Here is a 72,089-nt window from a genome sequence, read left to right on the forward strand (position 1 = left end):
CTAATTTTCTACAATCTAAAAATAAAATAATTATAACTGATCCATTAACTTATTTGAATATATCATAACAAATTCCTAATTTAATCTAGCTTATCTGAATAAACCCTAACAAATTACAAACATTACTCATCCAATAGGAACAAAAATAAGACGTATAACATTTAAGAGGCCCTCATTCTATCCTATCAAAAAAAAAAAAAAAAAATTAGCCCTCATTCTGTAATAAAAGAATTTCATTTCTTTTAATAAAAAATTACATTTGATTTGGACAATGAGCTGCATCAACCACATAAATAAGTTGCTTCTCTTAATAAAAGAAACTATTTGAAAGGCCATTTTTTTTTTTGGTTGGTGGCAGATATTCATTGAAGTGCGACAAACGTCACGTCGTCTGCCTAAAGATTGTCATATGCTTGCTGTCGTTCATGAATTAGAACGGTATGTCGTTGGCAGAATGGTTCAATAATAAACACGGGATTTTGCCATTGCATATTAAGGCTGTGCATGCAAAATCATGAACCACCTTACCCCATATCAAAATTCACCAATGAAGTTCTAATTTTTTTTTTTTAAAGTAATAGGAACAATCTGCTGTGCACGAGCACTGCTAAAATCAGTATGACTAGCCTGCTTGAGATTTTAATACCCCAAAATGCTTCAACTAGAACTATACATGATCCACGCTTACACTAAAAACTAATTGATATCTTGGTCTAATAATAAAGATCTATCATTATAAACGGATGTTGCAGGTTTTAAAAAAAAAAAAAAAATCTGTACATGATCCCCAGCCTATTTTTTGGCTGAGCAAGAAACAAAGGAGAGGATATACAAGATCCCCAGCTGTACGATAGTTTCTTGGTCTTCAACGTTATCAGTGCCCTACATATTAACATTTACAAAGGGTTCTTCTTGCATTCAACAAATTAACGGAGCATCTTTGTAGAAGAACAATTGGTTGTACAGTTCATCCAGCAAGACAACAATCCCTCGGAGCCAGAGCACCGATTGTCAGTTTCCCTTCTTTGTAAAACTCTTACAAACTCATTTGAGCTTAAATTCCCATCACGATTTGAGTCAAACACATGGAATATTATGTCAACCACATTATCTGTAATAGAGATGCCGCATACCTATCATGAATTGAATAACATCATTAGAATAAGAGACTATACTTGGGAAGCTACTAGTGAAAAAGGTAAGGATAGTTTTAGCTAAATGTACTTGGGATGCAGCTCTCTGGAAATCTTTTTTCGTCAACGAGCCATTTACTTTTCCATAACTGAAAATGGCCACAGAGAGGGGCTGCAACTCTTTACGCAGTTCTGCGAAAGCTTTAAATTCTTCAAATGTAATTCTAATGTCTCTAAGATGCAGCTCATTCTCCAATTCATCAACCCGATCAAGCATCTTGTTTATGTGGTTAATGTCAGCTGATGCAACTAAGGACAAGGCAAAATCTTTGGCTGATATGGTTCCTCGTGAACTATAGTCATAGTGGCAGAACTCCAACTGCAAGATCTGTAAAATTATAAATATACGTTTTTTAAATATCCACAAATCCCAAATGACAAATCAACATGAAGCAAGGAAATGACTGAATGAATTAGCAGGAATATGATATGGTAATAAAGTATAAGTTGGAAAGTTTGTGCCTTGGACTATATATCCTTAGTCACTTTAATTTAAGTTTTGAGTATTAAAAAAAAGATACCATCAATATGGTAGGCAATATTTTTTATAGGAAAAAGGCCTCCTAATGGCCACAAGAATTGTGTCTAACCTATTAGGAGATCATATGCTTCAAAGTATCATCTTCAGAGAATTCTTGCAACTACATACAAATAAAGTGCTAAATTACATAGGTAATGTCAACCAAAAAGAATGGATAACTTTTGATAAATATGCAAGTGTTTGCTTGATAAACGTATGATTTCAGTTCAAGATCATTGTCCAAGAGAATTTCACATTGCACAGAAACGTGACAATAGATTCAAGATAAGCTAGCTACTGCTGAACCCTTGGTGTGGTTTTGTAAGCCATTTTTTTAATCTCATATTTGGTATTAAACAAAATACAATGACTAACATTCCAAGATCATGTCCAATCAGATATCAAAACACAGACAGATGCAGCAGAATATGCCAAATCTCTAAATAGTATAAAACAATCAGAATATGAAAAAAGCTTAATTATTTGCCATTCACTGTGATACTATCTTTGGCAAAAAAGAAACCACAGTATGGAAATACCAGAACCATGTAAGAGAGAAGGGAAGAAGCTCTTACTTCATCATGTAAGTCCCTTAAGAATTGAACAAATCTGCCATGTTGTAAGCATGCTTTGCCATCTGTGCCAAAAAAGTACTCCAACAGCCCCCCATTTTCTACAGAAACTTTGAGACCAAGTCGCCAACTATCCCTGGACAGAGCTCCTTGTCTATTTTGAGATTGCAACATGGCCATCACTTTCTTGAATTCCTCCCTGTCAATTTCTCTGTTGATGGGCTTTTGTAAGTTGGTATTCAAAATTCAGTAAATAGAAAAATGTTAGCAGCACCTATTCATATAAATGCCAATGGAGGGGAAAACTATCTTGCAATAATTCAATACCACTTAGCATACCTAAAAGACTAGCCTCTGTTGACACCAAACTTAGGTCAAATATAACTCAACAATGCCAACACACATAGATGCTAACTATAAATCATGCATGATACCTGAATATTTCTTGTCTACTGTACTCAAGAATGGTGCAAAGTTCTATAATAGAATTAAGAAGGTCATAACAATCTATAAGTTAAATAGCAGAAGTAATGGTAGTTAGACAATATAAAAAACTATCTTCACAGTCGGATCATAATGTGTGGAGCAACTTTACAACCATCTTCCTTTGAAGTATGTTGTTAGACTAAATATCTGGAGACACTATTTATTATACCCTCTTCCCTGGTACAATCATCAGCAACACAGGCTTTTTCATCACAAAGGAGGTGATTCTTTTTATTATGTTGATTTTAAACAAATCCAATATGGCTATCGAAGTCACTCAAGAATGGAACAAGGTAAATTTCTTGCAGTTTTGGTAATTTGTTATCTTGATTGTAAAATTCAGACTTCATTCCCTTCTCTTTTTGTCAAATTCATCCGTAAAATTAGTTGGGAATAATTATCGGTGCATTAACTGTTATGTGCTATTTGATTGCGTAGAATACCACCATTCAAGTTTTAGAAAATTTATGAACATTATAAGGCAATAATTCAGTGTGTTATAAAATACCAAGCACTCAAGCACATCCCTATCTGATTGCAGCAAAATTAAGGATTTTGAGATCAAAAGACCCCTGCGAAAGAAAAGATAGGATAAGAATGGATGCATTCGTGAAAAAGTTATAGGTAGAACCAATACACCAATTGAAAAAGAAATATGGAATTTCATCATAGCTAGGTCGAATCGTGTGCAAGAACAAGGAAGAGACCAAAAGAAATGATTGAAACAGTGAGACTAGCCATATTGCTCTATAAACCAGTAGAGGAGATGGCTCTTCATAGAACTAAAAGGCAAAGTAGATCTTTCTAGCTGGCAACTGCTCAAATTCAAGATTCAAGAGTTTGTAGAGTTCAATTTATTTCTTTCCTTTGGCATATCATGGTTTTAATTATATCTAGAGTGCAATATGTGGTATCCCACACCAAAGATTTAGAATATGATTCACTAATGATTTGAAAATGTAAAGGCATGTACTGGTTCTTAGCTCCGCATTAGGCATATTATAGGTTGATCTGACTCATCTGAGTTATATAAGTGATTCTAGGGAGCTTTAATTGTGACTAATTCTTTTGGGATATCATGCAAATTTTGTAAGACCACTTCCAGGTTGCGATAAATGATGTCAAAGTCTCAAGGGAGGACAGCACAACGCAGGTCACCTGGCCTATCTTTGACCACTCTGCTAATATTAATGTTCAAGAGAAACTAAAAACAGTATAACAAATAAAGACAGCCTTCATTACTCCTAAGTCTCTATTATGCCACAAAAATGGAGAAGCTCCATCTTTTAGTACGTTTTTTAGATTATGATAGAGTGCTCGTAATTAAAGAACAATAAAGATCACATGGAAATGAGAAGTGAGATTAACATCTAAGAAGCTCGACTTACACGCTGCATGCACTCATAATTTCAGTGATGAAAAAAATAATAAATAGAGAAAACACATCGTAGGCACTAACGAAAAATTAGCCTCTTGACATGGTGTTTGATGGAAACACACGATACCTACCCGTTATTGTCAAGATCAAACATTTTAAATGCCACTGTAAAGCTGGACTCAGGGATGCTGAGTAGTGTAACAAAAAAAATGTACCTGGCATTAGGAATGAACAGAGTGATTTAGATCTCTCTTCAATTTTAAAGCTCAATATGCTGCATTTTGATTCAAATAAACAATGTTTGTTGATGCATATTTTGTTTAAGTTATTTTGGTTCATACACCTCCATTAATGGGGGAAAAAAACATTAATCACACACAACTTCAAAGCAAACTAACTATTAAAGAGAATTGACTCACTCTGCAAAAGAAATGAGTCCATCATTGTTTGTGTCAAAGAGCATAAAAAATTTTGAAGGTGCACAATGTAACTCTCCAGGAACCCGCTCCCCTCTCAAATATCCCTCCCTAACACGATTTGATTCAGATGGAGGAAAAACTGGAACAATGGCTCGCATCAAGTCAGCTGGTGTCATAAAAGTCTCTCCTGAAGGTGTTCTAACAGATGCAAAGTACTCAAAGACCTGGAAGGCAAACATGGTGCATGAGGCCATAAGTGAACATTTTGTGTAAACAAAAACATAATATGATTCACATCTACCATTCAAATCAAGTAGAAGCTACGATATTGCCTAGCAAAGAAGACAGAAGATTAACACATTTGTACAGTGAGTTAATCGTAACTGATATTCATAGGGATAAAACATAGGTACAATACTTTAGGTTTCCAATTAAATTTAAACACACAATTGCATTGAATTTTATTGTCCTTGGAAATAATAACTTATTTTTTTTGGGTGCTTTATTGATCAATGCAACCAGATTTTCTAATATAATTGGGGAATTTAATGTACTATACCTAAGTTATTGTACCCAAGTTTTATCTTATTCATACGTGGCACTTCCAACTTTCTGGTAGTTGTTCTTTCATTGGTAATGTGTGGATTGCCATGAATTGGATACTCACTGAAAACTTGGCATGCATCTCCTCAGAAATTATATTTAAATGTGTGGTAACTTCAATGACTTCACAATTTTGAAGAAGTTTGTGTTTTGTTGCTTCAACAATTTTAATGTAACCAGACGGAAGACATTAGAACCTTTAAATCTTTCCATATAGCCTGTGAAATAGCCACTGATTCTCCTCAGATGTGGTTCTTCCTTTCTAAGATTTACATCCTGGTTCAACCAGGCAACTTCATCAGTGTAAAAGTCCAAAACTTGGTTTCTATTCATTTCCTATATCAAAAAGTGTGACAGGAACTACCTCAATGGCAACCCTGTTACAGTCAGATGTACTCAAGATTTGGAGACCGCCTCCTGATATCCCATACCACAGATTCTCTTCTATCATACATTTATACTATAAGTAATTGATATATACATTACAACTAAAAGACTAGCATTTGTCATGCAACAATAACCTATATGTTATTGCAATCTAGTATAGAAGTCTTGCTTATAACTAAAAAATGATTGATTGTGACAAGCTACTTCAGTTAAACAAATAAAAGAAGTCAGTTTTAATTAAGTGTTGTTTCCGGTTAGATAACTAGTGACCATAACTTTCTCTGTGGGCTTGCAGGATGGAAATATGAATGCAGTGCACATAAGCACCGGGCCAACAATTGTAAAAACTTTCCTAAAGATGCCATACCTTTTCAGGAGGACTTCGCAACCTTATTCGTTTTTCATACTTAAAGAAAACTCTTCTCCTATACGCATCTGAAATAACAGACAAATCCAATAAGTATGGATAGCTTTCCTATTGTAAATAGATTTATCAAAAAGAGTACATTATTAACTTATAGTATATCTATTTACATGTGAAATTAGAGTATGTGTGGTATGGCCTAAAGAGTACATGTAAAATATAGCTTCATATGATAACACGCCTTACTCGTGAATATAAAAACTCCCAACACCATTAAATGAAAATTGTGTAAGATTATAATGAAAGAAAAGAATTTTTTTACTTTTTACAAACTGAGAAGATTAGTAAGGGAAACATGATTCATGAACAAATCAAAGTGCTGCATGCATTGCGAAATGACATGGCCATAAGACTACCCAGTGATTAAAATGCACTAATCCAATATAAATAAAATTGTGATCTAAAAATAAAAACTTTTTCTTAAAGCAAATGAATATCAACTAAGAGGTACCTCCAAAGAGATACTTGGATTTGTTTTCAGCCTTTGAATGTCGAAATGGGTCATCATGATTTGGTGCCCATGTCGTATCTTTAGGCCAATCGGAAAAAGATAGAAAGGAATTCGTATTCAAAGAAGGAGAAGAAAACCATTGGCAAAATCCTAAGCTGGAACCAACAATCACAAGCCCTGCAGAGACTGATCTCACAAACAAACTAAAACCCGACCCTCTACTCTTGCTGTCATCGTAGCCCGACCCACGAAACGAGCCCGGTGACGATGACAACGAAGACGGCGAGGATGATGATGAGGTGGAGGCTTGTGATTGGTTGAATAAATGTCGAGTATTGAAGCGGTGAAGTGCAACAACTTGGTAGATGGACGGCGAGGATTTTCTTAGAGATGCACAAGACAACATGGTATCGTTGAGAGTGTTTGTGGTGTGAGTAAGGTTGAGAAGAGGATATAATAAAGAGAGAAACATTCTAGTATTGGTACGGATTATGTGCCTAAGGTTTCGAGCGGGAAAAATTGAGAGGTTGTTAATGATCAGATTAGCTTGTTAACGGTTTTGTTTTTGTCTTTTTATTTTTTATTTTATTTTATTTTATTTTTTTAAGTTAATTAATTGTTATGGCCAATTAGTAAAAGGGAGAGGTTTGTATCCAGAAATCAATTCCACTTGACATGCTAGGATGCGGACACGTGTTCAAAACTAGACTCACGTCTGCATCTTAATGTATCCAGTGGAACTGACCACTAGACACAAGCCCAACCCTTAGCCAAATATTTATGTCACATGAGTCTTTGAAAGGGGTTTGGTTTGCCGGATTAACATCTGGTGCCCATGCAACACCAACACCACTTTTGATAGCCAAGATTAAAGGTTCAAAAACTTACTTTTAATATCAATCTTTTCTTTGGATCAAAAGTTTTAACGTTTTTTCCACCTTACCTTCTCAACACTTTTCTTTCATAATTACATGGTGTAATAGCCCTACCTATTGCACCTAATACGAATCCTGGTTTGCGCATAGTTCTCAGTACACTGTAACATGGACATGACGCATGTTCTAAAATGATTAGACATTGATTTGTATCCTGTTCTGTGCAATGAAGTATTGGACAGAAGGCTTAACATTCGTACACTAATTCTATTTGCAAGTTTGTTTCCAATTTTTTTTTTGGTGTTTCACTCTTTTTGGATAGTTATACATACAAAATTTTTTATTTTATATTTCAAAAGAGAGGCCAAATCTTAGCAGGATGGCAAGTATCTTATATTCAAAGCCCGTGTTGTGGGTTTAAGTTAGGAGTCAGCCTCTTAAGAAATAATTGCGGATAATGCTACTTACCAATAACATATTTCAAACTTGCCAATTATCTCTTAAACCCTATAAAAGAAGATGAAGTCTTTTAATTTATTTTTATTATGTGAGATAGAAACATATGTTACTCATTTTTCATAAACGCAATATTCTAAGAAGTTATAAAATTCATTGTAGAGAAAACATGGATGTAAGGTAGATGATTGAGTTGTATCACCTATATACCTTGAAGAAATTCAATTTGACCTTAACTTGACGCTGGTACCTTGTCCAAATTCAAGTTCAACTAACATGATTTGCAACAAAATTTGAAAGCCATGGTGGTAGTCCGACTATGCTTAAGTTGGAGGTCACAAACAATTCTTGCAAAATAGGTTGAACATATTATCGTAGATGGACATATTATTTGGCCATCTATTTACAAGACCAAAATCGGATGCCACTTTTCTTATTGAAATAGGTTTAACAGGCTCTCTGTCATGATAGCTAAATTCAGTGGTACAACAAGACCCATTTTTTAATGGGCAAAAATTTGATTGTTTTAATTTCTTCCAAAGTGGTGTTGTAATTCAAAAACTTGCTTTCACTGATTTGTGGCTAAAGGAGATAATGGATTACTGGGTTTCCACTATTCATTTTATACTCTCTGAAGTGAAGGTCAAATCTACCAATTAATTAAGCTAACTAATTGGTATTGGATTAATTAGTGGACCTTCCATAATTTTTGTTTGCTAGGTAAAAGGTTTTGATGGAATTCGGCCAAGACTAGATGGATCATGGATGTATCAGATGGCCTACAGGCCATATTGGCAATTTTTTTTTTTTTTGATACGAAAACCAGTATTTCATTAACCATTCAAGTCTGAATCAATTGATTTACATCTGAAGCAACTGCAGATTCTATAATGGTTGGAGTTTCCTCCATCCATGTTACATAGTCATCTACATATTGTGCGAGACCGTGAGCTGCCTTATGGCAATTGTTTTTAAATGTTATCTTCTAAAGTCAATCATATCTTGTTTCTTGAAATGCTAATTCTTTCGTGAGCTTTTTCAACGGTTTGAACTTTTTTGCAGTTCCTTTTTCATGTGCATGCATATTGAGAGGTTGCTTTCTTTTCCTCTGCTTTTTTTGTCAGATATCCTTTATTTTTGTGCCAACTTAAAATAAAGCCACCCAATATTTTTTCATACCGTACGTACCTAACTTACCACTTTTAAGGAAAATATTGACAGATGTTCTAATTACATTTATTAGTATATTATTTTATAAATTATTTTATGAGAAAAGAAAAAAAAAATTTTGATATATTTTTTTTCTCCCACTAAAGTAATGTAAAATTTTTTTCAGTAAGAATATCTATTAACAAAACCCTATTTCTAGATCACTATCAACAAATATAAACTAATTTTTTTTAAAAAAGAAAATATAATCCAATCTAAGCGCGAACTCAAACCAATATGGCATAGGATGCATATTGTCCTGCTACCTTCCCCCCCTAAATTTATTTTAGGATAAAAAAAAAGGACCTAGGAAATAAATGTAAGAGCAATGGTAGTTGAATAATTTTTCTTCTCTGTTATGAGATATTAGGTCAAGACCAACCAATGGGGCTAAGAGCAATAGCATGGGCTACTAATTTGCTAGTTGATTTTTTTTGCTCACTACTACTCGATCGGTTATTTAATTCAATAAGTCTTAACCACTCCCTTTATATTGGGCCCCTTAACTTTTAAGCCTTAGACTAAAGGATTTATTTCCTGCCCAGTGCCCACTCTCTCACTGTAAAGTTGATTTTGGATTTATTTTGTAGTACAGATTTGGGGCTACAATGCCACTTATAAAAGCATTAGGTTTGATACTATATCTTATTGATGGCGACATTTATATTTTCTTTACAAATGAATTTTATCATTTTATTTATTATTACTGATAGAGAGTATTAATTTATGTTTCTGTATTTATAAGGCTCTCCCAACCGACCTTAAATAGAATTTGAGCCCAGCCTGACTTTGCCTTGATATTTCAGTGGCGTGGGCCTGGTTAACATTCGGGTACGGCAACCAAGTCCACAGTGATTTTGGGAAGTAAAGTGCCTATCAGAGCAGGTACACCAACCACAATTATCGTAGAGGTAGCACCAATAGCAAGGTACAATCTTAACGGCATATTTGATGGAAAATTATTGTATAGTCTCGGACTATACTTCCTCTCTCTCTCGTAGAGGAGTGGGCCCCATGATGAGTGAAACTCACCCTTCTTTGAGAGAGAGAGAGAGAGAGAGAGCATGATCTAGACTATGCAATAACAGCCCTATTTGATGCCAATATGGCTTTTAGGCATCACTCTTTTTAGGCACTCTTTCTAGATTGATAGTCTTTTTCTTAGTGTAATTACCTTCACACTCCACCCACTGGGGCAGAAGGGAAGAGAAAATTTGCACCCAAAATTTTACAATCACTAAACTACAAGAATTTTGGAACATACTTTCATATATTACCAACCACCTTAAGTTGGCACACATCCACTGTTCAATTAACTTTTTGTTGAATTTTATGTGACAATTCTATCACTGGATTACCTTTTCCCCCTTCAATCATTCATGTTAGCATAGTTCAAGATAACGAAAGCTTCGAATGGTATAAGTTAAGGATTAATAAAAGCTCAATTATGAGTTGTAATGTACACAAAAAAAAATACACATATTAATGATTTATTTACTTACACATACAAAAATATATTATCAATGTATTTACTTTTATATATATATATATATATATACACGTGTATAGTTTGGCTTTATTTTTTGAAAAATGTATAAAAATATTATTTAATAAAACATTAAATCACTGTCGGGCATTCAGTTGCTTTTTCGGTTCTACGTTACACCAACTGTAATTTAATCCTGCATACCAATTTCATGGTTCTAAGCTTTTTAATTAATGTGTCCTGTTAAAGGGTTCCTAGGGAAGCTTCTTTACCGTTCATTTCCGGAAACGACATAAGTGACAGTAATTGTTAGGTAATAATAATACATTGCACCTATTTTATGGACTGTAAAGTCGGTAAGTTCTCGTGCTCTACTTCCACATTTTTGCTTGTCACTCTCTTGTTCAAACTACAATCCAAATTTAATAAAAGAGAGAGACGAAAAAAAAGTGCCCAAAACAAACAGAAACTTAACCACCACATTTACTTGTTGCTCTCTTCAACTCCTTATCTACTTCTATCACCACCTCACATGAGAGCAATTGAGGATCACATGGCAAAGCATTTAGCCATGGATTGGTTCTCTTGGCTATCCAAGAGTAGCCTTGAGCCCTCGCTCATATACGAGTATGGCCTTGCTTTTGCTCGCAATGAGCTCCAATATGAGGATATAAGCTACTTCAACCATGAGTTTCTTCAGAGCATGGGCATTTCTGTGGCTAAACACAGGCTAGAGATTCTCAAGCTTGCTAGGAAGGAAAACATTGGTGGCACAGGTACATTTTCTGGGCTCTTCTTGGCAATCAACAAGACCAAGAGGTGCTTGAACAAGTGCATTAACAAGTTGGTTTTTCGTGAGGATGTTGCTTTCAAAGCCACTCCTCATGAGCTGGTACATTATCCAGAGCAATATTGGAAAGGTGGATTCTTGAGGAGGCAAAAGAGTGAAGAGATCAAGGAAGAGAGGCCAGTGCTAAAAAAGAGGAGCATGACTCTATCAGGACCTCTGGATAGGGTGCAAGAGAGGATGATAACTAATACCAGAAGCTTGAAATTATCTGGGCCTCTTGATGGAAAGGTGCAAGAGAAATTGATGTACAATTCAAAGAGCCCAAGATTGTCTGGGCCTATGGATAGAAGGGTGCAAGAGAAAATGATGTTCACAGCTAGGAGCACAAAATTACCAGGACCCATTGATGGATGGGTGCCTGAGAGGTTGACAGTCACAACAACTAAGAACCCAAAGCTATCTGGGCCTTTGGATGGAAGAGTACAAGACAGGTATGTGGTCACAAGTAGGAGTCCAAAGTCATCACCATTGGATGGAAGAGTTGCAAGTCCAATGGCTAACATTCAATTTAACCAGGAAAAGTTGGATGTTGAGTATGATGATCATTCACTATGGGCTACAATGTTTCATGATATGAAACCCACTTGAGTTTTTGTGCTTTTTCTTGGGGTATGTTTCTGGCTACTTTCTCTTCTATTCTCTCTCCCCATTTCTTCCTCTTGAAATTGTGAGAGATGGTTCCTAATGGTTCTTCACCTTATGGACAAAATTTGTATGGCTTTTGAGGTTTGTTTACCCTTTATACTATATGTTCGGAGTGCACTAATATATATTGGCTTTTTTAGTATAGAAGAAGACAATTGGTTTGAGCATTGTTATTGGTTTATTCCATCTTGAATTTGTAGTTTGTAAATTGTATCATTACTCCAGATTGTTACTCTCATGCTTTGATAGAGAAAGAAAGCCCTGGTTATATTTGTTCCTTAAGTTTGACCCATGTGTTTGTGACTTTTTGGATAGTCATGTTACATTATTAAAGATATTTTATTTATTATTTTAAAACAGTGGTTATCACATGATTTGACAATGGGAAAATTTAGGAAGAGGTAGTCGATTGGTTTTGCATTACAAATAAGTTTGATGATATAACAAATTTCACATTTTTTTTCACAAATATTAAGATGACATGTTGTGATTGAAATATAATGAAAAAAAAAAATGTTAGTTGTGTTCTCATATAAAAGTGATGTTATAGTAATCACAATCTATCTAGTAAATCAACAAATTGTAAAAAAAACATATTGTGAAAAAAAAGGTTAAATTTATTATCTCTCTACCATTGTTGTTTTCATTACCATACCTTATTATAATGGTTCCATAAAGTCACGTTCATTTAATTCGAGTGGTACACTATAAACCCAATAGCTTTTTGTTTGGCCCATAAGCTAACTATAAAAATAAAAGAACATGTGGAGGGATTAACTTCACTTTATCTCATACTCGATCCAAGTCCAATAAAAGCTTTAATGGCCTTAATCCCAACTGCACGCTTTAGCATAAGCTATAAATATTTGGTTAAATCTCGGATTCGGTTCAAAATGCACTAACATAAGTGTGTGTTTAATATTGGCTTAAAAAGACAGTTTTTTTTACTATTTAGCTTATTTTTGCTATTATTTATAGGTCTTATTACATTTTTTGGTACTATTTATGAGCTCCACTGTATTATTTCAACTACCTTTTAGCTTTATCTACAGTACTTTTGGTAAAAAAATTTCAGTTTCAGTTAAATAAGCTATTCCCAAACAGACACTAAAGTGTGTTTTTGGCAAAAATTATTTTTGCTAACTTATTTTTGCTACTATTTATGGGTCTTAGGGTTCGTTTGGATACAGCTGAAAACTGAAACTGAAAACTGAAAAACACTGTAGCGAAATAATTTTTAAATGTGTGAATAGTATCGTGGGACCCATTTTTAATGAAAAAGTTGCTGAAAAGTGAAATTTGTGGGTCCGTAAACAGTACATGATGTGCTGTGATTGGTCAAAAAAATTTGAAAAGTCAAAGTTTGTGGCTACTGTTCATTGAACAGTGCATGAACAGTAGCCGCAACACCCAAAACGCTCCAAAACGCGTGAAAAAAAAAAAAAAAAAAAAAAAAAAAAAAAAAAAAGACAAAACGCAAACGCAGTTTTTTTCAGCCGAATCCAAACGCTCTCTTACTGTACTTTTTGATACTATTTATGGGTTATACTATACTATTTCAGCTAACTTTTACCTTTATCTACTGTACTTTCAGCAAAAAATTTTCAATTTCAACCTAATAAGTGCCAGAGGCATCAACACCTAATCTTATGCAATGATCAAGTCTGGCGGAAGAAATGGTGCCATGCCCTGGCTTTTAAAAATTTCTGTCCTCCCACTTATAATATTTATAATATATAATTTTTTTTGAGAAACAAATATATAATTTTTACTAATGACTCACTCGGAAGGAAAAAATTCTAGCTCTGTCGCCAATTATATCTAATCCTATTTGAAATGTCAACAAAGTAATTATGACATTATGTTTTAGAGTGCAAGCAAAGTGTTTGTTGACTAACGGTGCATTATTACTTGTGTGGTTTCCACTAATTCGTATTTCCAATAGTAAAATCCATGGTCCTATTCTCACCATCACTAGCACACACTCTATAGGGGTTCATCCTGATCTATTCACTATCATGGATAAATTTGATATTTATATAAATAAAATAAAATAAAAAAGACAATAACAAAGTTTAGCTACAAAAACTTGTTGTAGCATAAGGCTACAAATTGCTCTAATAAACTAACATGTGTGAAAAATGACATGTGCATTGCACATGAGTACTTAAGTAAACTTAACCCAATTAACCCTAGTTAACTACACCAACTATTAAAAAAATTACTAAAAAACTAAAACCCTTATACGTATTCTCTCTCTCTGATTTCACTGTAAACCCAGAAAGGCAGAAACCTAATCAGTCTTCTCTATAACCCATAAACCCAATCCCTCTCTAATAACTGAAAATAGATACATAAAACTACAGAAGACTAGACTCTAGTGCAAACTTATTTTCAAGAGCATCAACAAAACCATGGAAAGGGCTATTAAAGGTGCTGACTTGTTTACAAATGAGGGAAGAAAATGAAATCATATGGATAGAATATTACAATCAGGTGTAGAAGCCAAGAAATTCTCTCTCAGATTGGTTAACCTTTGGGCTCGAATTGATCTTTGATCCACATGTAAATTGGAACAAGAACATAATATGTTGATGCTATGACACCCAAAATGAAGTGCCAGAGGAACACAAATGGATTTATGGGCTTTCTTATGGAATTTTGTAGTCACCATTCTACAACTATTATTATCGAAGGAAGATTGTTTGTGTCAAGATTTCAGATCAGCCCTGAAATTAATTTGAATATCTAAATTAATTTTCTTTAGATATTTGTTTGTGTCGTGACTTCAGATCAACCCTGAAATTGTTTCAACATTAGTGCCTATGGTGGTGGAAATAGAAGAAAAGAGACAATGGCACTGAAACCCTAACAGTGAAGAATGCCTATGTAGTTTGTTTGTTAAATCCTCTCTCACACGTGGAATTGCTTTCAAGAATTCCAATAAAATTTCAAATCAGTTTTAAAATAATCGGATTCTATGGCATACTCGCTGTTGTGACCAAACTAATTCAATTACAAGCTTCAACCCATCAAATATAATCACCACCTTAAGAAAAGTGCAAAACCTACCACCAACCAATCAAAGATTCTGATGAGGTACAAACAACAGTTCATTTTAAAGGTATGGAAATCAGTGCTTTGGTTTAATAATTCTTACAAAAAATCCCTCTTCTCTGATGATTGCACAATAGTAAGTCTCTTCTATTTAAAATATATGGATTGGGGTGACCGGTGGTGGAGGGCAAAGAGGGATTGGGGTGACCTATGGTGAGAAGTTGAAAGAGAGAGGGATTGGGTTTCTGCCTTTTTGGGTTTACAGTGAAGTCAGAGAGAGAAAGAGATAGAGAGAGAATACGTACAAGGGTTTTAGTTTTTTAGTTTTTATTTTTAAATTTTTTAATAAGTGGTAGTTAAAGGGTTAGATGGGTTAAGTTTACTTAAGTAGACATGTGTAATGCACATGCCATTTTTTACACATGTCAGTTTATTAAGGCAGTTTGTAGCCTTAGGCTACAACTGGTTTTGTAGCTAAACTTTGTCCAAAAGACAATCTTGGTAATTTAACAACATTCAATGTGCATGTACATCTTTCTTTTGTAACGTATTAGTAGCTTATATGCCATGGGCGGGTTACAATTCTGAAGATGCGATACTCATTAGCGAACGTCTAGTATATGGAGACTTGATTTTCAACCATTCTTCTAATCAAGTGTCCTTGGCCATCTTGGGCAGGTATCATGGATCATGCTAATTGATAGCTCCCTTTATTGGTTTTCCTTGTGGTCATGCATCTCTTTCATTTTCAAACTGCGTTGTTGAACCACCCTTAGAGCACTTGCAGCAGTGGTGCTAAAAAGCTAAAAGCTATTTTTAGCACCACTAAAAAGCTATTTGGAGCTACAGTAGTGAAGCTATAGCCAAAAAATTTGGCTTCTCAACTACAGTGCACAGCTAAAAATAGTTGTGCACTGTAGCTCAAAAAAAAAAAAATTTGTGTTCACATTGTTGGTTTGATTATTTGTGGTGTTTTTTTTTTTTTTTTGGTAGTGAGATGTATTATTTTATTGTTATGTTTATATTATTTTATTGTGTTAAAAACTAAAATAAATTCGCTGTTGCAGCATGTGAGTAGGTAAAATAGATAAAGTAACTCTTTGTGGTGTCAAATAGCTAAAAATATAGCTCCACTGCTGTGAATGCTCTAACCTATATCACTTTCTTTCTAGGCATGCATCTTCAACCATCTTGGCCAAGTATAACATACCATAATGATTGATAACAGAACAAAGTTTCTCTTCAAATTAGTTTGGAGAGAAACCCTACAAATTCATCATATATATTTATATTGAGTGTGAATTTTGAAAATTTAACCGTTAGATTGCATGTTCTTATTACATCCTTAATGCTTACAAAATTTTAAGAAAATCAAAGATTAATTGCTATGTCATCGAATAAATGTTATAATTTCAAGTTTTTGTAATCTAAAGTTGTATATAAAAAATAAGTTAATTGATCAAATAGTAAATAATATCCGATTTGAACGAAATTTGATATGCATGTTAAAAACATAAGGAACATAAAATTCAACGGTTAGATTTTCAAAATTCACACCTAAAAGGGAAATATATAAGAAATTTAAAGATTTTCTTTCCAAACTAATTTGGAGAGAAACTTTGTTCTTGACAACAATAGTAGTTGGTGTGCACAAATATATCTCAGATACTTTTGTATACGCATTCTCATTATAATAAAAGGAAAAGACATGCGTGCACACACAAACATAATATATAAAATTTTAAAGAATTAATTAATTATTGTAGTCATACTATTGTATTTGTTTGGATACCACTTATTTTACTGAAAACTGAAAATACTGTAGCAAAATAATTTTTAAATATGTGAATAGTACCGTGGGATCTATTTTTAATGAAAGTTTTGTTGAAAAAAAAAAGGTTTGTGGGTCTTATGAATAGTACACAGGACCCACTAAAAAAGCTACCATAGCCACACATAAACGCGCTTTAAAAAAAAAAAAAAAAAACACCGACGCAAATGCTAAATAATCACTATCCAAACTGTCACTATATCTTGACCTAATTTTTTGAGAATTATCATTTCATTTTGTCTCGGCTTCCGTAGTCTATGCTTCTTAGGCATTTACACAAAAAACTGGAGCATGATTTAATTTCTTAGGTGGAGTACATAACTTCTTGTCTAGAAAATGGGATACGAAGCCAGTCTCTGAAATTGAATAGATAGTACTTATGTAAATAAACCGTTTTCAGTACTTGGCAATAAGGTGGTACAGGTCTAAAATACAAGCGCTCCATCTCCATGGACTTTTTCTGTTATGACTTATGAGCATAAATATTTTTGTATAGTGACAAGCTACGTAAATAAATGCGTAATAGATCCCACACCTACTCACCTAGTGAATGTGGGCCATGTGGCCCAATTTATTATTTATTTATAATGATACGGACAAATAGCACGCATAGCAAGTAGCAATTTGTCCATAACAGCATCTCCATCTGGTTGTCATATTTCATCTTATTTTACCATTTCAAAAAGTTATTTTATCAATTATACCATACCATTTTACAATACACCTTGCATCCCAAAATTCTATTTTTTTCCCAGTTTATTTAAATATTATTTTTTATTATTTTTTTACTATTTCTTTCTCTCTTTTCCTTTTCGTCTCTCTCCCTCAACCTTTAGCACAAGAATAGATAAGGAAAAAAAAAAAAAAAACAACAACCAACAAGGTCTTTCTGGGTCTAAAACATCACCACCACCGTAAAACCACTGTCACTCACATCCCAGCAAACCCACCACGCCACTAGCTAGCAACCACCATGCCACCGCCATGCCAACCACCAAAACCCATTAAAAAAAACCACCAAACCCACCACTAACAACAACCACTGCAAGAAACAGCCACCACAAAAACCACCAAGAGAAAAAAAAAAAACACAAAAAAACCGCCAAAAATCACAACCAACAACCACGAGAAACAGCCACTACAAGAACCACCAAAGAGGGGAAAAAAACACACACACACACACACACACAGAGTCAAACCTAGAAACCCACGGCAAAACCACCACATCAGAGATCTGCAAAACCCACAGCAAAACCATAACCCCCACGGCACCGGCGATCTGCACGGACTCAACGTGTAAGCTCCGATTTGGCTTGGTGATTCGAAGGGAAAAGTGGGCTTGGTGATTCGGTGAGAAAGAGAGAAGCTTGACAATGGCGAGAGAGAGAGAGGGGATGAGAAAGAGAGAAGGAAGAGAGAGAAAAGAAAGAGAAAAAATGAGAGAGGAGAGAGAAATTGTCGGGTTAAAACGGTTTGAGAGTATTAAAAAAATATTTTTCTATCCCATTTAGCTACAGTACCATCTTACATTTGAGATGGTACTGTAGCTATATGTCAAAAAAAATTTGGCATTTTCCCATTTCGCCTTCCCGTTGCTGGGATTTTTTGGGCCTGTATGCCAAATGTATCTTACATTTGGCATATGCAAGGCCGGCTGGGGATGCTCCACATTATATTTAACATGTGTCAAAACATATGGCAATACATTTAATTCTAAATTAATGGTACGTTATGAATATTTTGTATTTAATACTCTTATAAGTTGGGTTCAAATTACATTTACTATAAATTTAAACAATTTTATATTACTTAATATTTTTCAATTAGATGAATTTTGATAAATCCACATTTAGATTATATTATTATTGTATATTCTCCATACTTGCAAAATTTCAAGGTGATCAAAGATCGATAGCAATGTCATCAATTTATTGTTTAAATTCAAATTTTTGTTGTTTAAAATAATGCATAAAATATGAGTTTATCGATTGAATGATAAATAACATCCAATTGAAATAAACACTAAGAACATATAAAACATGTAATTCAAAAGTAATATTTTCAAAATATAAATTCTATAACAAGTAATTTGGTGGTGTAACATTGAATAGAGTTACACCATGTGTAACTTAAACATAGTATGCTATATACATGGTTGTCAAAATTGCGATCTGGGTCGTAGGATCGCATGATTTTATGATCTCACCTCACCAAAACGTTTAGAATTGTAGTAAGATCATAAAAATGGTAGAATCGTATGTAGGATCGTGTAGGATCATATAGGATCGTAGGATCGTATGGGATCCTATCGATCCTACAAAAACATGCATTTTTGGTTTGAGCTTATTTTATTTTATTTTTTTTCTTTGATGGGATTGGTTTGGGCTAAGATAATCCAACTAAACCCACAAGCCCAACTGGTTATTAGCAGCCCAATAACAAATTGATGTCCCAAATTTACATCTTTGTCAAAAGAAAATCTCAAAAAAAAAACCCATAGTACTTAAGTTTAAAGTTCAAACAAAAAAAGAAACCTAAATATTTAGAAACATCAATCCCAAAGTCGTGCCTACTCTCAAGAACCCCAAAACCCATCACCTCTCGGCACTCTCAATGATGTTGCCTCTTGGATTTCATATTTATAATTAGCTAATTTACTTTAGAATGGGAATTCTATTTTGGATTTCATATTGTAATAAGCTAATTTTCATTTGCTAAATAGCCTAACTTATTTTGGATTTAGAACTTAGAAACTGGAAAATGTTTTCAATATGTGTCAATAATATCTTGTTACTTAGTTGCTAATTAAATATGTACTAAACTTTTTAGATATATTGTGTCAAAACTTAAATATATTTGTTTCATTAGTATAGACATAACGATGTAGGGAATGCAAATTATATTATATGATGCAAATCTTTGTTTTTTAATGGATGAATTCATATTTTACGTGATTACTCAACATATAAAATTATTATCAATATGTTTTTTGTTTAAAATTTGAAAATAGGTAGGATGATCTTACGATTTACGATCCTACCTACCTCCCGTGATCCTACGTAGAATCCCGATTTTGACAACCTTGCCTATATATATATATATATATATATAATATGCACATTTTATAATATGAGAATAAACAATGTAATTAAAAAATAGAATAATTTTTTTAATAAAAAAAATCACTTTTATTTGAAGCCCCCATAAACGTTGCATACAATATATATATATATATATAGATATATTATAAATTTTTTGTAACTTGTGGCTACTCATCTCCTCCAACAATCAAAAAAAATAAAAACCTTAAATTTTATTAATAAACTATAATCGCACTATATATTAACATATAACACTATGAATTCCAATTGCAACAAAATAATTTTGACAAAGGTATATATGATTTTGTTAACTTTCATTCTTTCCACGTTCTATCAAATTTCTTTTCCTTTTTAAAGTTATTTTCTATTTTCCTTGATAAATAAAAAAAAAAGATATAAAATAGTTATTTTAACATTATTGTTGATGTTCTTCATAGATAGAAAGTCACCAAGAAATTCAACAAATTTCTGAAGTCAAGATAAAGAGAGACATGCAATCCGCAAGTTTCCATTCTCTTGATGTTGATGGAGTTCTATTTGTAAACTTTCTCTTTAATTAGTGATAAAAAGAGAGGTACAAAACTTTTCACTGCATTTATCTTGATGTTGATAGAGTTCTATTATTGTTGATGTTCTCCGTAGACAAGCTTATAAGTTACTGTGGGAGGATGAAGTTGAAGGGTCGTAGCATTGGCCCGAGGACCGAGGATGAAGTTGAAAGGACGCAGCATTGATGTAGAAATGCTGCAAGCCACTAGTCCAAGGAAAGAAGCTGCCTGAGGAGGAGAAAAAATGAATCATGGTACTCTGCGGTATTCTAAGTAGGAGCTGGGATCTGAAGAGAGTGGAAGTTAGTGGGCAGTAGGGAAGCTTCTAGCCTGATGTAGTCTGTTGCATCCGCATTAAATGGTAGACAACAACTTTATCAGTCGCATTGATGAGGAAGTGACCTAAATAGTGTAAGCCACAGCTAAGCAGACTCCTTCCACCATCTTCTTCAGATGTGAAAAGTAACAAGTGTCAAAAAAGAAGGGAGGTTAGGTAGAAATGGATGGTGGAGATGTGATGTAGGTAGAGGTATATAAGAAAAGGGGAGAGCATTGGAAAAGGCATCTGAAAAAGAAAAGAAAGAGAAGGAAGAACATTGAGAGAAGAGAGTGAACATTATTACTTTTTATTCAGACTTAGTCTCCTCGGGAGAACTTGTGGAAAGTTTGATACTCCTTTGTTTCTTAATACAAACCTTATTTTTTTTCCTAGTTGCTGCCTCAGGCAAAGCTCTCTGTTGTTGTTTGTTTCCTCCTCTTTCAAATTCTACTGATTTGGACCAGGATTGAAAGGCACAACCCACTACTCTAAGTGGGCTTGGGCTACATATTTTTCTGGTCCTTATAGTTATAATTGCTTTTTTCATTTTTTGTTATACATCAAATCTATTGTCATTTTTTGTTATTAACTATTGGTGTGTAGACTTTGTTTTTACATTTTTTCTTGAAAATATTTATTTATTTATTTTAACATATTCGTCACAATTTATTTAAACGTTTACACCCCCGCCCCCCCAACACACATAAATATATATATATATATATATATATATATATAAACATTCTAATCAAATTCAAACACAAATCAATAAAGGACCACATAAAATAACAACAAAAAAACTTTCGTAAATAATAAATAATAACACATTCTCTCAAATAAATAGTGTTTTTTTAAATAACATGTGTACTTATAATATTTATATATTATAATAAGTTGAAAAAAAATCTTGCGAAACACAGGCAAATAACTAGAAAGTTATTGATGACTGCCATAGCCCATTTCTACTTCCAAGTTCCAACTAGTCAATTAAGAGCAGCCTCCCTCATTTAAAATTTAAAACAAGTAGGAGCTTTGTATTCTAAATGAAAGATATTAAGGATAATACGTACATTAATGTTTTAAATTTTAAACACAAAACAAAATAAATAAATAAATAAGTCAAAATTTTATATATTGTTGTCACAAGGGGTAAGCTACATAAACAAAGCATTGATTTTCTTCCAGTTAGTCCACATAGTTGTCCATGTACCAGTGGAAGGACCACACTTCGGGTGAACAAAGGTAGATACATGAATGATCATTGATCAACCTATGAGAACTCTCATAAATTCATAACAACAACTTTTGATGCATTCAACACTTCCAGCTCCCAGGTCTGAAGTTGACCCCACCAAAGAGATGGATGTTGAGTATACATATATAAGGGAAAGACCCACGTAAAATTAAATAAATAAATAAATAAAGAAATCTAAAACCCTAAGCTTAAAATTTTGGATTAAATTTCATTTCTATATGTTATATTTTAATCTCAGTTGAAACCTCCCCAAGATTTTTAGGCTTAATATACCAATCGTTGGGTTAACATTAAATTACTAATTTAGTTGAAATTTCATGTTCACTTGCCTAAAATTTAAGCTAAAGTTCTCAAATGGTAAGTCAAGGAAAATCTTCTCTCTGGTTTATTTTATGTTCTTTTGTTTTCATTCCATGTATCCCTTCTTTTCTTTTCTTTTTTTTTTCTTTTACATAGCCAGCTCAATTACCATGCTGGGATGCATTAAGGAGATTAGTTTCAACCATCTCATGCACTCAAAACAAAATTTCATTGAAATATACAACAAAAATAAAGTCTCAAACTCAAATGTTTAAGATCAGTTATATAGATCCCCTCAATAGATTAGTTAGGGTTGGCTATATGCATTAAGAGACACCCCAACAATTATCTATAGCAGATCCATTCATAATAAAGTGATTATATTTTACACATTATTAATCTATCACAACCCTCATCTTTTTTCCAGATTTGGAATCGGCTGTGAGAGAAATATATGACACTAAGTACAAACACATGCAGAGTTATTTATTGATATATAGTAATGAAAAATTGCATTTTATACTATAATAAGTATATGCTTCAAATACACAATTAGAGCCGATATGTGAGTTGGACTGCTGACTGGCGCTCAAACATGCACTGCATTGATGAGTGTTCAATAAGCCCGAACTTATTATAGCTACAGTCGCATCCAAAGATGTGCTTCGGTAACAATGGCTACCGAATGGATATATGCTCAACCCCATTAACCTCAATGACCTGTGCTTTGTGGCAGCCGGAAGGAACCCCCTGAATAAAGCATTTGGTAAACAGGCTTTATCCTTTTAGTCAAAACAATGCTTAAGATAGTGCCCACACCACAGACAGCAGCCAAAACCAGGAAGGTGAGTCTAAAACAATTTGGACCCAAGCAGGTGAGACTTGAACCAATCTGATTAAGTCCATGCTGTTTAGCTGCCTCGTTATCATATATATACCCTGCTAGCAGACCTGAAAAAAGGAAAGCACCAATAGGATTCCCTAGTGCCATGAAATTGCTTAGTAAACCGAAATGCTTCAAGCCAAATAGCTCAGAGACAGTTGGGAGCATGACAGAAAATTGAACGCCAAAGCAGATCCCAAGAAGTGCAGTTGCAATATAAAGAGTGCCATCCATTGCAGAAGCAAACATAAGGTATGTGATAATCATGATTATTTGAGTAAATGTCATCCAAACAGTCCGAGGAAGTGTCCTTGACCTGCAATGAATAGAGGGCTGCACTAAATTACAATGACAACCAATTGGAATAACAGGGATGTAGAGAGTACTTTGCAGCACTTACAACAACATGCTGATGCTAATTTCCTGTAACAGCAAATTCTTGGAGACAATTAGCTGAGTCGACTATGCAACGTTTATGAAAGCACAAGCCATATTTTCTTGCAAGGAGTTAGCAAGGTTTAACTGAAAGTGTAAATATAACTTTATTGCTGATATTCAATGACCAATCTATAAATTTTATAGGAGGAGACATATGTAACATCCATAAAAAAGTAATTTTTCTTGAGGAGATTCCATGCATTGTAAAATCATTAATGTGCCTAATGATCCACAATTTTTTGTTGATTTTAATATAGAACTCTCCAGCTTAATAATTGATTTAGATCAGAGACATGTATGGTAAGCAAACCTAATAGTAAGCACCCTGCTTCAGTCAATAATCTCTGTGACTAACCACGAGAATAGATGGTACTGACCTGACAAAATGTTCAGAGACAACTCCACCACCAAGACGACCCACAAAATTGCAAAAGCTGAAGAGAGACACCAAGATTTTGGTCTCATGCACACCTTGTGCAATCCCTATCTGTGCTAGATTATTAAGAACAGTCACCCCAGAACCAACCCCAACAAAGTAAACCAAGAACAGAAGCCAGAAGTCTGCCTTGATTATAGCTTCACTAAATTTAAAATCTTCCCCCCTTTTGGGCCTCCTCTTCTTCTTCACTGCCCCCTCGCCCTCAGCAAGAAGCATAGCCACCTCAGACACATCCTCACTTTCATGAAAACTTCCCAGGTTTTTTGCTGATGAAGATGGTGTCAGCAGTGGTTCAGTTTTGTCTGAATTGCCTTCTCCTTGAACCAGACCGTCTGAAGACCCAATTGATTGGTCTAGTGTCCCTGATTTCCTTGTTCTCATGGGGTTCAGCGTCATTTTTACAGGAATTGCAAGTGGAGCCATGAGAAGTAGAATCATTATAAAAACAAAAGTATAGGAAATTAGAGGACTTAAAGAATATGTATCAGCCATTATCGTGGTCGTCAGAAGATATAAGCCAAGCACAATACTTGAAGCTTGGATGAAAAGAAAATGGCGATGCGCCTCAGAGTCATCACCAGAAGCTGGAGCACATGGCCTAACAAAGTACATCATAATGAAACATAGAACAGGAATCCCAATTGCGAGGAACAACAAAAGGTTAGAAGAGGAACTATGAAGCAGCACACTGTAAATTTCTGTAAAAACCGCAGCACTGAGCCCCACATAACCTTTGAGAATACCTGCAACAGTTCCTCGACTGAGAGGGAAGTTTCTCATGTTGGTCACAATAACAGCAGTGCTAAACCAAGCATTACTATTAGCAGCAACACAGAGAGCAAGCCATAACTGTGATATCATAAAAGGAAGAAGATTACATTTTGATCTTTTCGCCAAAAGTATCTTATTTGAGCTAACTAAATGCACCAACAACCACACTTCCCAAAATAAATCTCCACAAAATTGATGTGCCAAAAGAAGCTACCTATATGCTCACATACGACTGAGAAACTTGAATCTCTTTACAGTTCAAGTGGATGGAAGTCTTTAAAGAAATAATTTGGATTTCAATTTTTGGTTCAAATAACTTCAATAAAGTATGAAAGGGAAAAAAGATTCTATTGATAAAATTCATGGATGGGTTTAAGCTTTATTAATATGTTCATTTGAAATGAACGGGTGTATGAGTATGATATTATTCAAATCCATAACATCACAAGTGCTTTTGAGCAGAATCGTATAAGCTCAGACTCATGGTGTGTTGTTCAGATCCATATTCAAGCAATTATCCTCAATTCCAATTGCAACCCAAAGGAATAATATTTTTCCATGCCAGATAAACAGTTAGACTTACGACTTATTATTTAAAATTTTCAACAAATGGAAGTTTATTGTAGTTACAGAAGAGGTAAGAATCCTATTTCCACCAGTAGTAACTTCTGGTTGATTCACTCATTTGAAGGGTAACTAACAGAGGATACCCCTTTGAGCCAGAAATATGACACCTCAGTTTGCAATCTTCTCCCCACACACACATACACAAATTATCCCCATTTCTGAGTCATGAATCAAAGCATCATAAGTTTGAGAACTAGGGATGAAGAAAGAAGACAACCTCAGATAATACAGGTTTCAGATGAGCCCTACTCCTATCTCATCTATTAATTATATAGGATTCATTCACCACTACCTTAAGAATCTTTAGCATTTTATAATTATACCTATCATTCCATTAGGAAACAAGATTAGAATGAAACTATGTACATATGTTGAACCGATTAAATTAGTTGAAATCAATAAAATCTATTACCCAAAAAAGGGAAAAGCATTAATCCCATCCACACAACACATACTCAGATAGCATTTTTGAACTCCAAATCCAATTAATCATTAAAAAAAAAGTATCCAAGAGAACCCACAAAAAACCCATTAATTAAAATCATCCAGCAACCAAAATTAACAAAAGGGTATGCCAAATAAATAAATAAAAGACGAAATACTTACCAACCAATAAGGAAGGGAAAGAACAGTACGGCTGACAGCGAGAAAGAGAACCCCATAACCAAAGAAACAAAAGACAGAACCAATGATGAGAACAACCCAAGGAGGAAACCTGTCACAAACTACGCCTGGAAGAAGGCCAACGTTTTCACCAATATCGTTGGCCACACCGATCATGGTAAGCTGGTGCTGGTTAAAACCCAGAACTGATTTCAAGGAATGAGAGTAAAGTGGGAAAGTGTATGCATTGCCTGATGCAATTTCAACCCAAACTGCAGCTCCTAGCCCCACCCATGGTGGCCTTGTTCCTGCTTTCAGTGCCACCATAGCTACTATGCTCAGGTCAGGAGCTAGTAAGAGAGCTTATGGGCTTATCTTCCTATTAAATTGGGAATTTTCAGTTTGAGGAAATGTATGGCAGACAGACACAGAGGAGGAGAGTGAGGCAGAGAAAGAGAACAAAGAATGGTTTAATGTTGTCTGTCTGGTTGTTTAATATAATATTTTGGGTGTAGTCAGCAATGACTTTGCTTTTGCCTAAATGTTTGGACTTCTCTACGGTTGAGTTTCCTGAAAGATTGTTATTGATTTTTATATGGGTCTGTAACTGTAATAGATTTTTATATGAGTATATTCATGATTTTATTATAGGAGGTGACTCTCTCGTTATTTCCCAGTCATTTTACCCCTCTTACGTTTCGTTTGCTTCAATTGTTTATAATATGTTGTCTTTTATGGATGAATTTTGTCACGTTCATATCTCCCATGTATGTAAACAATACAATTGCTCAACTAATTTGATAGCTAAAAATGTTTTAGTCATTGATGATTTTTTTTTTTTTTGAATTGAAGATAATCCTTATTTTCTAAAATAAGCTATTCTTTATGATGTAATAATTGTTTTTCATATTGAATAAGGTTTGATATATTCCTATATAAAAAGAATTGACAGATGTGAAATTGATTAGGACTCTAAACATCATTTCCATTGACGCAGATATCACAATCTATTACTTCTATAATTGAAAAATATATATATAAAAAAAAAAAAAAAAAAGTAAAGAAGACGAGTTATTCTTTCTTTCTTATACTAATTTAGAAGCCATACCAGATAAAAGTCTCATGCACAGTTTTAAATATGAAATTTGTCCTATATTTAGACTTATTAATTTTTTAATAGGAGTAATATTCTTCCTTGTTAGATGGGGAGGTTGTGTGGAGTCTTGACACATGTAGCGTTCAAATTGACATTTACATTTTTATTATATTTTTTTTGTGGCGGTGGGGAGTGGGGACACGATGTTGTGCAAAGCTTTTTACATGCAACGATGGATACAATTTGGTTGAAGCGATCAATTGATCTGGCTTCTGGCCCACCCAAAATACTTTTATTTGGTTGCTAATGCCTTGTATTGTATCTTTCATTGTTAATAAATCTAGTTCAGTGGTTCCGTTTCAGTTTAGAGCATCCACATCCGGAATTCCTATCTCATCCTATTTTACCATCCCAAAAAGTTACTTTATCAATTATACAATACAATTTTACAATACTCTCAGCAACCCAATTTTTATTTTCCTATTCTACTCATTAAAATAATATTTTCACATAATAAAATAATATATCCCTAAACCCAAATAAAAACAAAAACCCAAAACCCAAGACCCAAATCACAACCACCTGCTACTAGAACATTCCCAAACTGTTGCTTGAAACCCCGGCCACAAACTCCGGCAACCACGGCAACCCACAATCAAAATCAAAATCAAACCAAACCATGGCAACCCCCAACTCCACCACCATGAACCCACCAAAAAAAAATCATACCAATTCCTTTAAGCACCGATCACAGCCAAAAAAAAAAAAAAAAAAAAAAAAAAAAAAGAAAAAAAAAGAAGAACCCAATCCAGAACTCAGAGAAGACGATCCAAGTCCCAAATAAAAACAAAAACCCAAAACTCAAGACCCAAATCACAACCACCTGCTACTAGAACATACCCAAACCGTTGCTTGAAACCCCAGCCACAAACTCCGGCAAGCACGGCAACCCACAAAATCAAAATCAAAATCAAACCAATCCACGGCAACCCCCAACTCCACCACCATGAACCCACAAAAAAAATAAATAAATAAAACCAATTCCTTTAAGCACCCATCACAGCCAAAAAAAAAAAAAAAAAAAAAAAAAAAAAAAAAAAAAAACCCAATCCAGAACTCAGAGAAGACAATCCAAGTAGAAGATGATCCACCACGATCCATGGAGAAGATGATCCACCACAACCCACCATGATCCACGGAGAAGACGAGAAGCTTGGCGTTGGCAGCGATGGAGAGAGAGAGAGGGGATGAGAGAGAAGAGAGAGGCTTGGTCAGGTGGCTTGCGGTGGCCTTGACGGTGGCTTGCGGTGGGGCCTGTGGCAGTGAGTCCGGCCATGGTGGTTTGGTGATGGCATTCATGTCCACCATGGCTTTGGGTCTGAAGAGGAGAGAACAAACCAGAGAGAAGAAGACAAGAGAGAGAGAGGGAAATGAAAGAATGAGAAAGGAAGAGAGAGAAGAATCAGATAATATAATAATAATTTATAATTATACAATGTTGCTACAGTACCATCTTATTTGTAAGATGGTACTGTAGCAGTATTGTAAAATTTTTTACAATCCACACATTTTGCAAGTCCGGCTGGAGCAACATTTGAAGGCTGAAATGCTAAAATATCTCAATATATGCCATATAGCATTTGGGCTGCGGATGCTCTTAGATAATGATTATTAATAATGTCAAAATAATGATAAATTAAATTTATTCACCTTACCAACCTGTTGTATAGGTACATTTGAGCCTTGAGTCCAGACCTCTCGCTGGTACAAAAGCAAAAAAGGGAGAAATCATTCAACTTTAATGCCTATGAAGTAATGATTTTATTCCTCAATAATTACAATGCCGACGGTCTAATAATTTTTTAAATATTGAAATTAAAAATTAAAATATTTACTCTTTTTTTTTTTAAGAAAATAAAATATTCACTTTTTTTTTTTTAAATATCAATTCTTAGATTAATGAAAATTTTAATCTTTTACTTTTTACCTTCTTAACTTTTTTTCTATAAGCTTCTCAAAAAAAAAAAACTTTTTTTCTATACATTTTCCTGGTGCAATAGCATTGAATCCAAATCCACTCCATGAATTCCAAGGGGTGTGGTGTATTGGTTAGGCGAACTTTGGGACGAGTAGTAAAACTCTGACGTCTTGGGTTTGAGTAGCCATACATGCATTCACTCCCTTGAAACTATTAGACTAGGGGAATTTAATTGCCCCTTGAATTACCCGAGGTGTATTTGTGAAAAACTTCTTGTCGAGGGTAATTCAAGGGACAATTGGAAGGATGGTTCAAACTTAACACCAATGGATCATTTTGGAAATCCAAGTCCTGCCAGAGGTGGATGGTAATTTGAGACAAAGTGGGAGTAAATTGGGCAATGAAATTTTCAAAACCTATAGGGTGAACACTACCAATGTGTTGGCTAGAGTTTTGGATATTAAAAGATGGCTTGTTATTGGGGTTACCAACTTATTACACATTAGTGGTTTCAGTTAGCTCAACTGGTAAAGTCTCTGATAGTTGTATAAGAGATCTGGGGTTTAATACCCGCCTACACCAAAAACTAATTGGTGTCTTGGTTTAATGATAAAAAGCGCTCATCAAGAGCAGACGCCATAGATTGAAACTCTCTCAAAAAAAAAAAAAAAAAAAACTTATTACACATTGAACTTGATGCTAAATATGTTGTTAATCTTTTGAAAAGCAGTATTTATACCAAACTTTTAATGGAACCCTAATTCTTATTGACTACAAAAACCTTTAAAAGATGGTTCCTGACACAAGATTATTGATCATGTCTATCGTGATTCGGGATGGCCATGGGTAGGGGATGGATTGGGTATACCCATACCTGACCCAAAAAGTTTACTCATGGATACCCGATTATCAATACCCATTAATATCCATACCCAAATCTTACCCGAATATATTATCCATGGATATCCATACCCTACTCGAAACCCAAAACCCTTTTTATTTTTTTTAATTCAAAACATTTTAACATAAAAACTAACCAATCTTAAAAAAGGAAAAAACTAATCAATAAAATTTTTTTATTGATTAGTTTGTATCTGCTTCTTTCTTTCTTTTCTTTTCTTTTTTTTTTTTTTTTTTTTTGAGATAGAGATAGAAATTTTATTAGATAAAAAATAAAATAAAATAAAGAAGCAACATTTTCCTCTGCCTCTTCAGTTGTTTGTCAAGCAAATGGCAACTCCTAAAATAAATTTTACAAAATCAAGGTCAATGTAACAGTAATAAAAGTCACTTTCAGGCTTTTCAGTGTAATAAGAGTAGCACTCATTACAACTAGCTTCAGATCAGGTCTATTTGTCAACACTTGCTTCAGAAGTCCAAATAGAACATCAATAACATTCTTAAAACAGAACTCCCAATGCCATTCAAATGCTGAGGAAATCGAGCCATAGTCTAATAAAATCCAACAAAATGTTCATAGAAAGGAGCACAAGATAGATTTCTTTTATTGCTTCGCTTACATAACAAATCAACTAATGTTATAACTTCACCAGAATCAAATTATATTCACAATGAGAGGAAGAGATAAGCACAACTTCTATAGTCCATAAAAAAGATCTCAATAGCGAGGATTTGAACTCCACTCATGTCAACCAATAAAAAAATGTAGAGCTTCCATGTTCTTATAAAAACCAGACAAGCAGCATGATAACAGACAGGCATAATGGTCTAACATTTTATGCAAACGTACAGGCATAGTGAGAAAGAAACATGTCATCCCCATGTCCAGAACATAAGATAAAGAAGCTTAGCTTTTCAAAGCTCTCTGTTTCCTTTTTTTTTTTTTTTTTCAAAGTCAGGAGTTGCAGATAGAGAAGTCCATAAGAACTTTCTCAAACAATATGGCAGCCAAACTTTCAAATGATTGAAAAAGAAATTCAAGAGTTTTGCTGGAATATAATTACATGTCATAAAAGCATCCCAGAGAACAAATAAATTAAAAAAAAAAAAATGTGGGAAATAAAGCACTGCAATGAGCCAAAGAATATTCATTCCTTTACAAGAGTAATTGGTACATAATTTCCAGATTGAAAAACCAAAACCAATACTACAATATGTAACCATTCTTCCTGTTTTTTTTTTTTTTTTTTTTAACAGGTCGGGTTTGGATAATATCCATATCCTACCCGAACAATTCGGGTAATATCCATACCCTACTCGGTTAAGTTTTACCCATGAAGAATCATGTATTACCCAAAACATTTGGATCGGATAGGGTTTGATATCCATTACCCAATGGGTATGGCCATCCCGTGAAACCAATTATGTGCAAATGATGTAGCTAAACCTGGAGCGTCTCAATCTTTTTGTTTTGTTGTACATGTGGGTCTGTCGACAGACCACCTGTGGTGGAAACTGGAAAGAATACCGGCATTTGATAAGACAAAGCCCTATTGGAATTGTCTGATTGATTTCGGAGACGCTTGTGGTTTGAATGGTTCTAGAAAAATGAAAGGGATGACAGATAATATGAGGAGGGGTTGGCAGATCTTAGCGGCAATATACCATTTGTGCATCGCCATCTGTTGCCACTATTTGCGTCATTTCCTTCTCCTCAATATTTAATTATTACTACCATACTAATGATCATCACCATTGACAACTCTCTCTCTCTCTCTCTGTGCAAAATGTAGGTCGTCCTTTGTTTCAATTTTACTCTACTTTTTCAGAAGGTTTTCCTTGTTTATGTGGGTTAGTTAAGTTTCTAAGTTTTCTACTTCCCAAATGAAGTTATGATGTTATATTTTGAAAATTAATATATTGTCACTGCAATTTTTTTTTTTTTTAAATGAATTAAAGGCTTTTAAAAATTCCTTTTGATATTTTTAATCAATTTTACTGACTTAATTTGAGAACGTTAATGCATATATATAAATATATATAGGGTAAACTACGTATTTAGTTCTTATATTTTATACCATATTTCAACGTGGCTACTTAACTAAAAAATACATTTCCATCTCATGAGAAAAAATTCACGTGATGAAATTTTAAAAGGAAAATCTAAGGAACGATACCTAAGTATTGTACCTAAATTTTGCTTTTATTATATACTCTTATAATATAGTAACATTATACTTCCACCTCTCATATTAACGATGAATCTCATTAATTAAATTTATAACAGGTGGAATACTTAATATTTTTTCCTTTTTTTATTTATTTATTGATCTTCCTCGTGCTAACTTTTTGTAGCATGACACCAATCTTAAAGGGACCCATATAGATTAAATTATTAATGTGGGATCTTGTGGTTTCTTCTTTTTTTTTTTTTTGGATGGAAGGGATCTTTTGGTTTCTAATTAAGCGTGATTCATTAGACCAGTTGATTTAGGACCTTTCCATTTGTGGAGAGGAAGTATGCAACGGAAACAAGGTTGATTTTCTAGCATTTGTGGGTCCTTCTGAATTGTATGAGTATGAGAAATTTCCGCCCTATTTTTACAGGACATTGATTGAACCCCCACTCGTGACCTAAACCTAATAATTCATTGAACTTAGGAGTTAGGACCTACCGAGTACCGACCTAGTGGCTAGTACTACTTTATAAATTTGACCTGAAAAGTGAAGTGTACTGGAATAGAAATTTTCTTAGAAAGAACTCAAACGTCTGCCTTTGGGCCACGTTTTGAGTTTTGTGGCTTATAAATGCTTTAAATCTATATATTTCTCACATACAATTGGAACCCCACATATAAGGATCCATAATGTATCTACTTTGAAATAGATGACACAAAAGGGATCCTTATAAGTTAGTGTTATTGTTTACTATACAATGATGAACATTACCTCTTGAATTTGTTTTAATATGACATATAATAGGGCTAGAAGGGTTTTTGGATGAACTTATTTTTATTGGATTTTGTTAACGAATTGGAAAGATTCCTTCAATTTAAATTCTTAAATTTTACTCTAGTTTTAATTCAAATGTAAGATATGTGATATTTAAAAAATAATAATTCCAATGGTATTAACAAAACCCAAGCAAACCAAGCAAAATCAAATAAATGCCACTTGTCTTATTACAAGAATTTTTAATAATTTTTCAAAAGTATTTTTGTCTTTATAAAGGGTGTGAGATGTTATTAAAAAGTTATACATAAACTAACAGCAAAAATGAATTGGTTATAACAACAAAAAACAAGAACAAAAAATATAAACTGACATTTTGAACTAAAACAAACAAAGTTATGCGCCTTATAACTTTTTTTTTTTTTGTTGAGAATCCAGCATCTTATAACTTGATTAAGTTATAAGACACCTCTTGCTATTTCCAATAAAAATATCTAGGGTTTAAATTCTCCTACATTATTTAATTAAGAAATAAATAAATGAAAAGAATAAGCAGCTGCTAAAATAATTGCTATGCAGTTTGACATCAATAAATGAGTTGATGAGAAAAACAGACAGTCCTTCTAGTAAAGATTTTAACCCATATTTCATTATGGGTGCAAAATTGTGAAGTTATAGGTTATTCTGCCACCAAAAGAATTGATTTAAAATGAATTTAGTTTATGATGCAAAATGACACGGTACACTTAGTATTATGTAGGATTATAAATTTCCTCAAAAAAATGTAGGATTATAATTATTTTGTTTGCTCTACAAGTAAATGAACATAATATAAGTATGGGTTTCTTGGATCATAAAATCTCTAACACCCTCTCTTTCAAACTTTACATAGAAGTTTGATAACATTTTGAAGTTGGAATCCAAAAATAATGGACCGGATTGGATTTTATTTTTATTTTTTCCATCCCTATAACTAATGGTCTTCCATGAAAGATCCAGCTATAAAGTTCTTGTAGGGTTAAGGGCCCAGAATCATGCATTGGGCCTTGGGCTTTGTCCCAGAACGTTGGATGATCCGAGAAGGAACAAACAATTACTAGAAATTCCGATTTAAAGTTTCATGAGTAAGGAACGAATAGAAGGTGGTCCGAGGATGAACTCCTTCTCAGATATGAAGAATGCAGTTCAAGTATGTACTCCAGCAATTAGAGTGACCCTCCAAGAAACTCCAATGATAGGGACATGCCTCATGAACATACGAAAAGAAAGGAAACCCAAAAAATATCTAAGGGAAAGCTGCCACCACCGCATTAAATGCACTGCAACTACTTTTCTGGCAGCATTTATGTGGAGAAGACCTCTAAACAGTATTGCCTTGGCTACCACAACTCATAGAAAACCAAAGAGAATGTTTGATGGGATAGGTACTCAAATAAGAGCTCAGATGATCAATAAGTATAGGATGAAGATGGTCCAAAGAGAGATATATAATGTGAAAGACCCTCCATGAGAATTGGATCGAAAAATAGAGAGAGAGAGAACACTATATCAAGCTAAATTGTTCTTGTATTCAATTGTAACCAATTTATATAAGTTTGACCTCCTCGGACGATGAAGTCATTCAGCTTTACCTTCTTTGTTCTTGCTTGATCATCTTTCGAATCCATACTAGCCATTGTCAAATTCATTAGAGCCTAGTTCTTCAACTCACTCTCTATAAATTTATTGCATTGGGCTCATTGGGCCAAGATCCCACACATTTTGGGCTTGGGTTGTAAACCGTGTCCCTACAGTTCTAAACAGATTTGTGCAATTTGAGCTATTAATCATAGATCATATGCAACCAAAGACTTTTTTTTTTTTTTTGATTTCTTTTTTCCTTTCTCTCCCTCTGATTAATATATCCAACTGCTTCTCGTGTTATTATGAGCTGTGTTTTGGATCGCTTTCTGGGGGTGACTGGGTTGCAATCATGTGCTAGTTAGATTCTAGGCTATCGATGATTTTATAGAAGACGGATTTTGGATTTCGGTGTTTCACAGATCAAAGTTTTCTCTAATACCATGGTAGAATTGTTGTTAGGATTAAGATTGAGGGAGACAAATAGAGAGAATATAAAAGTTGGAAACAAAATATAGTGATTCAGCTTACTGGCCTATGTTGATAGTGGAAAGCATAGAGTGACTACATTTGTATTATATATGTATTTACAATCAAGTAATCGAGCCCAATTTAGGGTATCTATAATAGTTAACACTAGACTAATATTATGGTTGTAATACATGCACTGCATTACAATATGTTTTGGTCTCTTAAACCATAATATCTCTAACATTGACAAATTACATATAAATTACTTATGGTTTCACCATGTCAATTGTAAGGTGAATTAGGTAGTAAAAGGACATATGAATAAGGTACATATTTGATAGAATTTCCCCAGTAAATAATTGACCATAGAAACTATTTCATTTTTTTTTTTTTTTTTTGAGGGGGGGGGAAAGTTTCATCAGCTAGCTAGCGAGACATTAGGATTAGTTTGGTTTGTGTTTTTATAAACTTTTTTTTTTTTTTCCTTAAAATGTCTTTTAAATGGATTTTTTTTTTTTCTTTTTGGTTAATTTCAAAATTAAAAATGTGTTCGGTATAATATTATTATATTACTCAAAAATTGTTTTGCTTCCAAACGGAGATATTTTTGAAGAGCTAGATGAAGAGAAAAAAAAAATCCAATTAGACATTTCAGGAACACAAAATGGGCACACATTGAAAATGAAATTTCAAGTACACCACCAAAACTAAATCCATGTTACAAATTCATATTCATAACATCACAACAGCATCAAAACTCATTCCAATTATTGTAGATTTTCTTTTTCTTAAAAGTAACTCGAATTCATTTTTGTTTTCCAATTTCTACTATGAGTATGAGCTTTGTGCTTGTCCGGTCACTAGCCACTTCAACAATGGACTTGGAATAATGGCCACCATTGTAAATACTAAATACAACTACTATTTCATCTTCCTCTTCAATGTGGCAAATTTGACTTCAAAAGACACCGCACTATCTACTATAACAATAGGCATACTCATTTTGTACCCTAAAAAATAAATTGAAACTCTCTTATAAAAAATAAAAATAAAAAGTTATGGACTCAAGAGTCAAGAGCAGGCATACTTGTAGAAATTGTTCTCATATCATACGTGTGGCATTGAGTACCCGAGTGTGACAATGTCTACGACAACCCCAATGCCTTGAAGGAAATCACATGTGAATTTAAAAGTAAAAATAGGAAAAGTGACAAGAAGAAACTAAAATGACTTTGAGTCTTGTGGCTACTGAATACCGATTTGTGTCTGTTTGATAACGCGGTTTCAATTGGCATTTCTTTAGTATTGGAATTTAGGTGCTTCTTCTTGGAAGTTTTCACTTTTCAGGCATGTGTGAAAGGCAAATCAAGTAATTGTAGCAAGTTCTTTCGCATTGGGCTCTAGCCTCTAGAGATTTGTATATAATTGTTTTTGTTTGATAGCTTTTTTTTTTTTTTTTTTTTTTTTTTTTTTTGGGTGGAGAGCAATGTTTTGGAAACAAAAGAAAAATCACCCACCAATGAAATTGAATTTGCTCTTCTTCCATCTGAGTAGAGAGCTACACATGATTGGACAATTCACATTTGTATTCTTTTACCATTTAACATTTGGTACGCCCAAGTTCTGTTTCAAAGTGATCATCTTTGCCTTAGAGAATTCCCAATTCCAATCTTCTTTCCCTCAAAATTTTCAGCACCAAAACAAGCAGCAAGAACTATAACATTAAACCCAACAAAGAATTAACAGTAAACACAGAAAGATTTTTAAAATTTTAGAAAATACCAAGAAAACCCAAAACTAATTCTAATTCTAGCTTCCTTTTTAGCTCATCATTTTTTTATTAATTTCAATTAAGATTGGATTTTTCTTGGATGAGGCGATCCGTGGTCCATAGATGTCCAATTTTAGTTGCTTTGTCGATTATGTTGGGCTAGCAATTCAAGTACTTTTTTCAGCAATCTCCATTCTCCAAGCTCAAAAGAAAGAAAAGTCAGTATATCTCTTTAAAGTAAGTAACGTGAGAGTAGGGAAGAAGAATATTTGAATAACGCTGCAACATTAAATAAACTAAAGAGGGCCATGGGCCATGGCAATGGCACCCCCAAAACCCCCCATATTTTCTGATTCTATATTTACATAAGTTTAAAAGTTAGATGTAATTCCTTAAAATGTTAGATATCAGAGGACAACAGCTGAGCCAGGATTTGACTTCAGAGGAGGCAAAATTTATATACACTATACATATACATTGAAACACAAACATATGTTAGGTAGTTGTAAAGGTTTTTTTTTTTTTTTTTTTTTTTTTTTTGCATATATAAGTCATTTCCTTTTCTTTTTTTTTTAGTAAAAATTCCATTTATGAATGAAAAGATTTTTAATAATTAAGTAGAGTAGTAGACACCAAATACAACTAACGTAATCTCCAGCAAAATACAAACCCTAAACCCAGATCCTAACCAAACCCCAAACCTATATCCCAGTAAAGCAAACCTTAGCCTTCAAACCCATAAATTTTCTTGGCAAACAAACACAAAAAAAACCCACTGGGAAAAAAAAACCCCAAATCACCACCACCGAATCAAAGAACATGAAGATCATACCCAAGCAAAAGAATAGAAACCCAGCAACTAGCAAAGCACCACCACCGAATCAAATCATCCACTACCACATCAACAAAACCACTCCCAGACCAAACCATCCAAAGAATAGAAACCCAGCAAAGCACCCAACTCATCCACTCCCAAACCAAACCATAATCAAAGAGGCTGAGATCGGGTGCGATGGGTTTGAGATAGAAAGAGGCTGAGATCGGCTTGATCTGGGTTAGAGAGATGCTGTGATCGATTGGTACCTGGTGAGAGCGAGCGTCGAAAACGGGAAGTGGAGAGGCCATGACCTGAGCGAGGCGCTGAGCGGCGACTTTGGCGGTGAAGTTCTGAGTGCGCTTGACGGTGGAGAAGGCGGTGAGCAAAATCTGGGTTTGGATTTTTTTTTTTTGTGAGCCTCATCGTGATCCGTTGATTGTCTTTGTGTCGTGTATTAGAGCCATCAATTATCTTCTTTTTCTTGTTCTGTTTTGTTGATGAAACTTGTACAGAGAAATGAAACACTTGTGGAGTAGCAATAATTTATAATTTGTTCAAACAAGTTAGTACAGACTACAGAGGAGCTTGACTAATACGTGGTCTCACACTCTCCACAAAATAAAATAGCAATATCTCATTGGTGTGTCTCTCCATCTCTTACTCACACTCGCTCACAGAGTTTCTCAGTCTCTCTCTGTGCGTTTGAGATATTTTTAAAAAATTTGAAATTTTCAGATCGATAAAAAAATATCTTGGATGGTGTAAAAATGTCGTCCACCAAACTTATTATTATTTTTTGCCATTTGGTTGCTGGGTTTCTATTCTTTTGCTTGGGTTTGATCTTCATGTTCTTTGATTTGATGGTGGTGATTTGGGGTTTTTTTTTTTTTTTTCCAGTGGGTATTTTTTTGTGTTTGTTTGCCAGAAAATTTATGGGTTTGAAGGCTAAGGTTTGCTTTACTGGGATATGGGTTTGGGGTTTGGTTAGGATCTGGGTTTAGGGTTTGTTTTTTGCTAGAGATTGATTATAGGGAAGAACGGGAAGAACACAAATAATGAAAAGAAAATTGAGTAATTAAATTTTTTTTTTTAAATTTTGGCATTTAAAAAATGTCAAATAATTTTTTTAATAATATTTTAATACTCACGTCAGCCACGTCCAGTTTCCCCGTTAGTTTGGTGACAGAATAGTGCTTCAAGGACTAAAACGGAAAGCGTAAATTGGTTTTAGGGACTAAAAGTGGAAAAAATAAAATATAGGGACTAAAATGGAAAAACGTCAAAATATAGGGACTAAAAGTGCATTTACGCCAAATAATTATTACATAAAGAATTTAAAGTTTTATTATTTTTTTCCATACCACTTATGAGAGATAACAATAATTTTTTCCCCTTCAATTAAAACTCTAATTGCGTTCCTTAAAAAACAAAACAAAACAAAGCTCTAATTTCATTGTTCTCCTCGATTTCTTTTTCTTCTTATAGATTTTGATTCTTTTTATTTTAACTTAGATAGAAATTCTAATCTAATGAACCTAATATACTACTCTCACCCCTCCCTACCGAGGACCACTTGAACTTGGGTCCTCAAACCCCACAAGCCTTTAAGGCCTGGGGAATACCACTCCACCCAACATGGGCGGTGGTGATTTTGAATCTTAAATCATAGATAAAACATGAAAGATTTTCTTTCTTTTTAAAAAGGATTTTGGCATAAGAAAGAATTTTTTAAAACTATAAGATGATAAAATTATCATCTAATAGAAAAAGTTTTTTATTTTATTAAGGATTGATAAGGATCTATATGGTGTAGTGGAGAATTGAGTCAATTGACACTAGGGGTGTCCACGGGTCGGTCTGGGTCTAGTTTGTGCCCAACCTGAGACCGACCCGTCGGACTTGGGTGGAGAATATTCTGACCTGCCGTTGACCGGCGAGAGAGTCGGATCAGAGCAGTCGGTTTTGCGCCGGAAACACAGTCGGTTTGGTCAAAACCGTCCACCGTGGAAAATCCAGCCAAAATAGTTGATTTCAGGCCAAAATGATCTAGATCCAGCGGAGATCTCACCGGATCTGGTGAGATCTCGCTAGATCCGGTGAGATTTCCACCAGATCTGGCTGAGATCTCACTAGATTCGGTGACATCTCCCCAAATCCAACCCAAATCTCATAAAAATCTAAGGTATTCTGACCAAAAACTCGCCGGGAAATTCTTATTTCGCCAGATTTCGTCAAGGTTCCGGTTGGGTCGGTTGGGGCGGGTTTTAGAAGTGAGAACCCACCATCCGACCCACTGGACTCGGTTTCTGGGCTTTGCAACCTGCCGCCGACCACCGGAGCTCACGGATCGATTGCGGGTGGGTCGGTTCTGGTCGGGTCTGATCGGTTGGATCGGGTCCGGTTCTAGCTGGACACCCCTAATTGACACCAAGTCCCAGCCAAAGCTACTTGGCTATTATATACATGACCAATCCCAGCCAAAGCTACGTGGCTATTAATTACTCTTAAGAGTTAAAAGATGCAACTTTTTCTACAAAAAATAAAGAGATGCAACTTGGAGATTCTCCTTAAAATTTAAAAGTCACCCTACTTTTTTTTGGTGGGCTAAGGCGGGGTGGGGCAATCACGCTTCCTTTTGGCCCCCCGGCTCCACCCCTGCCAGGAGATACAGTTTGACTCTAATACATTAGTCAATACAATACAAACACATGTCTAATTTTTGTCATATATTTGCATTATGTCAATAGTGCACTAAAGGCTTATCAGATATCAGTGTAATATATCACCCATGCCCTTTACATATAAAAGGAAAAAAATTTGTTTATTTCGGTTTTGTGGAACAAGTGATTCCTACTTATGCATGTGAGATAATCTGTCGTTAGGATTGTAGTATACATTTGGGATTGAGTGAGGATCAAGGCTCCGAATGGGCTGCTCAGTTGATCTTGAATTTTGTGGAGCACAATTTAATTTTAAAGTTGTAGGTGGGGGTAGTTTAAAAAAAGGGATGGAATTCCAATGAAATTGTCTGACTTTATTGAACATATTACTATATTAGCAGTTAGAACTATCTGAGATGTCACCTTCCTCTAATGAAGAAAAAGAACCTCTCAGGACAAACTTAGACTAACCCAAGGTCTAAACCAAAGGTACTTGCATAAATAAATCATCACAAAAATGTTTTCAAATCCAAACTCTCAGAGTTACATTAATGAAGAGATGGCATACATTGACCAGTAAAACTGGTGAGTTTTTACAAGGAGGGATGGCATACATGAGATTGTTAGAAAAATATTAAGGAGTGAATAAAAAATTAACTCATAATATGTCTAGTTGAACATAGTATTAAAGTGATGAAAATCCTTGAGTTTCACATAAAAAAGGAAAGAGGTTATATGAGTTTATATACTCATAGACTGGACATTGGGTTAGGCTTAAGCACGTATGAACTGGGTCCTCTTGTGCACAATAGTTATTCTTGAACAATATGTGTTTGTTCACTAACGACTATATTCATAGTTCCTCATTCATATTCGTTGAGCACGAACCTTGAAGTGCTTATTCACAGAAACAGATTCTGGCAGGAATGATCCCTGCTTTCGAGCTTGCTAGGAGTTGTTCTTGTTCCTCTTGGTCGAGCTCCAAGGCGGCTCGTGAAATCACAATGGTGCTCGATTCTGGTTGCCCTCGAGTTGGGGTGTCCCATTGGGTCCAATCCTAGGGCTTGTGGGTCGATATTGACATGTGACTCAAGGGCCATGCAGGGCTCAACCGTGGGCCTGCTAGGCCTAACTTTGATGATGGGTCCATTCCAGCAGAAAAGGTGACACCAGGGCCCCCTCGACTAATTTTCTCTGCTAAATCATTACTCGGAATAATGGAGAAAAGTTAAATGCCCTATTCAATATTCGCTTTTTTACATGTTTTTGTTTTTTCTCAAAGATTTTCGATCTAAATCAAGCCCAACCAATTGGCCGGACATGATTACTACTAATTTACTAATTTGACCCTAGGATTTCAAAAGCTCATCTCGCAGTGGCAGTCGTAGGTCCATTACAAGCATTTTTTTTTTTTTTTTTTACTTACATGGATTCATTTTGTGTGGTATAAATAAAGAAGGCCCATACAAAATACTGAAGGCAAATTGAAGGCCCATACAAATCATTATTGGGCCAGATTAAAATAACCAATGCCTATATAAGCAAAATTTTAATATTTGCAATAGAGAAACGAGTCTTGTGACCAGTAAATTTACTAGAAAACAGAACTCAATTGATTGAATGCATGGATTCAAATTAGCTAAACTGATAAAGTCTTTGATGGTTAAAAAAGATATCTGAAGTTTAATTCTTGTCATCGATTAGTGTCTTGATCTGATGATAAAGAGCTACCATAAAAAGCGGATGCCATAGGTTAAAACTCATTTAAAAATAAATAATTGATTGAATGCCCACGCAATTGAATATCTTGCCAGCCTTGCAGGTACAAAATACGTCAATTTCTAATGGTTTAATTTTAGCAGAACGTATGCCAGTTGTGGACACCAGGACCAAGTCCTTGCAAAGTGACTGATGCTCCAATATAGGGGGTCCTTCAATCTCCCCATTAGATTTTTGCTTGTACAATCAATATTCAGCTGTGCCTGAAAATAAATTATCCTCTGAGACCTAGTAGCTTGAAGTCCTTATGCTATGGTTTTGAACTTGTCCATATATTGAAGAATATATTCATTTTATTTTACTGTCTACACCTAAGTTAACAGCAAAAACAAAGGGTACTACAGCACTAATAGCAGTGTCACTGTCCTGTCACTTCGGAGAATTCAATCGCTCTGGTTTCCTCCCGTGCAAAACTATAGTGTATGATTAATTCGTTTTTTTGATAATCAACAAATTTTATTAACAAAAGAACAGATTTTATGTTTGGATACTACCAAATTAGCAGCTTTTTATTAGTCTATTCAATTTAAATGAACTCCTAGAGATGCAAATCATACACTACTAATAGTGTATGATTAAAGATTAATAAGTATATTAATATCTTCCCGGAATAAAAGCCAAATTGCGCATATCATATTCTGTAGCATAGCTGAGCACAATGTACACACATATTCCACTAAAGACCTTCTAACTTAGCACACCTTGTGTGTGCGTGTGTTTGGTCAGGTCAACTCAATTTATCATCATAGTTTAAATCACAACAAATAAAATAGAATAAAACCAAACCCAAACAAGTCAGAAGCACAGAGAAATGAAGCAACTTCCGGAAGTGTTTTTTTTTCCCACTTCTTCTTGTTTGGCCATTGGCTTTATCTGACTCAGGGTTTATCTTAATTGTTATCCACTTTTAATTCTTCCCTTCTCAAATTTTAATAGAATACACAAATGCAATAATGCATATATATTTTTTGATAGCTGAGTTTGAAAATTTTGAATGACAACCTTTGTCACACTAACATTCTGCCTTAGATTAAATCGCTTTCATTACATATTGACAAACATATTCAAGTACCAAACTTTTTTATAGTCTCATTGACAACTCACACAAAATTGTTGTTTTGTTTGTACAAATCGAATTGACATAAAAAGATAAAACCAAAGCTCTCATCCTATCCTTATCCTCTATATGGGAAAAACAAACAGTATCAACATCATCATTTCATCTAAACATAAGATATATAGGTGGTTGATGCATGCACATGGGCTGTCACAAACTCAGCCCATAAGGCCAAAAGTTATACACTGGGACCCACTATCTACTCACATGGGACCCCACCTGAGCCATTCTTTTAAAACTTCTTCACATCATCCAAAGATTTTCCAGTATAGGTTAATTTTCTGACCGATTCTACACTACTTTCTGACTCAGCTATACAGAATTCTGACTCAAAAACCATAATTTTGTTCTAATTTTGGAGCCAGGCCTAATTTCTATTCGATGTGTACTAGTAGTCTAGTACATGATACTGTAATGCTTACTTTAGAGTGTAATTATGAAACAAATTAGGAAATTTATTGTGTTTTTGAACTTTATTGGTAATTAGATTCTAGAACATCCCTCTTTGTCACTATGGTAGATAATGTTAAATAACACGCAATGTGGACCTCCCCACCAGCTCAAGATAATATCACAGCAGGTACTGCCACTTGGAATTACCATGCCTTGAGGGCCCCAACAATGTTAGCTTAGCGACCACAGGCCCAAAGAAAAGAAGTAGAAGAAGCGAGCGAAGAACCGCGTCTTATTGTAATCGGTATATAATAAATAATAAAAGTAGTGTGAACAGCGGATTTATATGAAACTACTAGTAACAATGTTCGGATAACAACTGAGTATGTCTACCAAAATAAATTGTAAAAAATATTGTGAACTTAGCGTTAGTCTCCTGAGAAAGCTGATAGATAGATATATATATTGGTCTAAGACTCTAATATGCTAGTATGAGTCACCAGCCATCAAAGATTTTTCCGCCTCCTCGAGTTAATGTGGAATGGGCTCCCACTTGTTACTTGTTAAGGTCATAGGCTTTCAAGGACCCCATGTTGTGGTGCCACATAAATTGCTCTCCTTTAAATCAGGACAATATCGCTTTCTTTCTTTGTAAATTGCAGTAAAACTTACAATCTATCGTATTTCGTTATTTGTTGTGCCCAATGAGAAGATTACTTGGAGCAATCAATATGGGAAACAAGATATTAATTTTCAGGGAAGTATCCTGTGAGAAACAGGATATTAATTTTTAGAGAAGTATCCTTTTGGGTGACCCTAAGATATTGACTTAGCCAATGTCGAAAAAAAATGATATTGACTTAGTGACAGCTCCACATTTATTGTTTTTCTCTTCTTTATTATCATTTCAAACTCTTTCTCACTATATTATTCTTATCTAAGCATTCTTAGTTTTCATTTTATTTCTTATCATTTCATTTTTCTTTTTATTTTTGTTTTTCTCTTTGATAGTAGAAAAGAAATTGTAATATGTCATGTATTTTACATTTTTTTTTTTTTGGTAACGTTAATATATTCAAATTATCACTTTATTAAAATTTATATAATTTAAATTTTTTATTGACCACCCTAAGAAAAAAAAATCTTAAAGCAGCCGATGTATAGCATCCACATTGGTAGTGCTAAAATTTTTAACTTTTAGCATCTAAAAAAGCCACTTTATCTATTTAACTTATCATTTCACAACTCACTCTACATCAATACTCTTATTTTCACAACACTGCTAAACAGTATTCATTTTTTTAAACTATGTTTTCTCTTTTTCTCTCCCTCTCTCTCTCTCTTTTCAAACCACCAAACCCATGCCTCTCTTCTTCTTTGTCTCTCTATCTTCTTCTTCTTCTTCTTCTTCAACTCATAGCCACCACGACAACCACCAAACCGATTTCAGCAACCACCCACGAACCTACACCGACATCGACAAACCCACCCATGAACCCAACATGAACCCACTCTACTGACAACTAGCAACCACACCACAAATCCAGTAATCCACGCACGAACACAAACCAAACTTTGATCCAAAAGCAATGTGACTCCTTAGCCTTGTGCATTGTTGCCTAAGAAGCAAGGTGTGACTTGTCTCTTCCCCTATGATAGGCTACCCATTGATGATGTTTAGATAAAAGCTTGTTCTTACACCCACAAACCCACATTGAGAGAGAGAGAGAGAGAGAGAGAGAGAGAGAGAGAGAGAGAGAGAGAGAGAGAGAGAGAGAGAGAGAGAGAGAGAGAGAGAGAGAGAGAGAATTTTTTTTAATGAGAGAAAAGAGAGTTTTTTTTTTTTTGGCCTTTGTTGTTACAGTAGATTGCCAAAGATGGCAGTTTACCATAGCAAGGTTGGTAAAATGTAAACCTATGGCACCACTGATGTAGCATGTATTTTATTGTTTGTGGTGCTAAAAATAACAATTTGGTTTTTTAACACCACCAATACTAATGCTCTAAGCACTAGCATTGGGGTGGGGGGTATAAACACCCTGCAGTTGCTATTTTAGCAACTAAACCCTTAAATTCATGCTCCATCCGGGTATGTGAACCCAAAAATTTTTACATCCTAGCTATAGTAAGTGTAAGGACACAATTTGGTTCCCAAGCCCAGAAAGTAAAAGGATTTAGGCCCAAAGAGCCCAATACAATGAATTTGTAGAAAATAGGCTAAGAACTGGACTTTAATGAATTGGACAACAATCACAGCAGGTTAAATGATGCTAGAAAATAAGAATAAACGATTTTGGACAAGGAAATTCCTCCTCGACAAGGTCTGAGGAAAGCAAGTCTTATATATTTCTTTTAGAGTTAAGGACAATTACAATTCTTGAATGTACAGTGTTTCTCTCTTCTTCAAATTATCTGATCCCTCTCTATAATGGGGTCTTTCTTCTTTATATTCCCTTTCTTTACTTAATCTCAACCCTCCACGTGTAGATCAAATTGCTGGTTCTAATCCTTGTCACATCAGTCCTTTCCTGAGGTCTTTGCGGGTAGCTATAAGGCTGAATATTACTATTCAGGTATCATCTCCACATAAATGTGGCCAAGGAGTTAGCTGCAGAGCATTTAATGCGGTGGTAGCAGCTTTCTTCTAGATATTTCTCAGCTTCCTTTTGTCCTATTCTCTCTTGATGCTTATCCTTACCAATAAAATTTTCCGGTGTGTTGTTCTTGATGGCAAGTCGAACCTTTGACCTCTACTCTGCTTAGCCAAGGATGCATTTCTCCTTGGACTACTTTCCCAAACCTTTATGACCAAAATCCTTCCACAACTTACTAATTTGTACGTCTTCATTAAGGTCTAACTGTCCTCGAACAGCTAAAAAATTTTCTCGGACAAAGCCCACGGTGCAATATACCTTCCTGGGCCCTTCATCCCTACAATAGCCTTTCGAAATTCCACTCTTTTGCTCTTCAGAGAAAAAAAAGAAAAAAAGAAAAAAAAAGGGATTTTGATATTACGAAAATTATTCTACTCTGCTCTTACGTCATCTCTGTCTGTGCAGGTGTCTCTTCAACTGCCCAAAAGCACGCTCCTGACGTTTCGGCATCCGGGACGCACTTGCATTTATTTTCTGCGGCTCGATGTTCCCCACGTTCTACGGTATGATGGAGATCCAATGGTAGAAGATTTTATGGGGACTTGGGAGGGAATTCTCCCGCTTGCATTTCCCTCTCATATATATATGGCTTGAAGACTTCGATTGTTTCACTTTTTGCATTTTTCAAATCTCAAGAACTAGTCCGAGGAGCCATTCTTTCCTTCTATTAGTTGTCCTTAGTATTTTCTTCTTCTCTTCTTCTCTTTTTTCTTTTTTATTTAGAGCCTTTTCTTTCTTGGCCCCTTTAATTTCACCTCGGCTCCCTACTATTTTCAACTCTTTTTCATATTGGTAGATTTGCTCACCTAGTAGACGCCCCAGAGGACATGGAGAGCTTTAAAGCTCAATATCGTATCCTACCTGGGGTTTCTATTAAGTATTGCCGCTAGGGGGAGTGGCACGCCATGAGGCAGGAGGGAAAGTAGTAATCCCTATAATCGCCTTTATAGAGGGAAGGATGAGAATCCCTATGGGTCGAGAAACTAAGGATTATCTTACTGCTCACAATCTCTCCCCCACTCAGTGCGCTCCCAATATGTTTAGGATTTTAATTAGTGTAAATTCCCTCAATGAGAAGATAGGTGTGAACCTTACCCACTACGATGTTAATTGGATTTACAATCGTCACAAACTAACAGAGCAGGGATATTACATAAAAACTAGAATTCCTGTAGTCAGGCTTATATCGTGTCTCCCTGAGTCTAACAAGGGTATGGATAAAGATTATCTTATCATCTCAGGGAAGTGGCACAATAGGCTACACAATCCGACACGAGAAGGGACATTAGGTGGGGTGTTTCAGGTCTAGGTCTATTATTCTAACAACATTCTTTTGCTTACTAACCTTTCCTATATTTATCCTTTTTTATTGTTATTTACAACATGTTTCTTATTCTACCTATGTTGTTTTCTAATAATGTTTTTGATTTTTGATGAATTTGTAGATAAATATTCTGCTATCTTGAACTTGAATCTCATCAACAAGCATGATTTGACAAAAATACTCAAGGTCGAGATATTTGTCCACAAAGATGGACAATTAAGAGCAGCCTACCTCATCCTTGGCTACGATCCCATATCGTCCAGCTTCTAAGCGCCCAAGTACGTGATTAAAGCGAAAGACATCTGTCTACACCAGATCAACATTGTTGTATCAGGTTTTCTTGACACGAGCCCTGTTTCAAAAGGCGTACAACAAGCAGAACTACCCTTTCAGCACACGGTTGAGGAAGAAGTAACTCATTCCCAACCAGCTATCAAGGAAGAAGAACAAGTGGTTGAAGTCCCAGATTTTGAGGACGACTTTGAGGTTTTCAACCAGCCTCAATCCCCAGAAGTTTCGGCTGGTGATTTTAGCCATCTTCCCCTAGCTCAAGTAAGCAACCTCCAGGAAACTTCAAGTGTTCCTGACGCAATGGTGCTACAACGCAAAACTAGAACAGGCCTTCTGGATCTCTTGGAGTCCCATGTAAGGGGAATGCGCCCGAGGTGGCCATCCAGGCCAAACCCCCCACCCCTCCACCTTCCCAAGCTTCTCAGATTGACCTTACTGACAAGAAGAGAAAGCGGGACCAGAAGGGCAAAAAGGTTGTGGAGGAAGGAAAGGGTCTTCCTGCCAGAGAAGTCGAGCCACAAAAGGGGGCCAAAGTGGCCAGGACTGCTCAGACGAGGTCCTTAAGTGAAGGATCCGTTATAGAGAGGGGGCATGATCGTCGCACCAAGGTTCAGGCTTGGAACCCCCTTTTGGTGTTGAACGGATCTCCCCTCCCTATGGATTCCTTGATTAGGGATTTCCAACAAGGCAAGGGTGGGTACGTAGCCAATGCCTTGGAGCAGCGTCTCCTGCTACCTGATGACATGGCCGACCTCTAGACCTTGAAGAAACATAAGGTGCTTCTTACCTTGAAAAGAGGCCCCACGCTGGTAAGCGTTTTTACCTATTTTTAGTTTATTATTATCAGTATCATTTTTATTGTTTTCTGTCATTACTCATACATATTTTTTTTTTTAAAGGCTATTCAAGCTGCGCATATGGTCGAGGAGTTGGTGAACAACTCTCACAGACAAATGAAAGATGAGGAAGGGAGGCGGATTGCTGCTGTGGAAGCCTTCTCCTTAGCCGAGAAGAGAATCCAAAAGCTGAACACAAAGCTGACCGAGGCTAACCGGGAAAGGAAGAGTGCCGAGGCTACCTTGCATGGGGTTGAAAAGCAGGCGAAGAGTCAACGTAGGCAACTCCGTCAAACTGAAGACCAATTATCTGTAGCCAGGGAACATATAGAGATTTTAAAGAAAAAGCTGGAAAAGGCGGAAAAAGTTGCAGAGAAAGTTAAGCAGGATGGCTACAACATCGAGGTGGCAGAGACTGAGGAAACCCTTAAGGCTTAGGTCTCTGGAGTTTGTAGGACCTACTGCTTCTAAGTATGGAATGAGGCCCTCAACCGAGCTGAAGTGGAGGCCTTCTCTGCCTTAAGGAGAGCAAAGAATGTCTACTACCCTCTAGCCATCCAAGCGTCAAGCTCCTCAAGCTCCAAAGCTGAAACTGTCCCTAAGGAGTGAAATCCTAGCAAGGATGTACCTGCCAAGACTCTTCCTTCTCCTATCAGTGCTCCTAAAGAGGTACAACAAGCTGACACCGCTGAAAAAGAGAAAGAAATGGCCAAGGAAGTAGCCCTCGAGGACACAAAACCTCCAGCTATACCCAAGGATTCTCTTAAGGAAAAAAAGGCACTACCTAGAGCTGAGTGATAGTCTTGGAAACTTTTCCCATCCTTGCCAAGGATGGCTTTCAAGGCAAAGGTTCAGCTTCTTCAGCAGCTGTGCCTGAAAAATCTACCAAGGCTCCATCCAAAGACAACCCTCCTCCTCAATCCAAGTAGCACCTAGGCCACATTTTGTAGTAGTTTTTTTTAAAATTTTATGTAATTGTTATTTACGTTTTTGGAATTGTACTTGCTTTGCTTTTGCCAAAGCTTTACTTAATGGAAAATATCAAATTTCTTCTTACTTCCCTGTGTTTATGCAATTTCAGACATAATTTCCCTTCCACTTTGTGTGACATAAGTATGAGATTTAATTTCCAGTAATTCAAGATATAGCATCATCATTGAATTTAGCAATTGCCTATACAAGTGGTTGTATAACTAATACATTCTATGCAATCAACAATATAATAGGTTAACTTTTCCAAGTCTATAACCTTTAATAAAGTGTAATTTTGACTTCAAAAACATACCTGATGTATCTAACATAAGCAGCTCACATGATTATATATGCCTTAGGCTTTCCTTCTTAATTTTAAACAATGGTAAAACATCTACTTACCCAAAGTTTCACATACCCATCCACGTAGCAGCAAATCAAGATTGTAGTAGGTGTTAATTTAGCCATATTATATGGCCGAGGAGCCAAATATTACTCTGGTTCTGTTTAACTCCTAGAGAGATACTGAGCAGTGCTAATTTACCCAAGGTAAGTGATCCGAAGAACCAAGCATAACCAAGGTTTTGTTTAGTACTTGAATATTTGTTAAGGAGTATTAATTTACCCAAGGTATGTGGTCCGAGGAGCCAGGCATGACCAAGATTTTGTTTAATACTTAAACAAATAATAAGGAGTATTAATTTACTCAAAGTATGTGGTCTGAGAAGTCAGGCATGACCAAGTTTTTGTTTAATACTTAAACAAATAATAAGGAGTATTAATTTACTCAATGTATGTGGTGCAAGGAGCCATACATGACCAAAGTTCTATTTAATATTTAAATAAATAACCAAGAATATTAATTTATCCAAGGTATGTGGTCCGAGGAACCGGGCATGACCAAGGTTTTGTTTAATATTCAAACAAGTAATAAACATGACACATAATGTCCTAAATAAAAACTTGGCAAAGCTACTTTTCCTTAATAATAATACCTTCGTAGGTTATTTACATTTCAAGGGCGTGGTACAACATTTTCATCTAAATTTTCTAGGAAATAGGCACCTATACTGGCTACCAAGGTGATACGATATGGCTCATCCCAATTGGGTCCCAATTTTCCCCGTGCTGGGTTTCTTGTAGTACCCACAACCTTCCTCAACACAAAGTCTCCAGGTGCTAATGGCCTTAGCCTCACACTTGTGTCATACCCTTGTTTGAGCTTCTGTTGATAATACACCAACTAAACCACGACAGTTTCTCTTCGTTCTTCAATCAAATCTAGGCTCTTTTCTAATAGGTTGTCATTGTTGTCTGGAGTGAATAGGTTCGTCCTCAATGTTGAAAATCTAGTCTCTAGAGGGATCACAATCTCGGACCCATAAGTCATGGAAAAAGGGTGTTTCCCTAGTTGACGAACAAGGAGTTGTCCTATATGTCCAGAGAATATGTGATAGCTCCTCCACCCACTTGTCATTTGCATCATCCAACATCTTCTTAAGCCCATTCACTATAACCTTGTTAACAGCCTCAGCCTACCCATTTCCCTGATAATAAACTGGAGTTGAATATCTATTCCTAATACCCAATTCATAGCAGTGCCTCCTAAAAGCTTTACTATCAAATTGAAGCCCGTTATCTGAAATGAGGGTGTGAGGAATTCCAAAATGAGTAACAATATTTTTCCATACAAACCTCTTTGCATCCACATCCCTAATATTAGATAGTGGCTCAGCTTCAACCTACTTTGTAAAATAATCAATGCCAACCAGAAGCCATCTCCTGTTCCCTGCTGCCTTAGGGAATGGCCCTACAATATCGAAGCCCCATTAAGCAAAAGCCCATGGGCTAGACAGATGATTAAGGATACCTCCTGGCTGATGAATGTTTGGAGCAAATATTTGACATTGGTCACACTTCTTCATATATTCTTGTGCCTATTTTTGCATATTTGGCCACCAATACCCCTGAGTGATGGCCCTATGAGATAGTGATATGCCCCCTGTATGACTTCCACAAATTCCCTCATGTAACTCCTCTAGGAGTGGCTCCACTACTTTGGGATGGACATATAACAAGTACTGTCCAGAAAACGAACGTTTGTACAACTTTTGTTCCTCGGTCAATCAAAAACGAGTAGCTTTCCTTAGTACTTTATCTGCCTCTCCCTTCTCCCCAGGCAGGGTACCTTCCCTGAGAAACATAACTACAGAATCCATCCAACTAGGCCCTACCCTAACCTGATGAATCTGGACATTCTCCCTCCTCACCTCAATGGGCTTGTATAAATCTTCAACCAAAATAAGTCGAGGTAAAGCTTGTCCTGGGGATGTTGCTAGAGTGGCAAGAGAGTCAGCATACGTATTTTTGCTCTTCGGAATCTACTGCAAAGTGAAAGATTCAAAATCTGACTGTAAGTACCTAACCTGGGTCAGATACCCTTGCATTCTTAAATCCCTGGCTTCCAACTCTCCCTTTACTTGACCCACGACCATGACTAATCTCAAGTCCAAGAACACTTCCACCGTCCTCCCCCCCATTTTCTGAACCATAGTCATCCCTTCCAGCAAAGCTTCATATTCGGCATCAATATTCGTGGCCGAAAAACTTAACCTGAAGGATTTGTCAATAATAATTCTCTCAAGAGACACCACAACCAACCCCACTCCAGATCCTCTTTGATTAGATGCATTATCAATATACAATTTCCAGGATAAGGGTTCCTGTACAAAGATTGTTTCTACGGGTATTCCTCCTAAGTTTTGCTTCTCGCCCTTCTCTTCCAGTGGAGATTTAGTAAACTCAGCCACCAAATCTGCAAGGACTTGGCCCTTAATAGAGGTCCGAAGCATATACTTGATATCAAAAGCCCCTAAGATTGTCCCCTATTTGGCAATTCTCCTTGTGTAATCAGCTTTTCGAAGTAGCGATTGAAGAGGAAGTTTGGTTAAAACCACAATTGTATGAGCCTAGAAATAATGAGGGAGTTTTCGTGTAATATGTACCATTGCCAAGATAGCTTTTTCCAATGGTAGATAATGAACCTCTGCTTCATGCAACGACTTGCTCTCGTAATAAATTAGCATTTGCACTCTATTATCCACCCTTATCAGTACTAAGCTCATCGCATAAGAAGCTACAACAATATAAGCAAAAAGAACCTCTTCCTCCTCGGGCTTGGACATAATGGTTGGCCGAGAAAGATATTCCTTGAACTACTAAAAGGCCAAGGCACATTCTTCAGTCTACTCAAATCCCTTCCACTTATGCAATAACTGGAAGAAAGGCCTACACTTGTCTATTGACCGAGAGATGAATCGGTTCAGAGCGGCAGTCATTTCTGTTAACTTCTGGACTTCTTTGGGATTTCGAGGAGGCTACAGATTTTTTATTGCCTTAATTTGATCAAGACTGACCTCAATTCCATGTTGAGTGACCATATAACCAAGAAATTTGCTCAAACTAACGCCAAATGAACACTTAGAAGTATTAAGGCGTAGTTTATGCTTTCTCAGTATCTCAAAAATAATTCCGAAGTCATTCACAAGCTCGGACTCTACCTTACTCTTCGCCACCATATAATTTATGTAGACTTCAATGTTTTTGCCGAGTTGAGGCTTGAACATCCTAGTCATCATCCTCTGATATGTAGATCCTGCATTCTATAGTCTGTAGGGCATCACTTTGTAATGGTAATTCCCAGTAGGCGTAGCAAAAGCAATATTCTCCAGATCATCCAAAGCTAACAGTATTTGATGATACACTTGAAAGGCGTCTAAAAAGCTCATCCAAGGTGACCCACAGTTGCATCCACCAATTGGTTTATCCAAGGTATTAGGAAGGGGTCTTTTGGACAAGTTTTGTTTAAATTAGTGAAGTCTACACATACTCGCCACTTCCCACTCTTATTCTTTACCACCACCATATTAGTGAACCATTCACGATAAAACACCTTTTTTATTGCCCTTGCCCGCTTAAGTTTGATCGTCTCCTCCTTGATCGCATCAGAATGTTCCTTAGAAAAGCGCTGAGGTGGTTGCTTTTTGGGAGTGACAGAAGGATTGACGTTTAAATGATGGCAAATAAAATTTGGATCCAGCCTTGGAGCTTCATAGGCACTCCGTGTAAACACGTCAACATTTTTCCTAAGGAAGACAACCAATTCTTCCTTCTCCCGAGGAGGTAATTGCACTTCTACTTGGAAAAACTTCTCCTTGTCATCATCAAGAACAATCTTTTCCAACTCTTCACACTTTGCACCTTCTACCACCACGTCCACGGATTTCCATTCTACTCCTCTTAGGGTCAGGGATCAAAGCCTCTGCAAGTGGTCGATCTATAGACATCACCCTGGAAGGATGGGAACCAGTGTTACCTAGGGCAGCAAAAATAACACTAATTGTCCCCAAAGGTGGTCTTAAAAAAGCATCCTTCTGAGCTCCCGACCTTGCCTGACTGCCCTATCCACTAGGCTGATACAAGAATTGTTTTAACTTCCCAATCTAAACCAGCTGCTTTAGATGATTCCATAAAGTCCTACACTCTTCTGTAGTGTGTCCTCGATCCTAGTGGTACTGATAATGAAGACTTTGATTACGTTTTATAGGGTCTTCACCCATCTTATTGGGCTACTTGAAGTATGGCTCATTCTTTATTTTCTCCAAAATTTGGTGTACGGACTCCCTGAACACACTATTTGGGCAGTAGCAAACCCAGAGTGCCTGGCAAAATCTCTCCTGGGTCGACTCTTATTGTACCTCTCCGACCTAAAATCCCTTCGGTCCTGAGGAACCACCTTGGCTTTCCCCTTTCCTTGTTGTTAGTCCTCCTCTACCCATTTGTACTCATCAATACGATCCATAAGTTAGCGTACACTCCTAACAGGCTTCCTCATCAAAGACTTCCTCAAGTTGTGCTCGATAGGCAGGCCAACCTTGAAAGTCCTTATAGTCACATCATCAAAATTCTCATTTATCTCATTGCACATTTCCAAGTACCTGTTAGAGTACGTCTTCAGGGTTTCTCCCTCTTGCATGATCATGGATAGTAGAGAATCCAAAGGTCGAGGAACCCTATTGCAAGTAACAAAGTGAGCCCCAAACGCTCTAGTGAGCTCTTTAAAGGAGTTAATCGAACCTTCCTTCAACCCATCAAACCATCTCATCACCACCGGCCCTAGGCTAGATGGGAACACCTTGCACATCAAGGCTTCATTCTTTGAGTGAACAGTCATTCTTTGGTTGAAGTGGCTGACATGCTCCACAAGGTCTATTCTACCATTATACATGATAAATGTTGGCTGAGTAAATCGCCAAGAAAGTTTTCCTCCTTCAATCCTACGTGCAAAAGGTAACTTAGAAATTAGGTGCAAAGCCCTGCTCATAGCATCATTACCCAAGCCCTTATGAGATGGACTCTTGCTTCTCCACCTATAATGGCGATCCTCATCGCATGAAAAAGACTCACTGAGAGGAGTCCTTGATCCTGGCCTGTAGCTATCATCCCTACCATTATTAGAAGAGGGCTTTGAACTTAAAGGAGTCCTTTTACGTTGCTTACGACGTAATTTCCTTCGTAAATGGTCTATCTCTAGCTGAATGTTCCTAGTATTCTCTCCATGAGACACGTGACTCCCACTTCAAGACTGGCTCTTACTAGTGTTAGTAGTATGTACACTAACTTCCCGGTCCCTTCTACGTTCAAGGTTGAGAAACTAATCTTAAGGTTGGGAACCAACAGATTCTTCTTAGTTTGGACTCTTGGTTTGGACCTGAGCCTACCATGGCTAAACGTTGATCTCACCAAAGCTCAAGTTTTCCCACAGACAATGCCATTTGTAAGGACACGATTTGGTTCCCAAGCCCAGAAAGTAAAAGGATTTAGGCCCAAAGAGCCCAATACAATGAATTTGTAAAGAGTGGGCTAAGAACTAAACTTTAATGAGTTGGACAACAATCACAACAGGTTAAACGATGCTAGAAAATAAGAATAAATGATTTTGGACAAGGAAATTCCTCCTCGGCAAGGTCTGACGAAAGCAATTTTTATATATTTCTCTTAGACTTAAGGACAATTACAGTTCTTGAATGTAAAGTGTTTCTCCATTCTTCAGATTATCTGATCCCTCTCTGTAATAGGGTCTTTCTTTTTTATATTCCCTTTCTTTACTTAATCTTAGCCCTCCACGTGTAGATCAAATTGCTAGTTCTGATCCTTGTCTCATCAATCCCTTCCTGAAGTCTTTAGGGGTAGCTGTAAGACTGAATATTACTATTCAAGTATCATCTCCACATAAATGCGGCTAGGGAGTTAGCTGCAGAGTAATTAATACAGTGGTAGCAGATTTCTCCTAGATATTTCTTAGCTTCCCTTTGTTCTATTCTTTCTTGATGCTTATCCTTACCAGTAAAATTGTCCGGTGTGTTATTCTTGATGGCAGGTTGAACTTTTGACCTCTACTCAGCCGAGGAGGCATTTCTCCTTGGACTACTTTCCCAAACCTTTATGACCAAAATCCTTCCATAACTTATTGATTTGTACGTCTTTGTTAAGGTCTAACCGTCCTCGAACAGCTAAATGTCCTCGGACAAGGCCCACAGTCCAATATACCTTCCTAGGCCCTTCATCCCTACAATAAGGTTGCATATATGCAACCTTACTATTCATGATTTTGTAAAGAAAAATTTATTTTTTAATCTCACACTCTCTTTCTTCCTCTCACTTTCAGACTCCTTTCTCCTCAATCTTTTCTCCTCTGTCTCGCGCTCTTTCCTCTCTTCCTTTCACGATGAGACTTCTTTCTCTCTCAAGATCTGCTTTGGGTGGCTGTGGTTTCAAATTGGCTTTGGGTGGCCTGAAACGTGGTTGTGGTTTCAGATTGGACGATGAGACTTCTTTCTCTCTCCAGATCTGCTTTAGGTGGTCGTGGTTTCAGATTGATTTTGGGTGGCCTGAAACATGGCCATGGTTTCAGATCGGCATGGCTGTGGATTTCATATTGAGTATCGAGTTATGGGTTTCAGATCGAGTATCAAGTTGTGGGTTTCTAATGGCCATGGGGTCATGGGGCTATGGGTGGCCATGGGTTTTGCTTGACATGGCCGCCATTGGTCTTCGGTTTGATGGGTTTTGCTTACTGTGGCCGTCGTGGGTCTTGGGTTTGATGAGTTTTGCTTGCCACTCTATCCTCCACCTCCCTCTCTCACCAGTGAGGATTGAGATTTCTAGGATTGATTTTTGGATTTCTAAGGCTGTGGTCCAGCCACGTTGTGGGTCTTCAAATTGATTTTTGGATTTCTGAGATTTCTAGGATTGATTTAGTTTAAGGTTTATTTATTTATTTATTTATTTTGGTGCTACGGGATTGATTTTTGGATGGATATTGATTGTGGTGGCGGTCAAGTTTAGTTTTGGTTGTGGTAGAGGCGGCCAGTTTTGATCGCGGGTGTGGTGGTTGCCAGTTGGATATATTTGTGGTGGTGGTTGTGGGTGAAGAGAAAGAGAGAGAGAATAGTATTTGTTATTAGTATTTTATTAGATAGTTCATATTATTTTATTGGGTTGTATGTAAAATAAAAATTGAGATATAAGGTGAATTGTAAAGTGAGTTGGTATAACAGATAAAACAAGTTTTTAGATGGGAAAAATATCAACTGGTTCCCATCTCCGAATGCTAATGCTCTAAGGGATTTGATTGAATCTAAAGGTTTAGATTTTATTTAATATCTAAAATAAATTAAATCAACTATATGGGCTTAACCAAAAAAAAAAAAAAAAAATACTAGTAGTTATATCTATTTAGAGAGATGTTACATCTATAATATTTTAACAACATTTTTACAACAAATCACAGGTGGTTAGTTGTTATTGGTTCAAATTTCAAATTAACGCTAAAATTACTTTTTTGCCCCAACAATAACAACTAGTAACAACTTACTACTTAGAATTTATTGTAAAAATATTGTAGACATATCATTTCTCATCTATATATCAACTTTCGTTTTCATTACTTTTTTTTAACAATTTGACAGTTTCATCAATTGGTGGAAAGCAAAACTCTAATTATTCCCATAAGGAAGAGCGCGTAGTACTATTGAGCTGCAATGCCTAAATTATTTTTTATTAATATTTATTGATACTTAATATATATCTTTTATAATTATCTTTTCAAATTTTATGAACTCTAATTAATTAATCAAACTAAATATAAATAATTATCATATACTAATATTTATCTTATACGAAATTTTTTATTTCTTCCCCTTTATATTGGGCCGACGTTAAGTAGCTTTTTTGGTTTGACTTATGGCGTGAGATTAAGAAGGTTGAGAAGAATCAAATTAAAGTCGAAACTTTCCCTTTCATAACGTCATCAACCTTATCTTCCCGGAAGTTGGTTTCTACGCTGTAATTGAAACGAATAGGCCATGGGGCCTCCTTTAGTTGGATAGAGACGATTTCTCGACACTTTTTCGTCTTTTGCAAATGTTGTTGAAGTTTAAGAGACTAAAGATACCACTTGCGGAATATCTTAGAGTGGTTTTTATCACCTAAATTCACGAATTTTAGCATTTTCTTAATTAATTGGAGAATTTGAATGATATTAGTTTTATTAATTATTCAATCTATTTATTTACTCTAGTGTATATTATCTATAGCATACTTAAATTTTGCGTTCCAAACAAATCAAAAAACATGCTGTGTGAATGTATGCCATGATAGTGCAGCACAAGTCTTTGAGCCACCAAGACTTTTGGTCTTGGATTCAAGTTCCCCTGATCTCTACTAGTAAATATGCTGGTGTATATCTCCCTTCGTGTTGCCGTAGGCACGTAAGGGTTGCCACTCTCTCCGCCAACTCTTTTTTGCTTACCCAAAGAGATATCAATATAAAGAAACCATAGCAATTGAAAAAACATAACCTCAAATAAAGGTTGTTTCAAGCAACTTAGAACGCCTCTTCACTTTTTTTCAATCTTCCTGAGCATTAAGATCCCTACCTCGCCCCAAATCACTCATTTTGCTTTTCCTCCACAAATCGAAAACACAAAAACCAAATCTTTGATGGTGGTGCACACTGTTAGTGTTTATACCCCAATTTCCAAAGTCTGAAGTCTGAAAATACTCGCATACTCATAGAAAACAAACTAGAGATGAACACTTGTTGAACTTTTACTTTGATTTTTTTTTTTTTTTAAATGAAATCTCTAATTTGCTAAATAGGGAAAGCAAACTTTGAATAATAATTCAATTGCTCAAAATTTTTGTATGTGTGGCTACACGGCTACGCCCACTCACAACTAGTTAGTAATTCAATTTTGGGATGGATTAGTATTTTTTTATAAATTTTAGAAAAATATCATTTCTTAAAGAAGGTATCATGTGTGTATGCAATGAGATATTAAAAGCATTCACATCCGGACTACCAAATGGGATATGTAGGACAGATTTAGTTTTAAAGCACAAAAACCACCCAACACCCGAACTTGTAAAAGCTTAGAATTGCAAAAAAAATTTGCAATACTACTACAGTACCATTGTAAATTTACGATGGTATTGTAGCAACATTGTAAAACAAAATAATAATTTTTTTTCTCACCTATAAATATCTGCCACTTTCTCTTTCCTCACATTGTCTCATCTTCTTTCTCTCTCTCCAGAACATTCTCGATCTCACATCTCTCTCATAGTGGTCCATTTTTCTTGGCGTGGTCGTGGGTCCGGCGGAGTGGGTCGAGATGGTAGTTTGGCGGCATGGTCCTAGCGAAGTGGGTCGAGATCAACACGGTGGTTGATCGAGTGGGTCAAGATCGTCGAGTAGTGGAGATCGGCATGGTTCGTGGGTTTTGATCGAGTAGTGGATTCCGCATGGTTGGACTTTAGATTTTGGATTTAGATTGGTTGGTTTGGGTTGGTTTGGTGGTGGTGTGGTGATTGATGATGGTGGAGGTGGGGGTTGCCGTGGTAGTGGTTACTGATGTGGGTTCGTGGTGGTGGCAGTGGCGGTGGTGGGCAGAGGGCAGTGGGCATGGTGGTGGCTTGGTGGTTCCGGGTTTGTTTGGTTATTTTTTAATGGGTTTGTGGTTGGTTTTTGGTTGGATAATTGCTGGATTTGTGGTGGGTTTGGTGTCATGGTGGTTGCTATGTGGAGGTGGTGTAGTTGAGAGGGTGGTTGCTGTGTAGATGGGTGAATTGGGTTTTCTCTGTGGTACTTGACCATTGGTTGAAAGAGAGGAAGGGAGACAAAAATTTGAGAGAATGAAATATATTTTATTGTATAATTTATATTAATTTAATATGTTATATTGTAAAGTAAAAGTTGAGATACTGAGTGTATTGTAAACTGGTATTATATAATTGATAAAGTAATTTTTTGGAATGATAAAATAAGATAGGATGTAAAATCTGAATGCGAATGCTCTATCAAATCGTGTGTCCTAATAATATGTGAGGTCCACAAACTATGAGAGTTTTGTCTCATGCACTTGAAAGTTGAAACAAAAGATAATTTTTCCATTTCTACAATCTTTTCTTGATTAATTTTGAGATTGATTATAATTTCAGATAAATTTTAAGAGAGTATCTTCAATCTCAAGAAAGGTTTGTTTTTTTTTAATGATATATTATTGATCCTAATTGACATCAAGATATAATATCATTTTGATGGTTGTTCAACTATCTGAAAATATGTGACAAGAAATTATTCAGGTTTTCAACGACCAATTAGATGATGATGATATCCATTCATTATAGAACAAACATATATCTAACAATTGTTTTAGTCACCCCAGCGTAATTGAGAGGAAGACTTTCATGTCTATTAGTAAGTGATAAGATTGTTTAAGTCGGTTAAGCACTCTCAAATATTTTATTTCAACTTTCACAACTATTACTTTAGAACTATAAATTAGTAATTCCATGCTTATCAGCTAAAACTAATTCGTAATTCCATGTATAATTTACATTATATTCGGAATTAACCACTCTTTATATTTATTTGATTTATAGGTGGTGATAGTTACAGAAGTTCATTATTACCTCTTTACAATAATTTATTTTTATTTTTTAAATTTCAAAAATCCAATTTTAGTTGTTAATTGACATTAAGTAAATCATAATTAGTGCCATCTGTCCCAAGGGGTCCAGTACTCCGGTAGTAGTTGTTTCCCTTAATAAAATTTCCATTATTTCTCAGTCATTATTAATTTCCATAATTAGTCCATTTCCTCTCTCCCTCTAAGGGGACTCCAGCTGTAGTCCTTTCTTTAATTTCAAATTTCATTTCATTTCATTTTCAATCTCTTTCATTTCATTTTCCTTACCGAAATTTCCATCTCTTTCGCATCAAGTTCCAAACCAATTCAACCCTGCAAATACAAAAACAAATAACAAATAATAACAAAACAAATAAACAAAATAAAAAATAATAAAAAAGAAAAAGAAATATACCTCATTGCCGAGAAACAAAAACACGGACGAACTTAACGGTACGTACAATGAACTCAAACGACAGACGCAAATACCACGCAGAGATGGTAACGAACACGTGCAACGGAGTTTACGACAAACATCACGTCGATTATAACGGCGAGCACTTGACAGGACACAAAAAAACCACACCACACAATTTCAAAATGCACTGCACTGCAAAGGAATCTGAGTCTGAAATCTGAATGGAATTAATTAGTTAGTTAAGTCAGTTTTAAGTCTCAAATTATAGAGTTGGTTTAGTTGGAAAATTAATGTTGATGAAATGAATTAGGGTCCTTCAGTATCAGTAGCAGGCTCTGATAAGAGAGATTATATATGATTTTTATATATACAGGGTAGAGGGGGGGTATATATGGAAATTTCGGTCACCGGATTACACCAAAAAAATACTCAATCCAATTCCGCTGCTTTCCGAGTCGCCAAGCTCTTCTTAATCAGACCACTTCGTAACCTGAAGCAGCTTTAGAAGTCTCTGACGCCTCCGTCGTCGTCACCGTTACCGTAAGATAACAGTCAAACTAAGAGATTTAACGGTCAACGTACCATAAATCACTCATCGGCTGCTTTCGTCATCGCCGAGAGCCGGCTCGGCCGCGGCCGAAAGTCGGCGCGCCGCCGCTGTTGGTGGGAGGAGGGTCGAATCAAGGCCGCAAGGGCTCGCTTCACTAGATCGCCTTCCACGCCGCCGATTCGGACGAGGGAGTTCGTCATCGCCGATCTACGAGCGTTGAGTCTGTTCGGCGGAGCCGACTGTGAGTGCGACTGGGAACCGAAGCCCTTGTGTAAGCTGCAGCGGAAGGAGCCAGGGTGAGTGGTGGGAGAGCACATACAGGTTCGTTTCTGAGGGGGGGTGCGCTTCACGATCTGCTGGTGGTGGTGGGGGTTGCCGACAGCGCCGGACGCGCCGCCGCGTGGGGAGACGGAGATGGATCTGTTGGGAGAGATCGAGCGGTGGTGGTCGATGGAGAATCGCACAGAAGGAGACGACGTAGGTGAGGCTCCGTACATGTTGACGCGTGGCGGCGAGGCGGAGCGGTGGTGGTTGTTGAAGAAGGTCGTCGATCTGGAAGAGAAACTTGAAGTGGAATAAGCGAAGGCTGAGGAAGAGGAAGACGGTGAGCGAGAGTACCCGCCGGAGAATCTTCCGGCCGGTGTTGGTGACCGGATAACTGGTCCGCTCGAGGTTTTTCTAGTAGATACCGCCATTTTTTTGTATCAGGAGAGAGAGAGAGAGAGAGGGTTTCTAGAGAGAGAGAAAAAGAGAGAAGAGGGATTTGTATTTCTTTGTAAGCCGTGTTTGGCTGTCTAATTCGGCAAACCTAGCTTCACTCGAGCTATGTATTTATAGTGTTTTTGAAGGAGGGAAAAGATGAGGAATGTGTGAGACTTGTCGATATTTCGCGATATTTTTCATTCAGGATATTTTAATATTCTTTTTCGCGGTTATTTGCAATGATACCCCTAGGGATAGGATTCTACTATATTTACTTTTGGGCATGTATGCTTTTTTTTTTTTTGTTATGTATCATCACTATCATGTATGTATTTTGCGAATTTATTAGCGGCTTCATTTTCGCCATTACTCACTATTAGTTAATACAATAGTTTTTCCTTGTCTTTGAAATTAGTATTTACTATTTACCATTAATCAACAATAAATTTAAAAATAAATATATATGTAATACTTTTATATATTTTTAATAGGAGTTGAAATTTAAATATAATATATTTTTGTTGAAAATACCAAAATTGTTTTTTAACCTTATAGTTCATTGACAATATTACTTGTTTTTATGTTAAAGCTTAAATTTAATCTTGCCCAAAGGAATAGTTGGTGTTGTGACCTAATAGTAAAAAAAAAAAAATTATCATAATAGAGAAAATATCATACATTTAAATAATATGAAATCTAAAAAAAAAAAAAACGCCATTAAGGTTTTTTTTTGTGTAAAAAATTCGATAAACTTATTTTCAAAATTTGATTCATCATAGTATGACTGTAAGTATGGTTTCTTTTTAAAGTTAGGTTTTAAAAATTTAATAATAATTATTAGTAGTAAAATATATTAACAAAATTAATGAAATTTAGAATGATCGATAGGTTTAGTTTTTGTGATTTTTTTTATTCAGGATATTTTAATACTTTATTTTGCTTTTATTTGCAATGATATCACTAGTATTCTAGTCTATTTACTATTGGGTATGTGTGCTAGCACTTTATATATCATAAGTCATATTTGTATTTTTCCTGTTTATTAGGAAACTTCATTTTGCCAGTTAGTATTTATCATTAATCAAAACTAAATTTGAAATCATATTAAAAAAAAAAAAAAACTAAATTGAAAATGGGAGATTAGGTTTTTTTTTTTTTTAATAAAATGGGAGATAAGACTTGAATCTAAGATATATTAGAAAATAATTTTTAACCTAAATTTTATTGACAAATATTTATATATATATATATATATATATACTTGTAGGGATAAGGACCCAAGATCGTGTATTGGGCCTTGGGACTTTGCCCAAGGGGATGGACAAGTCCGAAGAGAAACTACTAATGATGAGACATTTTCAAATCGAGACCTGTAAGTGGAGAGCAAACGAGTGGTTGTCCGAGGAGTACATATTCCTCGGACTTGTGAATATGGTTCAAAATATATAACCCAACAATTAAAGTGGCCTGTTGAGAAGGTTCAATGATAGAGACGTGTTTCATGGGAATGAGAGAAGAAAGAGAACCTAAAAATATTTAAGAGAAGGTTAACACCACCACATTAAATGCGCAACAGCTACTTTACTGGACTCATTTATGAGGATAAGACCTTTGAACAGTGTCACATTGGCTACTGCAACTCACAGAGCGCCAGGGAAAGTGGCTAATGGGAGAGTAATTGAGAGAGAACACTGTAGCAATTTAAACTGTTTTTGTATCCGACGGTGATCAATATACTATAATTTAGCCTCCTCGAACTGAAAGTCTATTGACATCAACTTCTTTTATTTGTGTTTGATTGTCATTTAGATTAATACTAGCCGTTGTCCAATTCACTGGGACTTTGTTCTTTAACTCCATCTCTACAGATTCATTGTTTTTGGCTCATTAGACTAAGACTCCATACCTTTTGGGCTTGGGCCCCAAATCATGACCCTACAATACTTTTTGAGAATACTTTATTGAAAAATATTATGTGTATTGCATTGAAGCTTGTTTATTCTCTTTATAATTAAGGTGAGTTTCATATATCTCTTGTGAACATAAAAGTTTAAATTGAATCTCTCCTATAAATGAATTAATTAATTAATTAGTTTACTCCTGTTGGTAGAAAAAAATTATAAAAGAACAAATAACATATATTTAAATAATATTTTATCTATAAATAAAAAAGAGTACCAATTTATTTTTTTTAAATAAATAAATTTATTTCCAAAATTTGATTCATTAATTTGACTGTAATTATGGTTACTTTTTTTTTTTTTTTACTGAATAATTATGGTTACTTCTTAAAGCTAGGTTGATAACATTTAATAATAGGATTTAGATCCTCTAGATTTTATAGGGTACTCTACCAATAAATTTCTTTAAATCCTAACAATTTTTTAATGATTTAAGAGTCGAGATTCTACCATGTTAGTTAAGAATCAAAATATTGTTAGTTAGCAGAATGGCAAAATCTAGACCATTAAATCACTAAAGAATAGTTAAGATTTAAGGAAATCTATTTGGTAGATTACCCTAAGAAATCTAGAAGATTTGAATCAATAAGGATTAGTGGTAAACAAAATTAATGAAATTTAAAAGTGAATGGAATGTGACATTAGATTCTAACATGGCCATAGAATATACCAAAGTTTAATGGTGGAATGAATGCAATTGTATGGGTATCAACTAGCTTGTTTTCGTCTTCGCAAAAAAAAAAAAAAAAAAAAAAGTTTAATAATTTTCATGGAGTTTAAAAAAAAAAAAAAAAAAAACTTATTTATTAAGGATCATTATCCTCTTTCACAAGATATTTGGAATATAAACGTGCTAACTTGATTGTGATTTTTATTTTAAAAATAATAATATAAACGTGTATGTATGTGTATTATTATTAATAAAACTTGTAAAGAAAGAAACAAAAACAATAATTTTATCATTATATTTTGTATCAAAATAAGATTCTAATAATTGTTTTTTTTATTACCTTTCAAAGCGTTTCTTTCTTCATTTATACTTGAAGATTCAAATTACTTTAGATAGTGATTCAAAGATTCTAATACTTTCATACAATGTATGTAATAATTTATTAAAATAAGGGAAGATTAAAAATAAAAATAAAAGTAATCAAAGCATTTTTTTTCTTTTTCCTACATTGAATCTAGACAAAATGAATGGCAAAGCTATTAATGTAATAACCATAAAAAGCGCAGAAGAAATACAAAGCATCTAATTAATGCAAGAACATGCACTAAAAAAAGAAAGAAAGAAAAAAAAACAGTTTACAAATGCCCAAAGCATAGGGGCATAATTGCAAAATTCAAATAACATAAATATTCAGTGTTTTTGGCGCGTACTATGTTTATAATTTAACGTAACCTAACCAAACCAGAGCGCAAGTTGGGTTAGTTGAAAACTAGAGAAGCTAGTTAAGATTTCTGTGTTCTGATCCAAATCCAATTTTTTTAAAAGAAAGCTGTGGGCAGCAGCTGATAGTAGGAATAACATAGTATAAATAAAACGACAAATTCTAAAGAGAGTGTTGAGCTATCTGACAGCTTTTTTCGGGATACTAAAAAAACGGTCTCTGCCGTTCTGCCACGTACGTTGTATCCCGTTACAACAGACACACGCTCCTTAGATTCCACGTACCAGTTGTTTTTTCTTTTCTATTTACTACTTTTTAAGAATTTACTAATCGTGTGGCTCAGAACAGAACAGAACAGAACGGCCTCGCCTAGTAGTGGTAATAATTTTAAGTAATTTTATAATTTGTATAATGAGACACGTGTAATTGTCACTATGGATTCACATGGACGTGGGCATGTGGCGGAGGCAGAGGGTGGTAGATTCTTTGGAGCTAATTTTAGTATTGTTCCTTTGCTAAGGATTTCATAAACTATTATCTGCATAGGTATAGTTAGATTCATTTGCCTTTTTCAAACTTTCAAATTTTAGAGTACATTTGATTTAAGAGAGAGAGAGAGAGAGCTTTATTTTTTTATCTAGGTTCATTTGGTTAGAGATAACTTTTTTTTTTTTTTTGGAGAAACTGGTTAGAGATAACTTGAGTAGAGTATGAAAAGCCAATTTATATATATATATATATATATAAATTTATGATATATTTTTATTTTATTAATATGTATATTTGAAATGGTTATATATGAATATGATTTTTTGCTCCATGGAATAATTGGGTGGTGAACTTATTGACGTGACACGTAACGTAAATCCGAAGATCTTGGATTCAATACGCAACACTATTTGTCTAAGTGATTTTGAAAGTAATGGGTAGAGAGTGAAATATAATCTGGACAAAGACCGGGGGAGTTTGGAATATCATTTACATATTATATAAAATACATCTTTTTAAAATCACTATATTACATTTGTTTTTATTTGAGTGAAATCTTCAACTAAAACTCACATACTCATATAGTTAAATAATTAGGGTCTGTTTGATAAAAGTATTTAAATATTGTTTTTTTTTTTTATAATTCATAAAATGGTGGGTCCCACACATGAATTTATTATTTGGTTAAGGGCCTGATTGGTAGGAGGATTTATGTTTTTGTTTTCAAATAGTATAAAAACAATTTTCAAAAAATTGAACTTGAAACTAGTTTTCAGATAATAATTTTTATATTTTACGTGTTTGGCTTCCACTTTTAAAAATGATTTTCAAATACTAAAAACAAAAAATAATTGTTTGGGAGATCATTTCTATTTTTGCTATTTTTTATTAAAAAAATATTTACATAAAGTAACGTGTAGAATTTCTAGATTATTTATTTATTTTGTAGATAATGATAAGGGAATAGAGCTCATCATGTACTTTATGATAAAGATAAGCTCCTTAATTTAAGAAATAAAAGAGTTTGGACAAATATGTGGGGTCCATTGTTTTCAATTTATTTACAACTATGTCATTAAAAATATTTTCTGTATCTTGAAAACACCCACTTAGTCATTTTTAAAATCCTGTTCTAAACTAGGAAAATATGATACAATTTTTTGAAAATTATATTTAGAAAATATTAGTGAAACAATAAATTCAAGTGTGGGACTCACCATTTTATGGATTTCAAAACAAAAAACTATATTTAAATACTCTTACCAAACAGACCTAATTATTTGGATTTTTTTTTTTTTAAGAATACTAAGTATTTTTAACACACATACATGAGGAGAGGGGAGAAGGTTTTTTAAAAAAACTTCAAATGTATATATCCATTTGACCAAGGATCATCAACCCACTCACAATAAATTAAAATGTCATTTTCACAAATAGAGGAAATGTCTTCGTATACTATTTTTATTTTTATTTTTTATGATGATATTAATTATTTATATTCATATAAATTACTTTTAAAATCAATAATATAATCTTCATAGTCATGAACTTTATTCCTCAAATCATGTGGTGGATATGATCTATAATGTTGGGACTTTGTTAATTTGTGAAGGTAGCGAGCCTAAACTTATTTAAAGTTGGGAAGGATAAGAGTCTGTTTGGTAAGAGTATTTAAATATTTTTTTTTTCTTGCAATTCATAAAATGGTAGGCCTCAAACATGAATTTATTGTTTAATTAAGAGCCTGATTGGTAGAAGGATTTAAGTTTTTGTTTTCAAACAGTATAATTTTTTTTTTTCAAAAAATTGAACTTGAAACTAGTTTTTAGATAATAATTTTTATATTTTACATATTTGGATCTCACTTTTAAGAACAATTTTTAAATACTAAAAATAAATAAAAGTAATTGTTTGGAAGACCATTTATATTTTTTATATTTTTTATTAAAAAAATATTTACATAAAGTAACGTGTAGAATTTGTAGATTAATTTTTTATTAAAATTTTTTTTTTTGTGTGGATAATGATAAGGGAATAGAGCTCATCATATACTTTTTTTTTTTTAATAATAAGTTTTAAATTTGAAGTGTGGGAATTCTTTTTGTGATAAATATAAATTCCTTAATTTAAGAGATAAAAGAGTTTGGACAAATATGTAGGGTCCACTGTTTTCAATTTATTTACAACTATGTCATTAAAAACATTTTCCGTATCCTGAAAACACCCACTTAGCCATTTTTCTGTATCCTGAAAACATTAACTTAGCCATTTTCAAAATCTTGTTCTAAACTAGGAAAATAGGATACAGTTTTTTGAAAACTATATTAAGAAAATATTAGCCAAATAATAAATTCAAGTTTAAGACCCACTATTTTATGAATTTAAAAAAAAATATTTAAATACTCTTACTAAATAAACCCTAATATTTTCTAAATATAGTTTTCAAAAAACTGTATCTCATTTTATTGGTTTTGAATAAGATTTTGAAAACAGTTATAAATTGATTAGTACGTTAACTTAAAGATGAATAAAACAATAATAAAATAGACGTTAGAGATTAAAATACCATCTTATCTAAAAATAAAAAATAAAAAATTTGGGATAGATATGGTCATAGTTGTGGATGAAGTAGCTTTTGCAAGCAAAGCAGCCTTGTCAAAGGAGTCAATAGTGCGGGCTTAAACTAAAGCACTAGGCCTCTACCCGGCAATGCACTGTGGAAGATTCTAAAATCTTCTCACTAATCTGCCACTTTTTTTAATATTGTAGAGACTACAAAACAAATCGACACGTAGCACATACGTGGTAGGCCAGTGTACCCATGACAAACTGGCGTGTCATTGTGTCAACAAACATGAACCTTTTTTATTTTTATGAAACAAACATGAACCTTGTCCTAATTTTGTTATAACGAAATCTTTATTAGGACCCAAAAAACGTGTTAGGTTTCTGAAATGTACCCACAATGCCACGAAGCTTTCGGTTTTAATGTTGGCGGCAACAGATCATAAAATTTATTTCTAATTAATAAATTTCTCTTTCCCTTCATTGTTTTTGTGCAGCTTGTGCTTGTCAATTATTAATGGTGGAAAGCAATAATTTCAAAAGCTGAAATTATTCTCTTTTAGTAGTTTTTTATTATTATATTAAAATAAAATTAAATCTAATGAATTGGTTAACTAATGGAGGAGCCAGTGAAAAAGATCATGCGTTATGACACGATCACTTCAAGCAATGAAATGGTTTCCTTTCAAGTCTTTTCTTTTCGTCTATTTGTTACGAAATTTCTTATAATATTTTCACATTATATGCGTACCCCATTAGAAGATACGCAACTTTTTCAGTTTAGATTCCTTGGCTAGCTAAAGTGACAAAAGAGGAGAATTTATTTTGATAAATAAGAACACAACATGTGAAGAAAAAGAAAGAAAGAAAGAAGTGGGGTTTCAATTAGTTCCAACTATTGATAAAGTTGTTTTATTATTTGAATAAGAGATTTAGAAACAATTATTATTGAGTGAACGTTATACAGTTTTATTCAATGATACAAATCAACTAAGGCGAGATCTCGTGTAAGTAAGGTTACTTTTCTCTATAAGTAATTTCTTTTATGGACAAATCCAATTCAATTACATATAATATACCTCAGGGCAAGTTAGCAAATATATCTTTTGCTAACTTACCTACCTTAAGCGCAATTGCAATCCACAATTAATAGCTTTTTTTTCCGCTCGGTTTAATGCTTGTTTTGATATTTTGTTTGGTCCCCGCCATATTGGAAATTTGATGCTACATCGGTTTCAAAAATAGGATGGATGGTGAGCCTTTTTCTCTTTTTTGGCGATTGAGGATGATAAGCTTTTGGAACGAAATAGCGACACATTACAAACTTTATGATGGGATATGAATATCTTAAACTAGAGTTAGTTGAAGTTGTTGCAAACCATTCCTAAGAGATAAAAAAATTAGTAAGAAATCGAGGTCATTGATTCCAATATTTCCTTTCTCTTTTACTCAAAACCAAACTCAGTCATGAAAAGTAAAAGAGTGAGAGGAAAAAAAAGGAAAAAGAAAAAGAAAAAGAAAAAAAGAAGAGGTTATTATACATTAGTTGGTATTGGGAAAAAGAATAAATTAGGGCAGGTAAAAAGTAAAAAGTAAAAACACAAATAAGTTTAAAGCTGGTCCAACTATTTCTAGACCATTAAAACAATTCAATAGATCAACAATAGTAGTATAGTATGGGGTTAATGGAATAAAAACTAAAGAGTTTTTATTTTATTTTATTTTATTAAACTAAGACATCAATCAGTTTTTGGTATAGGTAAAATTAAATTACGGATCTCTTATTCAATTATGGAAAACTTTTACTGATTAAGACCTATAGGACTAAGGAATACTTAGATTTCCACACAAGAGTGAAACATTTGATTTGAATTTTGTATTTTTAGAATGATTTGATTTAAGTATTGGATTAAATTAGAGCATTCACATCAGCTCTTGGATACACTACATCAGTTTTTGTAAACTCATGTATAATTTTCAACGAGCTACAGTACCCGTGTAAATTTACACGGGCACTGTAGCATGTGTATACATTATTTTACTAATTTCCGTTCGCACCAATTTTTCTCTCTCTTCTCTGTGCACAACAACCTCAGCTGCTCATCTTGTTTTCCTCAGATGCACACAAATACATCCACACAAATAAATCAACACAGAAACACACTCACACACAAACAAACCCACACAGACAAACCAACAGAGTGATATGGGTCGCCGGTGAAGAAACGATGTGGGTCACTGGAGCTTGGTTCGTGGATTGGCCGGTGAAGAAAGGATCTGCGTCGCCGGAGCTTGGTTCGCGGATCGGCCGGTGAAGAAAGGATCTGCGTCGCCGGAGCTTGGTTCGCGGATCGGCCGGTGAAGAAAGGATCTGCGTCGCCGGAGCTTGGTTCGCGGATCGGCCGGTGAAGAAAGGATCTGCGTCGCCGGAGCTTGGTTCGTAGATCGGCCGATGAAGAAAGGATCTGGATCGGCCGGTGAAGAAAGGATTTGGATCGGCCGGTGAAGAAAGGACCCAGTGAAGAAGTGATCTAGGTTGGTAGTTTTTAGAAAAAAAGGATCTGGGTAGCCAGTGAAGAAAGGATCGGCCGATGAAGAAAGGATCGGCCGGTGAGGAAAGGATCTGGGTAGCCGGTGAAGAAAGAATCTGGATTGGCAGGTGAAGAAAGGACCGGTGAGGAAGTAATCTGGGTCCGTCGTTTTTGGGAGAGAGAAGGGAGAAAAGAAAGAGAGAGAGAGAGAGAGAGAGAGAGAGAGAGAGGTCTTTCTGATTTTTTTGCTGAATAGAGAGAGAGGTCTTTCAGTTTTGGAAAAATGAATAAAAAGAGAGAGTGAGAGCGCGTATAGGGATAGGCAGTTGAGCAAAATAATAAAAAAATGAGAAAGGTGATTATTTTATTAAAATATCTTGTAAAATAGAAGAATTGATGTGGGTGTTTTATATAGGTGGTAGTGTAAAATAGAAAAAGTAGGTTTTTTCGTGTAAAATAGACGAAAAATTTAGAAGAACTGATGTGAATGCTCTTAAAGACTTAAGTTGGAACTTAATTTTGGAGTCTTCTTTCCTAACTGCCTATACATAATATTATAGTATTGTTTAGAGGGCAATTAGTTAGATCCCAATACTCTCAACTCCCAAGAACCTATAGAACTAAGGATGATAAGCTTTTGGAACGAAATAGCGACACATTACAAACTTTATGATGGGACATGAATATCTTAA

General features: G+C 35.1%; 5 protein-coding genes across 7 annotated transcripts; 1 reads left to right on the plus strand and 4 right to left on the minus strand.

Moving 5' to 3' along the window:
- Positions 1 to 763: 763 nt before the first annotated feature.
- LOC115977150 (calcium uptake protein, mitochondrial-like) lies at positions 764 to 6,877 on the minus strand. Of its 3 annotated transcripts, XM_031098834.1 has the most exons (7): positions 6,434 to 6,877; positions 5,926 to 5,993; positions 4,569 to 4,792; positions 4,281 to 4,364; positions 2,289 to 2,496; positions 1,225 to 1,521; positions 764 to 1,133 (listed from the first exon to the last, which is right to left on the minus strand). In XM_031098834.1, exons 1-7 carry the CDS (start codon positions 6,837 to 6,839, stop codon positions 927 to 929), a joined length of 1,494 nt encoding a protein of 497 aa, XP_030954694.1. In that variant the 5' UTR covers positions 6,840 to 6,877; the 3' UTR covers positions 764 to 926. The 3 variants fall into 3 exon arrangements, with proteins under 3 accessions (XP_030954694.1, XP_030954695.1, XP_030954696.1); XM_031098835.1 differs by lacking the exon at positions 4,281 to 4,364; XM_031098836.1 differs by lacking the exon at positions 5,926 to 5,993 and having other exon boundaries at positions 6,434 to 6,576.
- A 3,970-nt stretch (positions 6,878 to 10,847) lies between these two features.
- On the plus strand, positions 10,848 to 12,244 carry LOC115977151. The gene has a single exon (XM_031098838.1). The coding sequence runs from the start codon at positions 10,992 to 10,994 to the stop codon at positions 11,895 to 11,897; it is 906 nt and encodes a 301-aa protein (XP_030954698.1). The 5' UTR covers positions 10,848 to 10,991; the 3' UTR covers positions 11,898 to 12,244.
- A 10,423-nt stretch (positions 12,245 to 22,667) lies between these two features.
- LOC115977152 (protein NUCLEAR FUSION DEFECTIVE 4-like) lies at positions 22,668 to 26,711 on the minus strand. The gene is made up of 3 exons (XM_031098839.1): positions 26,130 to 26,711; positions 24,064 to 24,974; positions 22,668 to 23,564 (listed from the first exon to the last, which is right to left on the minus strand). Exons 1-3 carry the CDS (start codon positions 26,451 to 26,453, stop codon positions 23,078 to 23,080), a joined length of 1,722 nt encoding a protein of 573 aa, XP_030954699.1. The 5' UTR covers positions 26,454 to 26,711; the 3' UTR covers positions 22,668 to 23,077.
- A 27,910-nt stretch (positions 26,712 to 54,621) lies between these two features.
- Positions 54,622 to 55,140, minus strand: LOC115973810. The gene has a single exon (XM_031094047.1). It carries the CDS (start codon positions 55,138 to 55,140, stop codon positions 54,622 to 54,624), a length of 519 nt encoding a protein of 172 aa, XP_030949907.1.
- A 6,024-nt stretch (positions 55,141 to 61,164) lies between these two features.
- LOC115977153 lies at positions 61,165 to 62,569 on the minus strand. The gene has a single exon (XM_031098840.1). It carries the CDS (start codon positions 62,451 to 62,453, stop codon positions 61,797 to 61,799), a length of 657 nt encoding a protein of 218 aa, XP_030954700.1. The 5' UTR covers positions 62,454 to 62,569; the 3' UTR covers positions 61,165 to 61,796.
- Positions 62,570 to 72,089: the final 9,520 nt, after the last annotated feature.

The sequence above is a fragment of the Quercus lobata genome, chromosome 2 (genome assembly GCF_001633185.2).
Source record: "Quercus lobata isolate SW786 chromosome 2, ValleyOak3.0 Primary Assembly, whole genome shotgun sequence".
NCBI lineage: Eukaryota > Viridiplantae > Streptophyta > Magnoliopsida > Fagales > Fagaceae > Quercus > Quercus lobata.

Excerpts from the sequence above, each read along its gene's own strand:
- LOC115977151 (XM_031098838.1), top strand. The coding sequence starts at position 10,992 with ATGAGAGCAATTGAGGATCACATGGCAAAGCATTTAGCCATGGATTGG.
- LOC115973810 (XM_031094047.1), bottom strand. The coding sequence starts at position 55,140 with ATGAGCAGGGCTTTGCACCTAATTTCTAAGTTACCTTTTGCACGTAGG.
- LOC115977153 (XM_031098840.1), bottom strand. The coding sequence starts at position 62,453 with ATGGCGGTATCTACTAGAAAAACCTCGAGCGGACCAGTTATCCGGTCA.
- LOC115977150 (XM_031098834.1), bottom strand. The coding sequence starts at position 6,839 with ATGTTGTCTTGTGCATCTCTAAGAAAATCCTCGCCGTCCATCTACCAA. Across the intron at positions 4,793-5,925 it reads TGCGAAGTCCTCCTGAAAAG|GTCTTTGAGTACTTTGCATC; the intron begins GTATGGCATCTT and ends TTTGCCTTCCAG. Across the intron at positions 1,522-2,288 it reads TAAGGGACTTACATGATGAA|ATCTTGCAGTTGGAGTTCTG; the intron begins GTAAGAGCTTCT and ends ATAATTTTACAG.
- LOC115977152 (XM_031098839.1), bottom strand. The coding sequence starts at position 26,453 with ATGGTGGCACTGAAAGCAGGAACAAGGCCACCATGGGTGGGGCTAGGA. Across the intron at positions 24,975-26,129 it reads TTTCCCTTCCTTATTGGTTG|TTATGGCTTGCTCTCTGTGT; the intron begins GTAAGTATTTCG and ends ATGATATCACAG. Across the intron at positions 23,565-24,063 it reads GTCTCTGAACATTTTGTCAG|GTCAAGGACACTTCCTCGGA; the intron begins GTCAGTACCATC and ends TATTCATTGCAG.